This window comes from Martes martes, assembly GCF_963455335.1.
Source record: "Martes martes genome assembly, chromosome: 12".
Taxonomy (NCBI): domain Eukaryota; kingdom Metazoa; phylum Chordata; class Mammalia; order Carnivora; family Mustelidae; genus Martes; species Martes martes.
The window spans coordinates 29,125,495-29,196,508 of record NC_137900.1 but is presented as its reverse complement, the minus strand read 5'-3'; the positions used below and the strand labels follow the sequence as shown (position 1 = coordinate 29,196,508).

At 45.8% G+C, this 71,014-nt stretch overlaps 3 protein-coding genes, 1 long non-coding RNA gene and 1 pseudogene across 6 annotated transcripts; 3 read left to right on the top strand and 2 right to left on the bottom strand.

The window, feature by feature from the left end:
* Positions 1-22,015: 22,015 nt before the first annotated feature.
* On the top strand, positions 22,016-25,661 carry LOC308352947 (procathepsin L-like; the record flags this gene model as incomplete). The annotated part of the gene is made up of 7 exons (XM_080819485.1): positions 22,016-22,141; positions 22,434-22,556; positions 22,657-22,803; positions 23,288-23,512; positions 23,959-24,121; positions 24,976-25,093; positions 25,562-25,661. 7 exons carry the CDS (start codon positions 22,016-22,018, stop codon positions 25,659-25,661), a joined length of 1,002 nt encoding a protein of 333 aa, XP_080675611.1.
* A 5,023-nt stretch (positions 25,662-30,684) lies between these two features.
* Positions 30,685-49,512, bottom strand: LOC308352788. Its single transcript, XR_013967686.1, has 3 exons — positions 49,244-49,512; positions 33,359-33,473; positions 30,685-31,088 (listed from the first exon to the last, which is right to left on the bottom strand). It is a non-coding gene; the product is annotated as an uncharacterized lncRNA (long non-coding RNA).
* On the top strand, positions 41,741-43,436 carry LOC308352946 (large ribosomal subunit protein uL10-like; annotated as a pseudogene). The gene is made up of 2 exons: positions 41,741-41,775; positions 42,525-43,436. The product of its transcript is annotated as a large ribosomal subunit protein uL10-like (transcript).
* A 3,512-nt stretch (positions 49,513-53,024) lies between the features above and the next one.
* Positions 53,025-59,139, bottom strand: LOC308352786 (procathepsin L-like). 2 transcript variants are annotated; one of them, XM_080819160.1, is made up of 8 exons: positions 58,551-59,139; positions 58,031-58,166; positions 57,617-57,739; positions 57,369-57,515; positions 56,964-57,188; positions 55,482-55,644; positions 54,689-54,806; positions 53,025-53,541 (listed from the first exon to the last, which is right to left on the bottom strand). In XM_080819160.1, exons 2-8 carry the CDS (start codon positions 58,154-58,156, stop codon positions 53,442-53,444), a joined length of 1,002 nt encoding a protein of 333 aa, XP_080675286.1. In that variant the 5' UTR covers positions 58,157-58,166; positions 58,551-59,139; the 3' UTR covers positions 53,025-53,441. The 2 variants fall into 2 exon arrangements, with proteins under 2 accessions (XP_080675286.1, XP_080675287.1); XM_080819161.1 differs by having other exon boundaries at positions 58,356-58,590.
* On the top strand, positions 55,930-56,708 carry LOC308352945 (ubiquitin-conjugating enzyme E2 variant 1-like; the record flags this gene model as incomplete). The annotated part of the gene is made up of 2 exons (XM_080819484.1): positions 55,930-55,944; positions 56,388-56,708. The coding sequence occupies 2 exons, from the start codon at positions 55,930-55,932 to the stop codon at positions 56,706-56,708; spliced, it is 336 nt and encodes a 111-aa protein (XP_080675610.1).
* Positions 59,140-71,014: the final 11,875 nt, after the last annotated feature.

Here is a 71,014-nt window from a genome sequence, read left to right as displayed (position 1 = left end):
CCCAGCTGGGAAAACTGCCAGGCCTCTCTAAGCTTTGGTTCTTTCATCTGGAACACGGGATAAGGGCTGTTATGGTGCACAAAGGCCATCACCCAAAGCAGAGTGTTTGTGACTATGTCCCAGCTGTCCACTGTCTTCAAGAGCCCACAAGGAGGTGGATGGGAGGTTGGCTGCATGTTTTTTTCCATTTTACTTATCTATACTTTCTAAAGTTTTCATAATGATCACTTGTTTTGTTTAAAAAAAAATAAGAAAAAGGAACAGAAGAAACTGCTGGAAGGACAATGGCCATCATCCTCTGAGAATCCTTAAACTCAGCGACTACTAAGTTGTTCATGAAGACTCTAAGGCGAGGAGACAAGTGAGAGCAATGGTGCATGATTGTCCCATCCCCAGGAGCATGACACGGGAAAGTGTGACACTGTTACTCACGAGCCAGGTAACTGGTTTGGTTCATTGTTCCTCTGGTATGAAACATTCACACTCTTCACCTTTACAACAAACCGCCGCATTCCCTTTAGATTATGGATAGGCCCAGGGCATAGAGACTGACGTTTTAAGGTAATCATTTAAGTCATGTGTTCTGGCAAGTCCAATATGCCAGGACCATTTGGAGAGTGAAGCCACTGGAGGTCTCCAAAGTTGCTTTTGGCTTGGTTTCCTGGGAACGTGCAAGAGAAGAGCGGGAAGAACACCAGCTTCCCCGACGGAGCACGGATTAGCAGAGTTCACCCAGGCAAGGCCTGGACACAGCATTGCCTTCTGCCAACAGTCTGCCCCCACACGACCTATTTCAGTGCATCGTGTGCATTGGGGAGCTCAGCAGGCAGGGGAAGCCGGGGGCGAAGCCATGATGACGGCAGCTTGTTTGGTTGAGAGACTCCAAGGTCACCTTGGTTCTTGACTCCACATCGGACTTTGAGCACAGAGCACCCATGAGGCTCCAGCTGAGAGTTGTGGTCTCGTGTTCTTAATCCTCTGTCCATCTCTGCTGGTCCTGTGACCTCACGTGCTAGGCCGTCCCCAGACCTCAAGGCCTTGTCACATGTTCCATTATTTTTCTGTGTTGTCTGATAATTCTATAATCTTCAGTAATTGATCTAAAGTATGACCCCAGCTAGGGTGTTTTGATGGTTTAAGGGCCCTCATAAATTCCAGAACATCATTAGGAATAACAGTAGTAGCCACATGCTAGGCACTGTGTGATCACCAAGGTATAACGTATCCTCTACGACCCTCACCATCGCCTCAGAAGTAGGCATTTTTAAGCTCCTTTGACAGAGGAAATAAATGGAGTCTCTGGGAGGTGAAGAGTCTTACCCACGGTCATATGGCTGTTAAGGAGCAGAATCAAGATTTGAACCCAGAATTGTTTAATTCCTCAATCAGTGGCCTGAATGGCTACATATTTATTCATTTGATTATTGTCTGCCTTTGCCTGGAACCATTGTGTCCGCCACTCACATGGCATATAATGAGTCTTACATAAATATTTGTTGAATGAATGAATGCTATTTCGCATCCACACCTACGGATCAGGGCCGAATGGTGGAATGTCATTGTTTTGTTTGGCAGTTTATGGAAATATCAGAATTGCCTCTGGCCCCAGTCAACTCTGTGGTTCCCTGGAGGAGAAGTGTGAATTCCTCCTTGCATTCCAGAAACACTTCATACTGAGACTTTTATAGGATTCCATTATTATTTTTTTTTTAATATTTTACATGCTAAATCAGTCAGCTTTAGATGTTCTAAACCTTGGAAGACTAAATTAAGAAGACAACACAAACAAAACATTTTTCCATAGGGGAAAATAACTCTCACCTGATAGGGGAAATTTCTTGGGCAAAATATATCTTAAAAATATGCCTAGGACTATTTCTCCTGCAGAAAATTAATACCAGTTTTCATTTTTAGCGACATAAAGCGATTTCTTTCTGACCCATCTCAACAACCTTCCATACATCATCCTGTGTCCTCTTTGATTTGATCCTTTCTTCTAAGTTGGGGCAGGTTTCCCGGAGAATGCCCCTTCCTCCTGCACTCCTCCCTTCCCCTACCTAGCACTTCTCTTTTCCCCTGTCCATCGGGCACATTTTCGGGGCTGACACTCTGGCCATAATGACCAGATAGATACGTCTTTTATTTCTGCATGGATATTAATTCTAATTTTACAGAGAGAAAAAAAAATTTAGCATGAGAAATGTTCCCATATGTTTACTCTATGGGAGAATCCAGGTGCCATTCTGTTTTAGTTGTGGTACACGTTTAATGGTCTATGTTATACATGGATGAGTCTTAATAAACACATATACGTGTGTGAACAACATCAAGCTCAGAAGGTAGAACGTCCAAGCCATCCAGCACCATCCATCGAGCTGCTCCTCCAGTCCATGTCCACCTACCACACCTTCCGAGGTGAGCACTGCTGGGTTCTTTCACCACAGATCTCTGGAGCACGTTTAGTCATTCCCATCAGTGGAATCACGCTGTAGGCTCTCTTGTGTGTGTCTTGCGCTCACACTCAACATAACGTCAATGAGACTGACCCACAGTGTTGCCCTTGTCAGCTGTTCCCTCTCCTCGTGGCTGGATGGTTCTCCAGGGCACGGATATCCACACTCATCCGGGCGTTCTCCTGTTGATGGCCATTGGGATTCTTTCCTCCTTTTGGCGCTTACAAATAAAGCTGCTATTAACGTTCTAGAGTAATCTGTTCCGTGGAAACCTGCTTTCATTTCTCTTGAGGAAATACCCAGGAGTGAATTGCTCAGTCATGAGGGACACCTATGATTTAATTTTCTAAGAAACAGCCGGTGTTCCAAAGTGGACGTATCGTTTTGATGTTGTTGTTGTTGTTTTATTTTTAAAGATTTTATTTATTTATTTGACAGACAGAGATCACAAGTAGGCAGAGAGGCAGGTAGAGAGAGACTCTCTGCTGAGCAGAAAGTCCAATGTGGGGCTCAATCCCAGGACCCTGAGATCATGACCTGAGTCGAAGGCAGAGGTTTAACCCACTGAGCCACCCAGGCGCCCCGTGGATGTATTGTTTTTAACTCCCACCAGCAACGTAAGATTTCCAGTTTCTCTGTATCCTCACCATCTGATCTTGTCAGTCCTTTAATGTTAGCTATCTTAGTAGGTAGAATGAGGGCTCTCAGTGTGATTTTAGTCTGTATTTCTTTAATGACTAATGATATTGGGTAACTTTTTATGTGTTTAGTGGCCATTTTTGAAAGTATCTGTTCAAAAGAGGACACATTTTAACCTTTGATTCACAATCCAGAAAATAATCACCTGTTAATTTTAGGACAAGTTTCCGTTAAGTGAGGTGAATGTAAAATGATGCCACAAAGCATGGTTGCTAATAATTCTAGCTAAAGATTGGTCAAACTTAGCCCTCTTTTCAAGGCTTCAATAATCCTCAGTGTAGTTGCAGAATTCTTGGCCGTGATTGCATAGTGCCCTACAAGTTTGTGTTTAACAGCCTGGTCACTAAAGTCCTTTCTTGTCAAAGGGACCTCCTGGTTGACATGTCAGCTCAGCTGTCCACCTCTCACCTCTGAGACAATCCTGGGTGATCGTGAAGAACTCGTAACCAGTGGAGCACAACCCGGAGTCCAAAAACCTAAATACACAGGTTTCCCTATATGGGAGACGTTCAGCCCTGGCACCTCTGGCAAGCTGATGATGCCCACAGACCCTGTCTCATGATAATGCTGTTAAATGTTTGCAATACATGAAATTACAAGGTGATCGGTTATTGAAACACATTTACCAAAATACAAATATATTGGTAACATGATAATATGTGTGTCTACAGTGGTGGATCTTCGAATGCTATAATTTTGAAATAGTGACAAGCGTAAGCGATTTCCTAAGACAAATGGACCGACTGTAATGTGATACGAAACAACTGATTTCTCATGATGACAAGGTCACGAGTACTGCTAATATCCTGTCTGTTAGTGACATACATACTTGAAAAGAATGCAAATTTTTGGTTAAAGTTTAGAAAAAAAAGAAAGATGTTTTCCCTTTTATAGAGTCTTAGCCTCTCCGTGAATGGTGTACCACCCACAATTCAGTATGAAAGTTCTAACTCTCAGTGTAACTGTGTTTGGATATAGAGCATTTATGAGGTAATTAATGTTAAATGAGATCATGGGGGGGGCGGAGGGCCTAATCTAATAAGACTAGTGACATTATAAGAAGATATAGAGAAACTGATCTCTGTCTCTCCCCCATGCACACAAGGAAAGTCCATTTTTAAGACATGACAGGAAGGTGGCCATGTGCAAGAGAGAAAGGGATCTTTCACCAGAAACCTAATCAACCATCACATTGATCTTGAACTCCCAGCCTCCAGAACTGTGAGAGATAAATTTCTGTTCTTTAAGGCCCCCAGTCTATGGTATTTTGTTAAGGCAGCCCACGTGGACAAAGACAGGACCCCAACCTCCCCTCCTTGCTAAAGCTAAACTCAGTTCTCAGCAGGCCCCTAGAGCTGAGGTTCAAAATGAGACCCACGCGGAAGTACACTACACTCCAAAGGAACTATTTGAGTTTTCTAACTTATACAGACAGCTCTGGGGAACATGCATGAGACTGGATGTTAAGGTATGAGACAGGGGGAAGGAGAACATGAACTTGGATTAGAATGGATTGGTAGATAGGGGCTCCCTAAGAAGAGGTTCTGCATTTAATGCTGCATCCTGGGGACTCAGAAAGGGTCTAATGGTGTGGTTGGTTGGTCGTGAAACATGAACCAAAAGGTGGTCCACTGAGAGCCAGCTGGCAATGCCAGGCGTGCCCTGGTTTAACGTAGAGGAAAGGATTTACAGGCAAGGGCAATTGGGATGTCAGATTGGACTTGTCACTGCAACTTGTCATTGTCTCACACATGCTGGGTGGATGCAGAAGACATACTTTGCACCACTCTGTGAGAAATGAATTTGTGAGGGGCCAAGTGCTGCACTCAACAGCCCTAGGCAGGGAGGGCATGCCCACTGTAATGGTCAGCAGGGTCAAAGCACCCGTCAGAATAGTCGGACTCATGAAGACCTGTGGCGCTGGCTGGTTGGTCACAGTGTTCCTGGATGTGAAATAAATAGGAAGCCTGCTAAATTTTTTTTTTGTGATTTTTTAAAATTTCTTTTCAGCATAACAGAACTCATTGTTTATGCACCACACCCAGTGCTCCATGCAACACGTGCCCTCCATAATACCCACCACCTGGCTCCCCCAACCTCCCATCCCCCGCCCCTTCAAAACCCGCAGGTTGTTTTTCAGAGTCCATAGTCTCTCATGGTTCACCTCCCCTTCCAATTTCCCTCAACTCCCTTCTCCTCTCCATCTCCCTATGTCCTCCGTGTTATTTGTTATGTTCCACAAATAAGTGAAACCATATGATAATTGACTCTCTCTGCTTGATTTATTTCACTCAACATAATCTCTTCCGTCCCATCCATGTTGCTACAAAAGTTGGGTATTCGTCCTTTCTGATGGAGGCATAATACTCCATAGTGTATATGGACCACATCTTCCTTATCCATTCGTCCATTGAAGGGCATCTTGGTTCTTTCCAGTTTGGTGACCGTGGCCATTGCTGCTATAAACATTGGGGTACAGATGGCCCTTCTTTTCCCTACATCTGTATCTTTGGGGTAAATACCCAGTAGTGCAATTGCAGGGTCATAGGGAAGCTCTATTTTTAATTTCCTGAGGAATCTCCACACTGTTCTCCAAAGTGGCTGCACCAGTTTGCATTCCCACCAACAGTGTAAGAGGGTTCCCCTTTCTCCACATCCTCTCCAACACACGTTGTTTCCTGTCTTGCTAATCTTGGCCATTCTAACTGGTGCAAGGAAGCCTGCTAAATTTTAACTAAGCATAGAAGTTCCAGGTAGGGGGCACCTGGGTGGCTCAGTGGGTTAAGCTTCTGCCTTCAGCTCAGGTCATGATCTTGGGGTCCTGGGATCAAGCCCCACATCGGGCTCTCTGCTTAGCAGGGAGCCTGCTTCCCCCTCTCTCTCTGCCTGCCTCTCTGTCGACTTGTGATCTCTGTCTGTCAAATAAATAATTAAAAAATCTTAAAAAAAAAAAAGGGTTCAAGCCCCAATTAAAAAAAAAAAAAAAAAAAAAAAGAAGTTCCAGGTAGAATGAACAATAGTCTAACCTGAGTCATAAAAGAGAATCGCATCCCTTCATCAATTCCCAGACTTCAGCAAGTTTATAGACCCAGGACCCTTGAATGAAGGAGAGTCCAGTTCCCCTTGAGGAAGGATCCTGGTAACAAGCAAAGATTATTCCTGTTAATCTTTCTCCAGCCTTTCCTAAAGGTACCTTTGACTTTGATCAGGGTAACCACATTGGAAATCATCAGACACTCGCTCCTAATCAACACTGATTCCAAGAGACCCAAAATGTCACTGTTGTCCACCAGAGTGTAGGCTTACGGAAACCAAGTCATCGATGGAGTTTTAGGACAAATCCATCTTCCAGTGGGCCCAGTGGGTCCCCAACCCTATCCTGTTCTGGAATGCATAATCGGAATAGATAAACTGAGCCTTGTGTCTGGCAGAATCCTCGTATTGCTTCCCTGACCTACGAAGTGAGGGATATTACGGTGGGAAAGCGATGCAGAAGCCACTAGCACTATCTCTCCCCAGGAAAGTACTAATCCAGAAGCGATGCCACATTCCTGGAGAATGTGCTGATATTAGTGCCACCATCAAGGCCTTGAATGACACAGGAGTGGTGAAGGTCTCCGCATCCCCATTCACCTCTCCCATTTGGCCTGTGCAGAAGACAGATTGACCCTGGAGACTCACAGTGGATCATCATAAGCTTAAGCAGGTGGTCATTTCAATCACAGTGTTGGACCAGATGTGGATGCTGTGCTTAAAGAAATTAACACACCCCTGGAACAGGTGTATATCTTTGGTCTCTGCAAATGCCTCTTTCTCCATGTCTGCCATAAGACCAACCAGAAACAGCTTGCTTTCAGGTGGCAAGGCCATCACTTCCATACCTCAGATAGGGTCCATGGAAAGGTCAGAAACCCTCCACAACCTGAAGAATATGGCCCAGTTTTCTGTTTTATTAAAGAAAATGCCAATAAAGCCAAAAGTCTACTCCTCAGCTGGCAAAGCCAGCAGCACACTTTCCCTGGTCTATGTCAGGGATATATCAACTCTCCAGCCCTATGTCATAATTTAGTTCACAGGGACCATGATTGCCCCTCCCTTCCAGAAGATATTACAGTGGTTTACTATATTGATGACTTTATGCTGATTGGATCTAGTGAGCAAGAAATAACAATGACCCGAGACTTGTTGGCAAGACATTTTTGTGTTAGAGGGCGAGAAATAAATCAGACGAAAATTCAAGGGCCTTCTATTTCTGAGAAACTTCTAGGGACCCAATGGTCTGGGGTTGGTCAAGAGATCTCTTCTAAGGAGAAGGATATGGTATCTCGCATTTGCTCCCCCTCGCCCCCCAAACCAAAAAAGAGATACAAGGTCTCCTTTGGGTTTTGGCATCAAAACATATCTTGGAAACAACATAGTCCTCCTGTGAATGTCATGTCCCACCTATTTCCTGAGTAACCAAAAATAAGGCTGGTTTTGAGTGAGGGTCAGGAACAGAGGAGCTCTGCCCCAGGAGCAAGAGCTGTGTGGCTCCTCTGCCACTCAGTCACGTTCAGTGGTGCTCGAAGGGCAGCGGCAGATTGGAGCCTTTGGCAGGCCCCTGTAGAGGAGTCACAGCACAGACACTGAGGATTTCGGGGGAAAGCTCTATACTCCTTTTGAGAAAGAGGTCTTTGCCTGTTCCTGAGTCTTCATAGAGACTGAACAATTAACCCCAGGTCATCAGGTTACAGTGCGACTTGGGTGGCCCATCATGCATGGATGTTATCTGATGCACCAAGCCATAAAGTTGGACATGCACAGCAGCACTCCTTCATCAGATGGAAGCGGTATGTGCGCAATTAGTCCTATGCAGGCCCTGAAGGTGTGAGTAATTTACCTTAGGGAGCAGCCCAAATGTCATGGCTCCCAGCCTTGCCTTGTCTCCCTCAACCTGCTCCTATGGCCTCACTGGGAGTTCTCTGCAGTCGATTGACAAAGAAAGATAAGACTCAAGCCTGGTTTACAGGTGGCTCTGCACAACGGCCGGGGTTCGCCTGAAAGTGGACCGCTGCACCCCTACAGTCCTATCTGGGACATCTCTAAAAGAGAGTGGAAAAGGGAGAGTCTCCCCAGGGGCAGAACTTCTAGTTGCACAGCTGGTGGTTCACGTGGCTTGGAAGGCGATATGGCCAGACATGGTATTATATTCTGATTCACGAGCTGTGTCCCATGGTTTGGCAGGACGACTAAAGACTTGGGAGGACCGTGACCGGATAGCTGGTCCAGGGAAATTTGGGGGGAAAGTATGTGAAAAAAGCTTTCTGAATGGGTAGAAGGTATGAAGATATTTGTGTACTGTGTGAATGCTGGCCAAGGGGAGAGCTCAGCAGAGGAGGATTTTAGTAATCAAGTGGGTAGAATGACCCATTTTGTGCGTAGCAGTCAGCCTCTTTGCACAGCCCTCCCACGGCCTGATGGGTTCGTGGACCAGGTGGCCATGGTGGCAGGGTTGGAGGTTATGCATGGGCTCAGCAACACAGACTTCTATTCACAAGGGTACCCTGGTAATGGCCACTGTTTAGTGCCCCATCTGCCAGCATCAAAGATCGACAATGGGCCCGGGACACCGTTCTCCAGAGTGATAAGCAAGCTACCTGGTGCAGGTTGATTACATCGGTCGACTTCCATCCTGGAAGGGGAAGCCTTTTGCTCTTCCTGAAATGGACAGTCTAGGTACACACCTGCCTTTCCTGCATACAATGCTTTTGCCAAAACTACCATCCATGCACTACAGAATGCTTTTTCTATTGTGGAATCCTTGCTATGTTCAAGGACTTTCCCTTTACAGCCAATGAAGTGCAACAATTGTCCCATGCTCATGGAATTCACTGGTCCTATTATGTTCCCTAACATGCAAAACAGCTGGCTGGATAGAATGGTGGAATGGACTTTGAAGACTCGAGTAACAGCACCAGCTTGGTGGCAGTATCTCACAGGACTAAGGCAAGGCTGTCTAGGAGGCTGTATGTGGACTGAACCGGCATTCAGTATGGTGCTATTTCTCCAATAACCAAAATTCAAAGGTTCCAGAATTCAGCGGTGGACACGGGAGTGTCACTACTCACCACTACCCCAGTAGTCCACTAATAAAATTTATGCTTCCTGTTCTTATCAACTTATTTTCTTCTGCCTTGGATGTCCTAGTTCCAGAAGGAGAAATGCTTCCACCAGAATATACACAATGATTCCATTGACCTGGAAGTTAAGACTGCTGCCTAGCCACATACGTTCTTCGCACCTTTAAGTCAACAGGCAAAGAAGGAAGTTATGGTGCTGGCTGTGGTGACTGATCCTTACTACCAAGACGAAATGGACTGCTACTCCACAACGAAGGTAAAGGAGAGTATGTTTGGAATACAAGAGATACCTGAGGGCATCTGTGATTAAGGTCAACAGAAAATTACAGCGACCCACTCCAGCAGACTGGTAATGGCCCAAGACCCTGAAGAGATGAAATTTTGGGTCACCACACCTGGTAAAGAATCATGACCAGCTGAGGTGTTTGCTGAGGTCCACGAGGATGCAGAATGGTCCATCTCCAGTACCGGGGAAGGGGATGGAGCTTGTGGAAGGAAGCACTTGTAAATACCAGATATGTCAGACCACGTAACCGGTTCCAGAAATGAGAGTTGCCATCATCATGAGCATTTCCTTCCTATTCTGTCACGAATACGTATGTGTTTGTGTGCAAAATATCTTTGTCTTTCTCCCTCTCTTATTTCTTTACCGTGTAACATAAGGTGTACTAACTTTGTGTCATAGTATTTAGGTATTGTTGATTTTATGACATCGTATTTTAGTTATGGGGTATAAAGAAGAGGAATAAATACCACTCAGGAACCTTATTTCTTCTTTGGGTCAAGGCCTTAGTGCATTCTTGGTTGTGTCAGCTTAGTTGGATCATGTTAGGCAGAATTCTGACCTTGTTACTGTCTTTAATTGGAAATTATGGTTTGAGAGGATGTGTACCTATGCCAAGTGGATGAGGACTTGAGTTGTGATGGTTAAATTTCTGTGTCAACCTGACTAGGTCAGAAAATACTCAAACACATGTTCACACATCCACACGTGTCTGTGAGAATGATTTGGAGTGAGATTAACATTTGAACTGGTAAACGAAGTAAGGCAGTTTGTCCTCCCTAATGTGGGCAGTCCTCATCCAGCCAGCTGAGGGCCTATACAGATAAAAACAAAACAAAACAAAACCACGACCCTCTTCTGAGTAGTGGAGAACTCTGACTGACTTCCAGTTGGGACAATGGTCTTTTCCTGACCTTGGACTGGAACTGAAACTTTGGCTCATCTTGGGCTTGGGGCCTGCCTGGAACTTGGACCATTGGTGATGCAGGTCTAACACCTGGTCCTTAGGTGCTCCCTCTGGACTTCACCTTGGGTTTCTTTTGTGTCTCCAGCTTGTTGACTTGCTGACTGCAGATCTTGGGACTTCTCAGCCCTCAGGATCATGGGAACAAATTCTTTATCATAAATCTCATTCTCTCTATATACATCCTGTTGGTTCTGCTTCTCTGGAGAACCCTGACTAATAAAGGCTGCCTGAAGTGTATCCGTGAACCCAAGTGGTCAGTGGACTGCAGATTATGAAGCCCTGCCCTAGAGGCTTTTAGTGTTCAGGATTCATCTCTAAAGCGTAGGATACACAGGACAAATCTGGTCTCAAATCTTCAGGACCCAGTGCTATTCGGCTCTGACCTTGTTCACCTGCACAGCCTTCACCAGCTTTCCATCTTTCCTCCCTTGCCTCATATTCCAGGAACCCTCCTGCCCCGGGGCACACATTTAGGGTCAGGGTCACATGAACTCACAAATGTTTTGCTCAACAGGGACAGACAGATGATTATGATGTGACAAACCTGCAAGAGAAACCGGTGCCCTCTGCTGCCTCCATTCCAGCTCCCTGGTGTCTTGATGACCCAGTTGACTGCCCCCCAGACCCCCTCGTTCTCTTATGGCTCCATTTCCAGGATCCGGGAAGGGGATAGAGACTGTGTGACAGACACCTGGCGATGACACAGTCTTCCCCTGACTCTCCTTGCTGCCCGCAGATCTGGAGTTTTTGCTGACATTCTGATTCCTGGATATGTCACCAGGGGGTTAATAACAAATAACCAGTTATACGTTCATGTTCAGGATAAAAAAAGGCACGTGGTTAGGATATCAAGCTCAGTGCCTCCTGTCACTAAGTGCAAAGGAGAGCCCGCGACTGCAGAGATGCAGAGACAGTCTCTCTGCAGCAGAGACGACCGCAGTGCACAGTGGTTCTGAGGAGCTCCTCAAAGTAGCCTCAAGGGTCCCGACGAAGATTCAGAGAGAAAGGAGACTTGCTACGCTTCTCGATCGAACGGCACTGCCGACCGTCCCCCGTTCACAGGCAGATCGCATAAATGAGCCGTGGTCAGCTTGGGGTCTGTGAGTGAGCCCCGGACAGAACACAGACAAGGGCAGCCGCCCTCCTGTTTGACGCTGAAATAGCTCCTGACACACGCGCATCGTGGGCACAAAGGGGAGTGCTGGAAACTTCTTATCTTCACCGAGGAAGACACGCAGACAGCAATGAGCACAGGAGGAAATGCCCATTACCACTAGCTGTTAGCGAAATGCCAGTGTCAGCCAGGATGACGCGCATCGTCCCACACCTACTAGATCGGGTAAAACAGAGTCGTGGCATCACCTGATAAGGATGTGCACGGACTGGACCGCTCAGCCTTGGGTGGTGGGACAGAAAGTGGTGCAGCCATTCTGGAATGTCATTTAGCGGTTTTTTTTTTTTTTCTCTGTTTTACTGAGATATCACTGAGCTATAACATTGTATTAAAGTGTATAACATAATGACTTGATATGTGGATAAACTGCAAAGTGATCACCACAGTATCTTTATTTAACATCCCTCCCCTCATGTAGTTACAATTATTTTTCATTGCAACGGAGACTTCTAAGCGTTACTCTCTTAGCAACGTTCAAATGTACCACGTGGCATTGTTCACGCTGGTCACCATGCTGGACGTTATGTCCCCAGAACTTATTAACTGGAAGTTTGTACCTTCGTCCCCCTGCCCCCACACTCCCCGCCCTTTATAAGCAGTTTCTTATAAAAGCAAACCTTCAATTACCCTATGACCCAGCAATGGCCCTCTTTCTCCCCTTTTCCATCACTCCCTCCTCCTCAGGAGTGTTTCTGGTGTTGCCCACCAGATCTGTCTCCGGGACCCAGCTGAGACCTGCCCCTTCACCCACACCCCACAGAGATGATTGAAAACGAGCACCTGCCACAGCCCAGTAGAGCCCATGGAACCGTCCCGACACTGCGCTATTCGGCGGGATCCTTCCCCTTTTCTGAGGATGCCGTCCTGAGAAATAGATGAGTCTGTAATTGCCAAGAGTGAGTCTGAGAAGTCTGAGAGTGGAGCCATCAGCCAGGAGCTGGAGAGCATGGGGGGAAGGACTGCACGGAGTACGGGCAACGGGGCTCAGGGAGGTTTGTCCCACACCCACCAAGCTTCTGAGGGAATCCCGCTGTGCTTCGAGATCACCTACCCTGTTTCACATGCAAAGACAATAACGTGTGTGAAAGCATATTGAGTTAGGCTTCTGTCACCTGAAACTGGAAGAATCATGTCTAACAGAGAGACCAGGACGTGGACATGGGGCATTATAAGTAACAGTCTATGAAGTGTGGCATCGGCTGAGCTGGCAGAGGGCAGAGGCAGCAAGGGTGTCTCTCTCCCTCCCGAGTAAGCCAAGAAGCTGCCAGTGTCTGCTGCGGGGTCGATGACCTGGCGCCCATTATACCGAGGGATACAGACAGCGCCCAACAAGGCTGGAATGGAGGAAACCTGGCAGGAAACCTTCAGAACGTGGGATGCGGTGGTTACTCCTTGCCGCCTGCGCTAAGCTCCAGCAAGAATCGCACGTCCTTTTCAGAGAAGCTTCTCTTCCATGCGTGCCGGCCCTTCTGGAAACAGAGGGAAGAAATCAAAGTCTTGTTAAGAGACACCCTTTCTGCAACAGTAATTGAAGGTGTTTCAGATTCCGTTCATCCTTTTACCTGCAGGGGGAGAGGCAGTAAACTCTGTGCCCCAGGCTAATGCTGGAAGGGCAGCTAAAGATGAAACAGAAGTCAAGATGGCAGGAGGAATCAACAGCTTTTTCTGTCAGGCTTCCTTTTCTTTCTCTTTGTAACATTTTTAACCTTTTGACCCTGCTACCCTTTTCTCCCACCCACAGCCCTTGTATCTGGCAATCACCATGTGCTTTCTGTGTCTATGTGCTTAGTTTACTGTTTTGTTTGTTTGCTCAATTTTTGTTTTTGTTTTGGTTCCACACAGAGGAGAGATCGTATGGTATTTGTCTTTCTCTGTCTGACTTATTTCACTTGGGATGGTGCCCTCAAGGTCCATCCATGTTGTCACAAATAGCAAATTCCATTCTTTTTTATGGCTGAGTAATATTCCATTGTGTGTACATGCTATATCGCTATGCATTCGTTCACTGATGGACCCTTAGGTAGTTGCTATGTCTTGGCTTGTTTAAGTAATACTGCGATGAATATGTGGCACATAGATCTTTTTGAGTTTTGTTTCCATTTTCTGTGAATAAATACCCAGAAGCAGGATTTCTGGATGTTATGGTTGTTCTATTTTTAATTAGGTGGAAACTTCGTACTATTATTCATACTGGCTGCACCAGTTTGCATTCCCACCAACAGTGCACAACGGTGTCCTTCCCTCCACATCCTCACCGAGCTGTTCATTCCTTGTCTTTTGATAGTAACATCCTAACTGGTGTGAGGTCACATCTCATGGTGATTTTTACTTTCCTTTCCTGATGATTAATGACGATGAGCATCTTTTCTTGTACTTGCTGGCCATCTGTGCATCGTCTTTAGAAAAATGTCTATTCAAATCTTCTGACCATTTTTTAATCTGCTTAATCTTTTTTTTTGCTATTGCATTCTTTTTTAATATTTTATTTTTTATTAAAGATTTTATTTATTTATTCATTCATTCATTCATCAGAAAGAGAGAGAGAGAACAGAGCAGGGGGAGCGGAGGAGCAGCAAACAGAGGGAGAAGCAGGCTCTACCCTGAGTTAGGAGCCCAAAGCAGTACTCGATCCCAGGACCCTGGGATCATGACCTGAGCTGTAACCGACTGAGCCACTCAGGCATCTCTTGTTACTGCATTCTCTCAGGTCTTCCATATTTTGGATTTTAAACCCTTATCAGATGCATGATTTGCAAATACTTTCTCCCATTCCGTAGGTTGCCTTTTCATTTTGTTAATGGGTTTCTTTGTTTTGCAGAAGCTTTTTAGTTTGTGGAACCCCACTTGCTTGTTTTTGCTTTTTTTTTGCTTTTCCTTTTGGTGTCAGATTCAAAAAACCACCGCCAAGACCTATTCAAGGAGCTTATTGCCTCTGTTTTCTTCAAGGAGTTTTATGCTTTCAGAAATTACAGTGGAATCTCCAACTCATTTTGAGTTCATTTTTGCCTACAGTGTGAGATGGTGGTCCGGTTTCGTTCTTTTCACGTAGCTGCCCAGTTGTCCCAGCACCATTTACTGCACAGACTGTTCTTCCCCTTTCGTATATTCTTACCCTTTTTTTGAAAACGAAGTGTCCGTATACGCGTGAGTTTATTTCTGGGCTTTCTATTCTGTTCCATCGATCTGTGTGTCTGTTTTTATAGCAGTAAAAGGGACATTGGATTTCTCTGTATTATTTCTTACAATTGCATATGACTCTATAATTTTCTCAAAAGAAAAAGTTTAATGAAAAGAAAGCTTTTATCTGTGTGTTGATTAGCTGAATGTGGGCTGCTGTGTTGAACCAAAGCTTTTCTCAGCCACCAGCACCCACTTCCTCTGGTCTTGGTAGGAGCACTGTGGTTTCTTTTGGGAAACTTGTTTCTTCCCCATTGCATGGAGTCTTGATGGGGCTGTAATTAAGATGCCTTCCCTCCCCTAGACATGAGATGAAATATCGATAGATATTGTCTCCCAGGTTTTTGGAAGCAGAATGATGCAAGGATGAAAGAAGCCGTGTGAATTATTCCTTCCAGCAACAGAGCTCTGACAATACTGCCTAATAGCTCCTGCTGCTGGGATCCCAGATTTGCCCAACATACCAGTTGTTTCGGTCCTGACTTCTGTTTCTTTCTTCAACATTGCTATCAACTCTGTCAACATCCCGATGTCTTTGCCAAAATTCTATTTTTAAGAAAATGATTTCAATTAGTTTGGGTTACCTGTCATTTGCTCTTCTAGGAGCTCTTATGACTACTTGAGCTGTTAATTACTCAGGTTTTACATCGAGTCTGTTTTCTTAATCTTTGCATCGACTAAATTAGAGTTCCACAACTCCAAATTTCATCTTTGGGAAGGGCAGCAAGTGTTCAAGACTCTTTCAGGTAGAAGTTACTGTGAAAGGAAATGCAGTGATATATTGAAAGCATATAACAATGCCTAACGTATTGCAAGTTGTTGACAAATACTACCACGGTGATGATGATGATGGTGATGATGGTTTCCTGACTTCTAGAATATCTGAATCAAACGTTGCAAGTAACTTGCTCCTGTCGCTGAGAAAGTGGAATGGTTAATAGTAGCTGATATATTTGTAATTTTCTGGTCATTTGAACGCAGATGACCATGATACTAACCATGTTACAAACATTTTTTCTACTAAAAAATTCAAAACATTCACTGCACTGGCTTGAACATTAATTTATTATGAAATTCTTTGTTCAATATAGTGTAGAAGGAAAATTCATCCGCCTCGGATGGATCATCACAGCTTATTAGTTAGAAAGGGAAACCGAAAGAGATGTAAACATTAATGTGACTATTTGAGCTCCATTTACTCTCTTTTAATGTGACCAAAATGAGAGCCACTTTATGCATGGATGTACTTTGCATAATAGGAGAAATTCCAAAATCTAAAGCAATTAGAAGTCATCATTTGGCTCTGCTGCCTGTATTTTTAGTGCATCACGTGACCTTATTCATTAATCAAACACCCGTGACCCCGTCATTGAGATAATGGGTTCAATGGTGTAGTAGACATGAACACGAGTTTGCGGAGCTCAGCCCGGCAAGGTTAATAAAAATTTATAAATCACAAGAAATTATAATATAAAACAGGCATCCTGATAGCTTTAAGGTCCAGAAGCTGAGGAAACAAGGAAACTGAGGAAATCCATTTACTGGCTTTTCATAGGGGACTGGAGGCAAGAGCACGATTTCACCAGGCATTTGAAGAGGTGGAATGGGAAGGAAGAACATTCCAGGTGGGAGGCACTGCTTGGTGAAGGCACTGAGGCACAGGAGAGCTGCTCAGAGCAACATCTGGTCATGGTTTGTCTGGGGTGCACTGCTCATGGCGGGGAGTGAGAGGTAAGCCTGGAAATGCTGTTCAGGGCCTGCAGTGAGAATGTCGGGACAAACAGATTCTGATGGTAGTGATGGTGCTCCTTCAGAATGGGATAATAGGGAGCGTCTGGGTGGCTCAATCGTTAAGCATCTGCCTGCAGCTCAGGTTGTGATCCCAGGATCCTGGGATCAAGCCCCTCATCGGGCTCCCTGCTCAGTGGAGAGTCTGCTTCTCCCTCTCCCCCTGCCTGTGTTCCCTCTCTCGCTCGCTGTCTCTCTCTCTCTGCCAAATAAATAAAATCTTTAAAAAAAAAAAAAAGAGTGGGATAAAAGGACAACAAGCTCAGCGCTAACACTGTGAAGGACTAAGTAGCAAACACTCATGGACAATTAACCAGGAACCAATTGTTATGGCTTCACACCACACAAAATAAAACATTTCCTGCCTATATTGCATAGAGGGTAGAGGGACATTGCCGGCTAGCGGCTAGCGTGATGTCACTGTGAACATCTCTTCTACTTCCTGTTAAATGGCCTGGATATGATTTTTTTCTTCTATCAATGGATCATTCTGGTGCTACCCAGAAGATGTGAAATATTTGAAAATTATAATGAATGTGATAGAAAATTTAAAAGTATGAAAAAAATTTTTTAAAGATTGTATTCATTTATTTGACAGAGAGAGAGAGAACAAGTGGTGGGAGCAACAGAGGGAGAAGCAGACTTCGTGCTGAGCAGGGAGCCCGATGGTCCCTGGATCCCAGGACCCAGAGATCATGAGCTGAGCTGAAGGCAGACGCTTCACCGACTGAGCCTCCCAGGCGCCCCAAAAGTGTGAATTTTAGAAGACTCATACTCCCCATAATTTGGATACTGAACCAGATGGCTACCCTCAATAAGTGGCTGACTGAAGTAATGAACTTTTAAAGAAAGATTTCCCCAAGATGCACAAACACATGGTAAATCCTTAAGAGCAAGCACTTTGTATGAAATGACTGGAGTACGTAGAAGCGAGGTCCCTCACATAGAGAAACAGGCTTTCCAAACACAAAAGTCAAATACAGAAGGAAAAAACCAGCTTTTCCCCCAGAAGGAAAGCCGGTTCCCTCGTTTCCCCCTCTCCTGCTCTTTTTCAGCAGAAGCCTCCCTGGGAGATGTTCTAACACTTCTTTAGAAACACGGACCAAGTAAAATGTGATATTATCTCTAAGGATCTAATAAAACATTTATTGTCTTACAAATAAAACGTGAGATCAGTGACTAATGGTTCTCCCTCGGCTTTAAAGATGGAAGAACGGTATTAAATCCTGTGTCAGCTGAGTGCTTTAGGATAATTTACAGAAGAAGAAAGCAAGTTCCGGGCAGGTGAACAGGCTTCCCAGCAGCTCATCCTGAGTTGGGGCTGCTCTGCCCGCTGGACCGCTGCCCCTGTGGCTTTGGATGAACCCAGGCTGCAGGTGCCGGCGACACGGAGAAGCCGGAGGCCAGGTTTTCCTTTCCCAGCTGCACGTCAGAGGGAGACCTGCCATTGCTCCTTCTTCCCACAAAGTCAGCGAGCGCAGATGTTAATAGTCTTCCTGGGGGCACAGCTCTAGGGCCATAGAAAGATTCTTGGCTACTTTCTACAGATTTGTTTTTTGAGAGAAAAGGCAGGAATCTGTTCAATATCCTGATACAGATTTCTGGGTGTTTTTTTACAATGTAACTTTTTTTGCCTTGATCTCAAATTTTATCCTGACAAAGTTTCTCTTGACATAGAATTTTGCATTGGGTAAAATGGATAGGTCCTATGTATACAGGTGGGTAAGTTTTTTTTTTTCCCCTTTTAAAAAAAAAAATTTTATTTCTTTTCAGCGTAACAATATTCATTGTTAATGCACCACACACCAGTTCTCCATGCAATCCGTGCCCTCCCTAATACCCACCACCTTGTTGAGGTCAGTTTTGACGAATGTAGGCACCCGCGGAACTACCTCCCAGATCAAGATACAGAAGTTCCCAACTTTCTAATAAGTTTTCTTATACCTCCTTCCAGTCAATAATTCCCCTGCAAGACCCCTGTTCTGATACCTATCACCACAGATTAGATTTGCCTTTTGAACTTCATATAATACAATTAATTATATGTACTTTTTAATACGTACCTTCTTTTGCTTGACATGGTGTTTTTAATGGGGGGGGGGTGGGAGCAGAGGGAGAGGGAGAGAGAGGGCTCCACACCCAGTGTGCAATCCGACGTGGGGCTTGATCTCACAGCCCTGAGATCATGACAGGAGCCGAAATCATGAGTTGAGCACTTAACTGACTGGCAACCCCTGACATAGTGTTTTATATATACATATATATATATAAATTTATTTATTTGACAGACAGAGATCACAAGTAGGCAGAGGCAGGCAGAGAGAGAGAGAGGAGGAAGAGGCTCCCCGTAGAGCAGAGAGTCCGATGCGGGACTCGATCCCAGGACCCTGAGATCATGACCTGAGCCGAAGGCGGAGGCTTAACCCACTGAGCCACCCAGGCGCCCTGACATAGTGTTTTTAAGAATCATCTCTCTTGGGTCGCCTGGGTGGTTCAGTGGGTTGAGCGTTTCCTTTCGGTTTGGGTCATTATCTCGGGGTCCTGGGATCAAGCCCTGAGTCAGGCTCTCTACTCAGCAGGGAGCCTGCTTCTCCCTCTCCCTCTCTGTCTTTATCAAATAAATCTTAAAAGGATCATCTGTGTTGGTGCACTTAGAGAAAGCTTGTTCCTTTTAATTGTTGAGTATGAATGTACTACAGTGTGTTTGTTCATTCTCCTGTGTTTTCCCACTGGAAGTTACTATGCGGAAAGAGAACATGCTCACGTGGGTAGATACCTGACCCTAGAAATGCTGAGTTAGTGTCAGGTGTGTAGTTCCTGATATAAGAAGCCTAGGAGCCCCTGCCCAGAGTGGCTTACTGTTTGCACCCACACCAGTAATGCCAAGAGTTCCCACGACTCCACATGCTCACACATACACGTGTTGCCCCTCGTCACTTTCTTCCATGCTGCTGGGTATGAAACATCATCTCACTGTTACCCTGACGGCTTTTAGAAAAACATCAGCTGCCTTAGCACTCTCAATGACCTCCTAAATTCTAATAGGCAAAATAAGCTATCTGTAGTTGAAAATGTGATATTAGCTCTACCATAACGGGTCAAAAGTGAGACAATATTTTAGGTTCTGTGGGCATAGTCCTAGGATATGTGTGTCCCTTATATATCAGTTTGGGAGCACGGTTTAAGAATGTTAATGAGAGGGGCACCTGGGTGGCTCAGTGGGTTTAGCCTCTGCCTTTGGCTCAGGTCATGATCTCAGGGTCCTGGGATCGAGCCCTGCATCAGGCTGTCTGATAAGTGGGGAGCCTGCTTTCCCCTCTCTCTCTCTCTCTGACTGCCTCTCTGCCTACTTGTGATCTCTCTCTCTGTCATAAATAAATAAAATCTTAAAAAAAAAAAAAAAGAATGTTAACTAGATGTAGCTTGGCTTTTTAACACATAGGCTTACTTACCTATACTTTAGGGTTCATTTCATTATGTGGTAACCTGGCCCCCAGGAAGTAAAGAAATAAGTAGGAATGGCCTATTAACAAATCCTTGAATAAATATTTTCTGAATTAAGCGAGACGTTTGGAAGGATTTTCCCTTTGACCTCACAAGAAAGCAGTATGGAGTGAGCCCTACTCTATGCTAATGCACGACCTGTGTTAGCTCATTCAGTCTCACAAGCATCCTCTGAGGAAAATGAAATCACTGCCCCACGTCCTGCATGAGGAAACTGAGTCTGGGGGTGCTACGGAGCCTGCCGGGGTGGGGGGCTAGCCGAGAGGGGCAGAATGTCCATGTGGGCCCCGCCCTGACTCCCAGCCCCTGTACGGAACCCCTTTGACCCCTGCCCTCCCCGAGCAGAGAAGGGCTGGAGATGAGGAGTGCGGAGGCTCACTAGGGGGTCTCAGGGACGGAGGTCCAGAAAAGGAGGCTGTGACCCACTGTCTAGACGCGTGGAATCGTGTTCCTAAGAAGAGCAAAACTGGTCATCAGAGGGAAAATTCATGGTCTGCTGATGAACACTTTTTTTTTTTTCCTGTTTAGAAGAGCTGTTTTTCTAAAACATTTAAATTTAAATCTCGAGAAAAGCACATTGGACACTGGGAAACATAATCATCCATAACGCAGAGTGGGGAGGAAAAAGCGGTTTCTACATTCCATCTTTCTTCCTTTTGTTAAACTATATTCTTCTAGAAGTAAATCATTTCTGTTGGTTTTGAGAAAGGCTTGGGAGGGAGGAAGAATCCCTGCGGGGGGAGTCAGGACAGGCACATTCCAAAACGCCACACTTCCCTGGACACTCCTCCCATCAGTCCCTTTGCTGGGAAGCACTTGAGCCTTGCCCAGGGCATCCCCTGTTTGGGCAATAGCCCATCATCTCCAGATTCTTCCAAAAACCAGAGGCATCCCATCCTGAAACAGTGATAACACTCTCCCCCGTGGGCTCTACTTCCTCCAGCTGCCCCACCTTTGCTTGGAATAAACAGGAACCATTAGACTAGATTATCCTGTTCTCAGCCCTCAGGGAGATTTTAACCAAAGACTAGAGGATAGGCAGGGTGATGCTGGAAACCCACTTGGGGCTCCCTGTGAGCCTCTTTTTGGGAATCACCTGCCAACACATAAATTCCCGCTATTTAGTTGATCCGGGTCCCTAGGAAGGTGCTAGATCCCCTTCTACAGGGCTTTCCTGAGTCCTCTCACTTGACTTTCCCAGGTCCCCTGAGGCAGGCACAACCTCCCCTGGGACAAGTAGGGACCAGATATCACATGCCCCAAGGCCCCGGAGCTCCAGGGCACAGAGACCCCGCCCACAGGCTGGCTCAGCCAATTGCTGTGCAGGCGGGTGCCAGGGGCAGGACCAGCAAGGCCAAATCCCAGGCTTAAAGGGACAGTCTCCTACCCATCACCAGGCGTGCTGGACACCTCCGACCTGCACCTGTGACTGCACCTGCCCCAGGTGAGATCACAACCCGGACCTGAAGGGAAGGGCTACCCCTTAAAACATGGGGGGGGGGATACCAGCCTTGGGGGCCAGGGGTTTAGGGCTCCCGGGAGGCACTCTTCCAGGGCCTGGTCCCCCCAGGCATGGCAGCTTGACCCCGACACCCCAGACTCAGAGCTTGTCACTCCCTGTATTTCCATCTACATGCTCTGGAAGAAGCAGGTGGGTCGCAGGGCGGGGAGCAGGCCAGCAGGCCCCCTGCACAAGCCACCTCTCCACAGCCCCATGGAAACGCTTGGGAGGACTGATGCAATGTCTTTACTGTACCGTAGTGGTTCTAACATCGCAGAATAAAGGATGGCTCTTTAGATGGTTCGGTCTAATCAGAAACTCATTTCTTTTCCCTTCCTAGGTTTTGGAACATGCATCCTTCTCTCTTCCTGGCTGCCCTTTGCCTGGGAATAGCCTCAGCTGCTCCACAACTCGATCAGAGCTTAGATGCGCGCTGGTCCCAGTGGAAGGCGGCACACAAGAGACTGTACAATAAGGTTGGTAACATCTGAGCTGTCCACTGAGAACCGAGGGAATGTTCTATGCTGGTGGGAGTCCACAGTGGAGAGTAGCTTCTGGAGGCCACTGGTACCCAGGCAGGAAGTAGGGCACTGTGACTGTGCACGATGGGGACAGATGTCCTGCTGTGTGGTTGCTGGAGAGCAGCTCCCAGAGCATCAGCCCTGCCCCGGTCAAGGTCTCTGCTCCCCTCTGTGAGCACATCCACTTGGTGCAGATGAGCTGGGCTTAGATAGAAATCAACATGATGGGGTGTATGTTTGTCTCCAGGATGAAGAAGGACGGAGGAGGACAGTGTGGGAGATGAATCTGAAAGTGATTGAACAGCACAACCAGGAGTACAGCCAAGGGAAACACAGCTTCACGATGGCAATGAATGACTTTGGTGACCTGGTGAGTGCGGCTGGGGTTGCTGAATGTTTTGTGCTTCCTCTAAGGATTTTTTTCAAAAGAATCTCATGCTTGTCAACATTCTATTTCTTTTTCCTTGAAGACCAGAGAAGAATTCCAACAGGTGTTGAATGACCTTAAAATCCAGAAGCAAGAGGACCGGAACGTCTTCCAAGCACCTCTCTTTGCTGAGATCCCCTCGTCCGTGGACTGGAGAGAGAAAGGCTACGTGACTCCCGTGAAGGATCAGGTGAGACAGTACTCGGCAGCTCCCTTTCCAAGAGCAAAGCCAAGAGGAACCAGTGTCCTCGCGATGGAAGTTGAGAAACCGTATACGGTTGGTTATGTTTTGGAAGAGTTTTCAGATGTAAGGGCTGTTGTCAAGTCTCGCTATTAACTTTGTAGTCAAGTATCATATGGTTTCACTTATTTGTGGAGCATAACAAATAATATAGAGGACAAGGGTAGATGGAGAGGAGAAGGGAGTTGAGGGAAATTGGAGGGGGAGGTGAACCATGAGAGACTATGGACTCTGAAAAACAACCTGAGGGTTTTGAAGGGGCGGGGGGTGGGAGCTTGGGGGAACCAGGTGGTGGGTATTAGGGAGGGCACAGATTGCATGGAGCACTGGGTGTGGTGAAAAAACAATGAATACTGTTACGCTGAAAATAAATAAAAAATTTAATAAAAAAAAAAAACTTTGTAGACTAAGAGCTGTATCATTTTGTTTTCAGGGTCAGTGTCAATCTTGTTGGGCTTTTAGTGCAGCTGGTGCCCTGGAAGGACAGATGTTCCGGAAAACGGGCAGACTTGTGCCACTGAGCGAGCAGAACCTCGTGGACTGCTCTTGGTCTCAAGGCAATGAGGGCTGCCGCGGTGGCCTGATGGATTTTGCCTTCCAATATGTTAAGGACAACGGAGGCCTGGACTCAGAGGAATCCTACCCGTATCTTGCAAGGGTAAACAGACTTCCTTATCTTTTATCAAAGTTGAGCATATTCAGTAAAAACAAAGCCTATGTTTTGAATTCTCATTTTAGACTGTAGACTCTATGTCTGCACATGGTCAGAACAGATTAAAATCTGTTAGCCTGGCACAGTTCTCCACCTAGAGGGTTACCATACAGCCGTTCCCACTTCTAGGTCACACAGGGACACAAATACCGTACTAAATACAGTACAGATCTCCAGAGTGAAAAATCTATGTGCGAGGAGACCAAAAGAGTGTCTCATTGAATAGATATCTCCTCGTGTCTCAATTCCAAAACAAGCAATCACATTTTGCGTCTTGAGATGTTTTATAACACACTCCACTTAGACATCATTCAGCTGCAAACCGTCTTGAGCTCGTGTTCCCCAGGAGGTGGACAGTATTAATCAAGTCCCTACCCCTTTACCTTTGAAAGAATGAATACTGCAGATACAGGCCTGAGAAATCTGCCGCCAATGTGACTACCTTCTGGCACGTCTTAAACCGAGAGGATGGTCTTATGACCACAGTGGCAACTGTGGGGCCCGTCTCTGCTGCTGTAGACTCAAGCCTGTATTCCTTCCAGTTCTATAAAAAAGGTGAGCATTTGTCTACATAGAAAATTGGCCAGAAAAGACCGGTAACCAGCATGACATACAGCAAGATGGGCTCCTTGGTATGTGGGACTCAGGGGGGATGGACTCAGCATGGCGGCTCATGCTGTATACGTAATCCTTGTGCCTGTTGTCACCACTTGACATGACTTGACCCATATCCCAGGCTTTTAAGCACTTCATAAATACATTTAATTTTTTTAAAGCTTTTATTTATCTATTTATTTGGCAGACAGATCATAAGCAGGCAGAGAGGCAGGCAGAGATGGGCGGGGTGGGGGAAGCAGGCTCCCCGCCGAGTAGCGATCCTGACGTGGGGCTTGATCTCAGGACCCTGGGATCATAACCTGAGCCAAAGGCAGAGGCTTTAACCCACTGAGCCACCCAGGCGCTCCTATAAATATATTTAAATGGCTACATAACTTGACTGGTATAGCTTACTTCACTTTTTTCCAACGCTTGGACCTTGAAATTTGCCAAGGAATTTTACTACTGAAATTGACACTGGAAAGAACCCCTTGACTCAAGTAATTCTGTGTTCCCTGCTGCTTCTTTGGCTGATGTCGTATGGTAGAATGACAAAGTTTCAACAAGTGGTCTTTTACGCCTCTTCACTGTTCTTTACAAAAGAGATTGTGACCATATATATTTCTGCTAGTGTTAGATGATGTCCTAAAGCCCTAGCCTAGCTAAACCAAAGGATCTGATTTCTAAATCTTATCTCAGTTGATATCACAACCGGATTTTGAGATGCCGCCTTTGCTGTGGTCACTAGGTTGTGTCACATGTTATCAGGTCACTTGGACGTTCACCCTCAGCATGGAATCTCTCTTCTCCAGGCATTTACTATGATCCAAGCTGCAGCAATACACGCCTGAATCACGGCGTTCTGGTGGTTGGCTACGGCTTTGAAGGGGAAGAATCGGACGGCAAAAAATATTGGATTGTCAAGAACAGGTATAAAGAGCCAAGAAAACCTATCTTGGAAATTGAAAAGGGAATTCTTTTTAGAATCACTGTTTGGAGGCAGATCCTCAAACCCTTGAGCACGCTTCTGAAATCCCTGAAGTGTTTATGCCACTTAGGGGGAAGGGACATACTCATGTGATGACAACAGTAGCTTGCCAGGGTCCTGCCATAGTTTTGCTACCCTTGCGTTTCTCAACTTGAAAATTTTCTCATTTCTGAAATGCATCTGGCCCCAAGAGTTTCTTTTTTTCTGTGTTTCCATTTGTAGTCTGCGAAAGGTCTGGGGACAGAATTCTGTGCTGGGTTAGAACTCGAGCAGGAACACGAACGGCCTCTCCGGATTCTTCCTGAATCTGTCCTGGCCTCTGGTGCCCTGCTCGGGGTCGGGTGTGATGGCTCATGAAGGGAAATGTGTTTGATTGTTTGTAATAAATGGCAAACCCTGTCTTCTTTCAGCTGGGGTACAAATTGGGGCATGGAGGGCTACATGCTGTTGGCCAAGGACCGGAACAACCACTGTGGAATTGCTACCATGGCCAGCTTTCCTGTCGTGTGAGATGAGGACGTAAAGAAGGCCTTGACTGGGAACCGAATATCGAGAAGATGAATTTTATTTGAAAGCTGACCGCACCTTATGATATGGGATAAAACCCTTGAACCATTGAAGACCCAAGTTGGGATCTGACTGTGCAGATTTTACATGAGGAATGTTACCACTTCGCTCATTACTGATGTAAAAGCCTTTGTATGACAGACTTGTCTAATAACTTTTGGATTTTCATTTTTTAAAAAAATGTATGAAGTTTTCTTTTTTAATAAAAGAACTTCAAAGTAGAAGGGAGGTAAAATGTTACTACTTTAACTCTTTATAGAGTCAAAATGTGACTGGGCTCTAGGATATCCTTGGATAGGCCAGTGGTCCACTGGGAGAATACTGGGTGGCCCGATTGTTTTGAGTAGAAACGATTGTTACACCTGTAACATTGTTACAATGTTACATTAGTTTCAGGTGCACAACCCAGTAATTTGCCAACTCTATACAGTACGCTACGCTCACCACGAGGACAGTTGCTGTCTGTCAATCTCACACTGTACCATCACAGTGCCATTACGACACCAGTGACGATATTCCCTATGCTGTGCCTCTTACTCCCGGGACTTATTCATTCCATAGCTGGAAGCCTGGACCTCCCGTTCCCCTTCACCCCTTTATTCATCCTCATTCTAATCTCTGTCCTCTTTACTCATTTACTAACTGGATTTCTCTCTCCACAGTCCCCAGCTCAGCTAGTCGTCTGTAAACATCCCAGGGGAGTTTTATAGGAAGAGACTGTGAGGGCCAGGGAGGACACCCCAGAATGTGCCACAATGGTACATGGATTATCTGGATACGAAGCTCCTTGGGAAACAGCGGGTGCGAGGGCACCCAGGCTGTCCTCTGTCCCCAGCAAGCAGGAAGCAAGTCTCCCCGGGGGAGAGGTGCCCTCCCTGCACTGCGAAATGAAAAGACAGCCTTAGCCGTGCAGATGGGACTTCAAAGCTGGGAAAGCTGTAGAAAGAAACCTTGCGGCTTTTTTACTCATCTACAACCTCAGCACAAATTCCACTTAGCCTTCCTGCTGGTTTAAAGCTCCCACATAGCAGGAAAGCTGGCCGTGGTGGCGATTCCACACTGGTTGTCCCGGGCCTTGGCCATCAGCATGGAACCCTGCGTGCCCCAGTCCGTGCCCCAGTTGAAAGAAGCCAGGGTTTGCCAATTATTCCAGAGGAACAAACACATTTCCCTCCATGAACCATCACACCCAACCCTGAGCAGGGCACCAGAGGCCAGGACAGATTCGGGAAGAATCCGGAGAGGCTGTTCCTGTTCCTGCTCGAGTTCTAACCCAGCACACAATCCTTCTTTCCCAGACCTTTCACAAAACTGAACCATGAGCAGGAAAAGGAAAATCTTCAGGCCAGATGTGTCTCAGGAATGTTAAAAAATCCAATTTAGAAATGCAGGGGTGCAAACCAATCGCAGGACCCCCCCCCCACCCAGCTTGAGACAGTACCTTCCTGTGGTCGACGCATGAGTATGCCTGTGTTCCCGCCATGTGGGGTCAACGCTTCTGGGATTTCACAAGTGTGCTCAAGGGTTGGGGGACTCGTCTCCAAGCACCGATTCCAAAAAGGATTCCCTTTTCAATGTCCGAGAGAAGTATTCTTGGCTTTTTATACCTGTTCTTGACAATCCAATAGTTTTGGTTCTCAGATTCTCCTTCAGATCCATAAACAAACACCAGAACACCGTGATTCAGGTCTTCACTGCTGCGGTTTGGAGCAATATAAATGCCTGGAAAGTAAGATCTAATGTGGGCTGAGGTTTCCCACGTGACATGGGGTAGTAACAGCCTATCAGCCTATCAGCCACAGTAAGGGAGACGTATCAAAATTCAGTTGCGCTATAAATCCAGCTAAGATTAAAAGTCAGATAGTTTTGCTCAGGTAAGCTAGGGGTTTAGGCCCTTCTCTGATGTTAGCAGAAATACAAAGTGTCACAATCTCTTTTGTAAACAATAGTCAAGAGGCATAAAAGAATGCCTTTTGTGATTCTCCTTAAAGGATGTGAGCCTAGGAAAGAGCAGAGAACACAAAATTACTTGCCTAAGGGCTCCTTTCCAGTATTAATCTCAGTAGTAACATTCTTTAAAATGTTTCAAGGTCTAACAACTGGAAAAAAGTAAAGCAAGCCATACCAATCAAATTATGTAGCCATTTCAATATATTGATAATGTGTTTAAAATCATGGGGATTTGGGTCCGGTCATGACAGGCGGAGACAGCAGGCAGAAATGTCATGGGTGCAGGATGAACTGTGTGAAATCCACACACCCCAAATTCTACATTGAATTCTGCCTACCAAAGTGTCACTCCTGCTGTATCTTAGGGTGGCTTTCTGATTTTTGTACTATATTTCTCCATAGACAGAGGCTTACCCTCTTTATAGAACCGGAAGGTGTCCAAGCTCGCACGGAGAGCAGCAGAGACGGTCCCCACAGCTGCCCCCACCAGCACAAGGGACTCCTCCTGCTGAGACAGGAGCACCGGACCCGTGCCGCTGGCAGCAGGACGCTTGGGTCTGTATGCGCAGGGTCCGTCCTTTCAGAGGGAAAGGGGAAGAGACGTGATCACTACCACCCACCTCCTGGGGAGCATGAGTTCAAGACAGCTTACAGGTAAGTGATTTCCAAGCCAAGTTTGCTGTAAAGCATCCCAGGAACTGAAATGCTTTCGGTTGTTTTGAAACTGAAAAACTACCTTGTATGTGTTCAATGAATTATTCAGGGTCTACGTGTCCTTAAGAACCGGTTCATTCCAGAGAAATCTGTACCCTGTACAGAATGGTATGTATGTCTCCCTGTAACATAGAAATAAAAATAGTCATGTGGTCCCCATCAAGGCAGGAACTGTGCCTGGCTTGTCTGGTTCAATGACAGTCTTGACAGTTTGCAGCTCTAGGGTCTACCATTTAAAATGTGAGTATTATGGGTGCCTGGGTGGCTCAGTGGGTTAAGCCTCTGCCCTCGGCTCAGGTCATGATCTCAGGATCCTGGGATCGAGCCCCATATGGGGCTCCCTCCTCGGTGGGGACCCTGCTTCCCCCCACAACTCTCTGCCTGCCTCTCTGCCTACTTGTGATCTTTGTCTGTCAAATAAATAAATAAAATCTTTTTAAAAAGATAAAACAAAATGCAAATATTAAATACGGTATCTGTGTTCTTCAAAAGCATTTGACTCTGGGAGCAGAGCTGGACTGATGACACGTGAGAAGCTCCACTGACCCGTGGACAATATGGATAGGATTCCTCTGAGTCCAGGCCTCCGTTGTTGGAATATACCGGAAGGCGTAATTCATCAGACCACCACGGTAGCCCTAACTGCCTTGAGACCAAGAGTGAGGTTCCGCTCACTCAGTGACACAATTTGGCCTGTTTTCCGGAACCTGTGTCCTTTGAGGGCACCGGCTTCCCTAAAAGCCCAGCCAGAAGCACACCGATCCTGAAACCAAATTAGAAAACTCTCAGGCTAACCAACAAACGGCAAGGCTTTGCCAACAGCCCACGAATCTGAAAACTCTTGTAAAACACAGCAAGGGTGTGTTGTTCCCCAGCAGGGACCCATAGAAGAGCTGCTGTTTTCTTTTTGGCTTCACTTTTGGAGAGAACCTTGGTGAGAAGTGATCCTTCATACTCATAGGACTTACCCCAGCTGTCTGTCTCCTGTCCACAGGTACAATGAGATCAGCAAAGAAGGGTTTATCAAACACTTTCCCATCTGTGTCCTTCTGGATTTTAAGGTCATTCATCATGTGTCTGAATTCTTCACTGGTTTTCAAGGAAAAGAAAGTAGAATGTTGACAAGGATGAGAATTCTTTGACAAAGTACCAAAGAGAGAAAGAACAAAAGGTTCAGGAACCCCAGCCGCACTCACCAGGTCACCCACGGCATTCATCGCCGTTCGAACATTTTCAGATCCTCTCCCACACTGCTCTCCTCCATCTTTCATTCTAGAGACAAACATATAACCTACAATTTTTATTTCTATTCAAAGCCAACTCACCTACTCGAAGTGGATGTGCTCACAGAGAGGAGGAGGGACCTTGACCGGGGCTGGGCTGATGCTCCGGGAGCTACTCTCCAGCAACCACACAGCAGGATATCTGTCCCCATTGTGCACAGTCACGGGGCCCGTTTCCTTTCTGGGTAAGAGCAGCCTCCAGAAGCTACTCTCCGCTGTGAACTCCCACCAGCGTGGATGTTCTCTGTGGGGCCCTCCAGACAGCTTAGATGTCACCAACCATGCCATACGGTTTCCTGTATGTTGCCTTCCATTGGATCCATTGAGCATCTAAAGTTCCACCAAATTTTGTAGTAGCTGAGACTATTCCCAAGCAAAGTGAGGGCAGGAAGAACAAAGGATGCATATTTCAAAACCTAGAAAGGGAAAAGAAATGAGCATCTGAACAGACCAATCTGTCTAAAAAGCCATCCTCTTCTTATGAGCTGTTAGAGCCACTAGGATGGACTAAAAACACTGACTTAAGCCTCCCAATATATACACAAGGACCGGACTGGCCCCACCAGTGGGGGCAGGGGGTCCTCACCTGACTGCAGCTCTGCAGGTGCAACAGCAGGTGTGGCTCCTAGGGGGCTCTCTCATGTTGGGCTGTGGCTTTAAGGTCATTCATCAAAAGCCCTGGGGTCTGGCCTGGCTGGTCCTGCCCACACCACCTGGGCACACTGTGATCCTGCTGCTTTTGCTTTTGTTGGCCAAGCTGATGACTTCTATTCTGATGTTTTCTTGATGATTAGATCTTGTTTTTAACAGAACAAAAACATCTGGACAATTGTGTGGACTTGTATGCCTACCTTAACTGGTTTGACTAAAAACAGTGAGCTCACAGTGATTCGGCTAAGTCACCAATGAGTTCACAACGGTCTGGCTTAGAAAAACAAGTCATGCATATTCAGTAATGAAATGGATGTCCATCTCCCGTTAACTGATGTCATGATAAGACAGGAAGGAAGTGCGCCATAGAAGTTCATTGAAGTATATTTCGTGATTGCATGCTATCTACTATGTGTCTAGCACTGGGATAAATAATCTGTATTTTTAGACATTTTTCTCACAACTCAGGGTTCCAGACTCCTGCAATAAAGCAATAGCACAATGAAGTAAATTAAAGAAATTTCTTGGTTTCCCATTGCATACACAAGTCATGTTTACCCTCTACTGTAGTCTATTTAGTGTGCAATAGCTTTATGTCTAAAAAATGAACAGGCATTAATCAAAAAACACTTCATTGCTAAAAAGTGCTAAACATCACCTGAGCTTTCAGCAAGCATGATCCTTCTGCTGGTGGAAGGTCTTGTGTCCATGTTGACGGCTGCTGTCTGATCAAGGTGATGGATGCTGAAATTCGGGGTGGCCGTGGCAGTTTCTTAAAATAAAACAACAGTGAAGTTTGCTGCAATCGCCTTCTCTGGGGCATGCAATGCTGTTTGTGAGCATTTTACCCACGGTAAAACTTCTTTCAAACAGAGTCAGTCCCCCACGCCCTATCACAGCTTTATCAACTCTGTTTATGTAATATTCTAAGTCTTTTGTGGTCAGTTCAATGATCATCATAGAATCTTCACCAGGAGAACAGGATGCTTTTCCATCTCAAGAAACCATCTTTTTGTTCATCTAAGAAGCAGCTCCTTATCTGTTCAAGCTTTTTTTGTACACATAAGATTTGATTTTATTTTTATTTTTTTACTTAACATATAATGTATTCTTGGTTTCAGAGGTAGAGGTCAGTGATTCACCAGTCCTGTATAACACCCAAGGCTCAGTACCTCACGTGCCTTCCTTAATGTCCATCACCCAGTCACCCCATCCTCCCACCCACCACCCCTCCAGCAACCTTCAGTTTATTTCTTATGATTACGAATCTCTTATGGTTTTTCTCCCTCTGTGACTTCATCTTGGTTTATTTTTTCCTCTTTTCCCCTGAGATCCTCTGTTTTGTTTCTTAAATTCCACATATCAGTGAGATCATTTAACTGTCTTTTTCTGATTGGCTTATTTTACTTAGCATAATACCCTCTAGTTCCATCCAGCTCGTTGCAAATGGCAAGATTTCTTTCTCTTTTTTTGATGGCTGATATATATAGATATAGAGATACAGACAGATATAGATACATAGACATAGATATATATCTAGATATATCTAGATACATAGATATATAGAGATATATGTAGGTATATAGATATATAGAGACATATATAGAGACATATAGATATATATCTAGATACCTGTGTCTATGTATCTATATCTGTCTGTATTTATGTATAGATATATATCTATATCTATCTATAGACATAGATATTTGCTGTGCAAATGCTTTTCATCTTAACGAAGTCCCAATAGTTCATTTTTGCCTCTTTCCCTGGCCTTTGGAGATGTGTCTGACAGGGGTGCCTGGGTGGCTCAGGGGGTTAAAGCCTCTGCCTTCGACCCAGGTCCTGATCCCAGGGTCCAGGGATCGAGCCTCGCATCAGGCTCTCTGCTCAGCAGGGAGCCTGCTTCCTTCTCTCTCTCTCTCTCTGTCTGCCTCTCTGCCTACTTGTAATCTCTGTCAAATAAATAAATAAAATCTTTAAAAAAAAAAAAAAGATGTGTCTGACAAGAAGTTTTTATGGCTGAGGTCGAAGAGATTGCCGCCTGTGTTCTCCTCTAGGATTTGATGGATTCCTGTCTCACATTTAGGTCTTTCATCTGTTTTTGAGTCTATTTTGTGTGTGGTGTAAAGAGATGGCCCAGTTTCATTCTTCTGCATGGGACTATCCAATTTTCCCAGCACCATTTTTTGAAGAGACCGTCTTTTTTCCACTGAATAGTCTTTCCTGCTCTTGTCAAAGATGAGTTGACCATTCCATTTCTGGGTCCCTATTCTATTCCATTAATCTATGACATATTGTGGCTTTCCCGACAGTCCTGTCAGGAGGAGTCACAGGAGACACGGGGACTCCGTGGCAGGATCCCTTCTACTGGTTGGGACCAGGGTTGAAATTACCGGAACCGATACGGCACCCACTGTGTCCCGGTTGTCACCTCCCAGAGGACACATCCCCAACCAGCGGAAGGAGCTGGTGCTGGGAGGGGAGGAGAACAGCCAGGGGGAAGAGAAGTTGGATGTGAACCCAGAGGAGCCGGTCAGTGCGACAGGAGACTAGAGGGGTGTCTGAGCAGAGACTCGGGGACAGCACCCCGGAGAAAAGAGAAAGCGCATCTAGAGAAGGTGAGAGTCAGTGAGGAGAGGCGAGGGAGATGAGGCTGGGAGCCCACGTGGGGTTTTAGGACACAGGGGTGCCCCTGGAGCAGTGGACAGACTGTTCTGGTTGTCTCTTACTGAAAACACACTCCTGGAGTCCTAGCGGCGTGATAAAACCATGTCTCCTAGTTCCTGCCTGGGCTCAGGGGAAGGTCCTCCCCGGGAGTCTCTCTGGGGAGCTGGAATCATCTGTAGGTTCGGCTGGGCTGACATGCTACGGGGTTCACTGGCACGGCTGTTCTAGATGCTGCTGTGGCCTGGGCTGCTGACCAGAGCGCCCCCTGGGCCTCTCCATGGCTTGGGCTCCCTGAGCCCTGTCGACCAGGCCCTGGCCAGGGTTCCACACCGGCGACGGGAGACCCCTGACCGAGCGGCGTTCTCACACACGAACCTGCGCTCCAAACACGCTTTGCCTCCTTCTCTTTTTATTTCACTGGTGAGGATTCACACGTTCTTGACTCATCAGTGCCGCTCTCCCTCGGTGACATCCAATGTTTCCTGTTTTTCTGTGAGGGAGGAAAGAGCAGAAGGAAGATATGGAGACCCTGGAGACAACGCAAGTCTTTGCTGGGGCGCAAGACCCCTCCCCGTCGTAGAGGACAAAAAGCTGTCGGCCTTTTGTCACTGAAGTCCTGACCTCTGGTGACAGGTGCGCCTTCTCCAGGGCCACCCCCCGGGTTCTGGCTCCATCTCCTGGGGCAGCTTTTGGTGTCCTTTGGTGGCTCAAGTGCAGGCAGGTGATCCTGGTCTGCTTCCCGCTCCCCCTCCCCAGCAGCCTTGTCCCTGGAAGTCTGGGAGCCTTGGTCACATGATGGTCACACTGTTCTGGGTGCCAGCCTACGTGCAGGACGAATAAAGCTTCCAGGGACAGGAGCTGCGTTTCCAACCGAGGAGCCCTCTTGTGCCCAAGAAGCTCTTTGGTTAGGGCCCCCCCCCCCCAGAAAACAGTCTCAGTTGGAGTCGACCATTCACTGGGTGGGGTCTGTCCTTGTCTCTCTTCCCGCCCACCTTCCCACCTCTCCAGGGCAGGTCAGACCATTCCTAGAGGGGGCGAGAGTGAGGTCCTAAAAGAAGTACACTTGAAATCCTGTATCTAGTATTTTGTAATGTTTAGAAACAATTCTTCCAGGTTCAATGTCCTTTTACGTATTTTCTATTGCTTCCCTGTGAGGCTTTCATCCACGTGTGTCCAAGGCTCCTCCCCTCCGTCTGACCTGGCTGCCATGTCTCCCTCTCTGAGAAGCCTGTCCTCCCCTGGAATTAAAATAAACACAGCCCCCCTCTAGGCTTCCTCTCCCCTTCCCTGATTTGTTTTCCCAGAGCACTGTCTCCCGCTGACATACTGTTCCGCTGTGTGGGTTGCATGTGGCTGTTGGGTGTCTCCACACATTGGCCCTGAATCTACACCGAGATCAAGGATTTTTGTTTCGTTCACCTCTGTCCTCAGCAGCCAGACAGGACCCGACACAGGGGAGACACACAAATTCTGCTGCCTGACCGAATTAGTAAGTGACATACACAACTTTCATGTGAATACATTCTCACAGTGTTGAGTCAAGCGTGAAGGAAAAACAGAGTCCCCTTTTGGTTCTCGATTTCCCCTGCCTGAGGCAAGTGACCAGAGCCATGAACGTAGGGCGATTAGTCGTCCTGTTCCTTTTCCTTTACCTGAGAACACACGTTGTTTGTTTTGTGCTTTTTTCCCCCTTAATTCGCAAAAGATGTACCACATCATTCATTTGTAAAATGCTTTTTTCACCCAACATCATAGCTTGCTTGGTCAGCTTTCCCTGTTTGTACTTCAGACTCTGATGGTTGACTTCAAGTGTCAGCTTTGGGAGGCTGTGGTGCCCAGCTCTTTGGTCAACACCTTTCTGGAACTTGCTGTGAAGTCCCTGTGTAGAAGTGATTAAAATTGATAACCAGTTCACTTCAGATAAAGAAGATTTCTTTCCATACTATGGGTGGGCATGTGGGAGAGGGGTGGGAAGTCCTCCTCCACTCTCTTAGGATCTCTGGCCTGGTCTAAGAATTAAACTGACATAGGGTAGATTCACAGGAAAAAGCATACAAGTTTTATTGGGGTTTTATATGCACCTGGAAGACTTCATGAGAGAAGGAAGCCCCAAAGAAGTGACCAAAGCTCCTAGACCTTCCAGACAGAAATGACACATTTGTAGAGAAACAACAAGACAAAGGGCAGTAAGTTGTGGGAAAGGACGAGGAGACACCTGTGGGGGCAGGAGGCAGAAGGAGTGGAAGATCGGGGTTATTTGGGAAGTGTGTTTGCACAGTTCAGTGTGGACTCCCAGACTCTGGTGATTAGAATGTTCTCTTGCTGGTTCCTTTCTCAGGGGAGAGAACCCCCTTCTTGGGGGAAATGCTATGACCTGCTTTCGGAAGGAGGTTGTCAGAGAGCCCTTTCTGCTTCCCTCCTCTGCTTCTCAAGTGCCCTCAGCTGAAAATAACCCGTATGTCCACGCGGTACATTCTGGGGGAGTGTGTCCTGAACCCTTCCAGCCTCACCGATCAGTTGGCTGTCTTAGGAGCAAACCTGGGGTTTCTGGGGGGAGAAAGAACTCTGTCTCAAAATTGTGACATAGTTTTGTGTGTGTCTGCGTCTCTGTGTCTGTTTGTGTGCCTCTGTGTGTGGGTCCTAGTAGTTCTGTTTCTCCAGAGAACTCAGACTGATACACAGACTCACTTAATAGACCCACCCACCATCCCCCACTTTACTCCATATTGTTGTTTTGTTTCTTTCTTTTCCTTCTAGAGAAAAAAAGAGGTGATGAGATTACAAGACATGAAAGTGAATCCAGAGAGTAAAGAATGTGTTATCATCGGGTTAGGAGGAAGAAGGGGCCTTAGCATGAACCCATATATTGATTTCCTTCCGCATTTGTCTACTGTGATGAGAAGAATGCCTTTGTGTAAAACTAGGGAAGATATTTATTTCCTTATTCAAAGAAGACCAGAGTAGGTTTGCCAGACGTAGGAAGAGACTTTTTTCCCCCCTTTTTCCAAATACTCACTTTGAGAACCCAGTAGAGTTCCTGATGCTAAAACCCACAAAACTGTGGAGACCGCTGCATGACTAGGACCCCATAAAGTTTTCAGTGAGGACCCCCCTCCTCCTCCTACCGCCATGCGCGATGTCTCTTGCGTCCATGGTAAATATTTATTCGCAGCCTGGGGAGTTGCCTGGGAGTCCTGTGGTAAAGAGGCTTATTGGACTGAGTCACTTGAGATTAAATATCCTAATGATGATCCCACTCATTAGTAGCAGATGGCACATCTTTCAGATTAGAGAAACACCTATATTTAGAACATGTCTCAAGAGAGCTCTCCTTCCTAGCAGCTGCCTTATCGCTATTTATGGGAGGATCGACATGAAAAGAAAACACAAACACACATAAGGATTCTCTTAACAAAAGAAAAGCAATTAGACCAAGAATTAAAAACTTCATCTGACCGACATCCCCTTCATCCCCTTCTCTCTGTCCCCGACCCTCCAGAAGGTCGTTTGGATCTCTGGGCCCCTGGTCTGAAACCTTTCCCTTCAAAACCCACACCCAGCTCCTCCATCAGTCTCCTTCTATCCTAAAACTCCAACTTTCCCAAGGAAAACCCCGAAAGAGCCAGCTGCTTGTTTAACTATTCTTTTCTTTACAAGATTGATAGAGAGTACCTCAGCCGGATCTCCTGACTGGTGAGACACAGTTTACACATATAAATGCTGAATGTCAAGAAAGAAATCTAGCGGGAGCCCCCAAGAAGGCAATGGAGCCTGTCTTGCGGGGCCTGATAATTCCTCATCTCCTCAGCGCTTTGTCAGCAAGCTCCGCCAGTCTCAGGCCTTCCTAGGCACCGTCCTTGATGAGGGTTGCCTGGACCCCCATTGCAAGGAATTCATGTCCCCTGGACAGCAACAGACCCTTTAAATTATAAAGTCCCTTTACTTCTGCTCTCAGAGGATCTTACCAATTTAGAGAAGAATTTAAAAAATTAGTAGCTTTTTACAATGCAACTCGCAGAGGTCTTCCCTGGCTACTGAGGGGAATCCTTCCAGCCCAGGAGTATATGGCGGATACCAGGCAGGCCAAACTACTCCCCTCCACCCCAAAGGGAAACAGAGGGCCAGAGCCAAGGACAAGCTCAACTGTTCAAGGGTTAATAGGAACAATGGACGAAGCCTGTTCTTCCCAAGCGAGTTGGTCTAAGTTTGAAATATACACTCAGAAAGAAGAGGGCTACAATTATGAAGCATTTTATAGAAACTTAAAAAGGCACACTGTTTTCAAGCTGGGAGCCCCAGAACATAGAAATCTTCTAATTTCTGCATCAGTGGGAAATTTTCTCCCTGATATTAAAAAACAAATCCACAGTAGTATGGTCATTTGGACAGGACAACCGCTAAGTATTAACAAGGGAGGCAGCTACTTTGAAAATAGCTTGCAAGAAAGCTGACCAAAAAAAAAAAAAAAGGAACTAGGGGTGCCTGAGTGGCTCAGAGGGTTAAGCCTCTGACTTCAGCTTGGGTCATGATCTCGGGGTCCTGGGATCGAGCCCCAGGTTGGGCTCTCTGCTCAGCGGGGAGCCTGCTTCCTCCTATCTCTGTCTGCCAGCATCTCTGCCTACTTGTGATCTCTGTCTGTCAAATAAATAAATAAACAAACAAACTAACTAACTAAAAAAATAAATAAACTAAAAAGAAAAAAAGGAAGTAAAAGCAGCAGTTCTTGCTTTACAACCTGAATTTTGGAAAGGCAAAAGCATGCCTGAGGATGACTCAAAGCCCCCTCAGAGATCTCCCTGTTATTGCAAAAAAAACAGGTCATGGGAAGAGAAATGATCATGCACTTAAGAAAAAGAAAAGTATAAGAAACAATGCCCCTCAGTCACATAACCCTGAAAAAAATTCATCTTTCTCCCGAGGGACAATTTCCCTTTCAATGACAGGGTCAGCCAGTACTGTCACACCCGGGAACCCACCATAAAACTTCAAACAGAGGCTCAGGAACTGGGTTTCTTGATGGACATTGGTGCGACTTCCTTTCCCGTCCGCTCAGAGGAGTTCCCTGTACCTGTTCCTCCTGCTTCTATTCAGCCTGTGGCGTCTCAGGGACCCACTGTACTGCCCAAGGCCCAGCCCAGCCCAGTATCTTCAGGCCCTCGTCACACTCAGACTGTCTACTGTCCACCTGTTGGCCAGCCGACCTTCTTGGTAAAGATTTGTCATCCACAGTTAATGCCACTATAAACTGCAATAAAAGGGCATTTTTGTTTCCTTAGCTTCAGGCCAATCCTCAAGTTTCCTGCTGTCTTTACTGAAAGCTCATCCTGATATAAAACTCTTCTGAAGAGGAGGGGTCTTTAAAAGATGCCCCCGTCAGCCTTGAGGCCGCACACGTGAATGAAATTGGGTTGTTAGGAAGTGGGGGCCTGTGCGCATTTCTTGGGAGAGGAGCCCACCCTCTCCTTCCGTGGCTCAGCACACTGTCTCCAGAGATTCAGAGCAGGGACTAACCCTGTAACAGAATCTCTCTTGAAACACAGCACCCTACCCTGTAGCACCCCAATCTCGCCCATGAAGAAAGAAGGCAAATTTGTAAAACTCAGAGGGAAACCAAATCCATCAACGTATAGCCTAAGGGCCATAATCTCTTCGATAATTCCTTGGCACCCTGTGGCTCCCAGTGCAGCTGAAATTCTCCGTCATTCCTGCTGATGCAGCCTGGTTTACAGAAATGACCTCTGCCCAGCTTCCTTTTCAATCCCACTGCACCCCGACCCCTGGTTTCTTGTGCTTCGTGTTTAAAGAGAAACAATTACTGAAATCTATAAAGAATTTATCAAACTCAACATCCAAAAACAGTAATCCAGTTAAGAAATGGGCAGAAGACATGAATAGATGTTTTTCCAAAGAAGACATCAGATGGCTGACAGACACACGAAAAGATGCTCAACATCACTCATCACCAGGGAAACACAAATTAAAACCATGATGAGATAGCACCTCACACCTGTCAGAATGGCTGAAATTAACAACACAGGAAATGACAGGTGTTGGCAAGGATGCAGAGAAAGAGGGACCCCCTTGCACTGTTGGTGAGAATGCAAACAGATGCAGCCCCCCGGGAAAACACTGTGGAGGCCCCTCAGAAAGTTAAAAATAGAGCTACCCTATGACCCAGCAATTGCACTATTAGGTATTTATCCAAAGGATATTAAAGTACAGATTCAAAGAGTACATGCACCCTGCTGTTTCTAACAGCACTATCAACAACAGCCAAACTATGGAGAGAGCCCAAATGTCCATGAGAGCCCAAATGTCGACTGATCAATGGATAAAGAAGAGGTGGTATACATATACAATGGAATATTACTCGGCCATCAAAAAGAATGAAATCTTGCCATTTGCAATGACATTGATGGAGCTAGAAAGTATTATGCTAAGTGAAATATGTCAGCCAGAGGAAGACAAGTACCGTATGATTTCATGCATATGTGGAATTTAAGAAAGAAAACAGATGAACATACAGGAAGGGTGGGGAGGAGAGAGGGAAACCAGCCATAAGAGACTCTGAATGACAGAGAACAAATTGAGGGTTGATGGAAGGAGGTGGGTGGGAGATGGGCTACATGGGTGATGAGGATTAGGGAGGGCACTTGTGATGAGCACTGGGCGTTCTATGCAAGTGATGAATCACTGAATTCTACTTCAGAAAGCAATATTGCACTGCATGTTAACTAACAAAATTTAAATTAAAAATAAAATAAAATAAAATAGAGACAATTAATCTGGATTTGCATACCCCAAGGGATATTGTGAGTCTTCCTTAATATTTCGCCAAGTCCTTAAAACCCACCTAGATGCTATAACCTTTACCCAAGACTCCCTCTGGTACAGTGTATAATGATGTTTTAGATTATAATTAAATGAAAACAGGGAGCTGTAATGCACTCTTACATTCTCTGAAGGCACTAACTGAATGAGGCCATAAACCTGCTCCACCTAAACTTGAAAGAGTGCGGACACTGTTATCTATTTAGGATAATGAGAACTTTTAGGAGATATCTCACAGCGTTCAAAATTCACGGCATTCAAAATCTCACTCCACATCTTGTGTCCATCCCTCTCCCCAAAATGAAAACACAGTTAAGGAAATTTTTAGAGACAGCTGGCTATTGCCTCAAAAGAGTTCCTAATTTTGCAATTTTTGAGAAACCTGTGTATGCTCTTCAATCAGACATCAATCCAGAGCCTAGTTCCTGGACACCAGAGGTGTTCACCTCCTTTGAAGCTTTAACACTGGTGCTGTCTACCCCCGCCAGCTCTCAGCTTACCTAATTTTGACAAGCTGTTTCATTGATACTGTTATGAAATTCCGGGACAAACCTGTGCCTCTTGGATGCAGCAGTAGCATATTTCTTGTGCCCAGCAGACCTGCTGGCATTCAGGATGCCCCCATGCTTACGTGTGGTCGCATCTGCTGCCTTGATTGACAAAGCCAGCACTCTGACATCAAGCTCCCTTAGTCGCCTGTGTGTCCCCATGCGGTGCCTGCTCTCTCACACGTTCCTAAAACACAGCCCCTCTCTACATGGTGACAGATCCCTTACAAACAAGCTTTTTTAACTAATGCTCCATCATCTCAGTTCCATTGCTGGTGAGATTACAACCGAGGACCTATTACAGCTCTCCACCCCCCTGCTAAAGTCGTCGTTCTTCACTGCTCAGCCGGTATTGAGAAAGCTGATTTTATACCTTTAGAAAATGCTAGGGCTGCCAGAGCTGCTAAGAATCCACCCCAGGCAGACCTCCTGATCCTCTCTCCACCCAGTTGTTAACCCTACCTTTATCCAAGACCGACACCATTAATTATCCAACAAATGCCCCATAGTCTTCCAAAGTCAGTTGGATATAAAAGGTGCCAAACAACCATCAGATGGATTATATCGTGGGTCAGATGGACTTCCTAGAGCATCCTTTTCTTTTAACCATTTGGCTTGTACTTACTCCCACCGAATTGGACACACGTGCAAAGATAATTAAGGAACTAAAAGAATTGTTTTTGCCTTAGCATCTACAACATTCCTGACTAGATTATTTCCCAGTGCACTACTTGTAAATGTCAGCAGATTCCTAGAAGTAATCAGCGTACCCCGAGAAGTACTCCTAGGCCCACTTCAGATGGATTTTATAGATTTGTCCCTAGCCTGGGGCTACTCTCACTGTTTGGTCATTGTCTGTATGCTTAGTGGATGAACTGATGCTCTCTGACTAGACATGCTGATGCCACAGCAGTAGTAAAGAAATTAATACCTGAGACCATTCCTCATTTTGCCATTCCTTTATGGATTAAGTCAGAAAAAAAGAACTCGTCTGATAACAGAGATAAGCCACCCGCTTGCAAAAACCCTTGGGTACATGTTAAAACTTCATACCCTATGTCATCCTCAATCATTAGGGCAAAAGAAATGGAAAAGTCTAGACATGAGAAGAACTGTAGGAAACTGCCAAGAAATTAAGCATGAATGGCTAACAACATTAACTGTGACCCTTATTAGGATCCAGAATTCACCAAATAGGAGACATGGATCAATCTCTTTTGAAATAGTGTTTTGTTGTCAAAGCCTACTGACATCTCTAAGCCTTCCATTCATGGAATAAGTGAAAAACATGATGTTATGACTAACTCTAGACAGGGACTACCTTGTCTACCTGAAGCACATCACCAACAGGTAAAAGAGGCATGACCTCCACCAACTGATGAGGCTTGCCACACCTTTCAACCAGAAGACCAGGTAGACATCAAGGTCGCTAGAAGAAAGCATGTGCTGTCACCTCCCTAGGAAGGACCTTATGAAGTGGTGCCATCAAAACACTGCCATTGAAACAAACAAAAAAACCTGCCCGGATTCTCACAAGCCATGCCAAAATAGATTTTATTTAAAGTTTTATTGAAGAATGAGTTTTAATATCAAAAGGATACATATGCAAAATTAGAACTTAGTTTTTTTCTCTGTAAAAAAGGACAAAAAATTTTCTTAGATTGTTGGTATGCTTATGACAAAAAAAGTATAAACAAAGTTTTTCCTTGCATTTGATGTGAAGGCCAATGGTCTAGATATACAAACTTCTAATGTTTGTCTTTATCAGATTATTCAAGAAAACTGAGTCTTAATATTAAAATAGCTGAATTTGGGGGCACCTGGGTAGCTCAGATGGTTGTGTCCGCCTTCAGCTCGGGTCATGATCCCAGGGTCATGGGATCAAGCTGCACTGGGCTCCCTGCCTGCTTAGTGGGGAGCCTGCTTCTCCCTGTCCTTCTACTGCTCCCCCTGCTATGTTCTCCCGCTCTCTCTGTCAAATAAATAAAAAAAATTTTTTTAAAAAGACCTGAATTTTGTTCATAACTGTGTAACCTTCTGCATTTGTCTTTAAAATCTTTTACTGTTGACTCTCCTCTCTCCAGGTGTCATTGTGAGAGTGACATCGTTTTTCAACCCTGCATGGCAGTCCCTGATTCACCACCATGATGACCGGGAGACAGAATGACCTGGAAATCCAACTACTTCCTTAAGATCATTCAAAATGATCATCCAAATGCTTCATTGTGGAGCAGACAACGTGGGTTCCAAGGAGACACAGCAGATCTGCACGTCCCTCCATGGGAAGGCTGTGGTGCTGATGGGCAAGGACACCATGATGTTCAAGACCATCTGAGGGCATCTGGAGAACAACTTAGCTCTGGAGGAACTAGTGCCTCGTATCTGGGTGAATGTGGGCTTTGGGTTCACCAAGGAGGAACATGCTTCTGATCAATAAGGTGCCAGCTGCCACCTGTGCTGGTGCCCTAGTCCCAGTGAAGTCACTGTGGCAGCCCACCACACTGGTCTGGGGCTGGAGAAGACCTTCTTCCAGACTTAGTGGTGATACCACTAAAATCTCCAGGGGCACCATTGAAATCCTGAGTGAGGTACAGCTGATTAAGACTGGAGACAGATTGGGAGCTAGTGAAGCCGCACAGCTGAGCATGCTGAACTATGAAGAGGAGATGCCCTCTTCTCCTATGGGCTGGTCATCCAGCAGGTATTTGACTACAGCAGCATCTACAACCTTGAAGTGCTTGACATCACAGAGAAAACTGCACTCTGGCTTCCTGGAGGGTGTCTGTGGTGAGCATGTCTTGCAGATAGGTTAGCCAACTGTTGCATCACTGCCCCATTCTACCATCAACAGACACAAGGATGTCCTGGCTTTGTCTGTGGAGACCGATTACACCTTCCCATTTGCTAAAAAGGTCAAGGCCTTCTTGGCTGATCCATCCGCATTCATGGCTGGGGCTCCCATGGCTGTTTTCACCACCGCTGTTTCTGCTGCTGCCACAGCCCCAGCCAAGGCTGAAGCCAAGGCAGATTCAGAGGAGTCAGATGAGGATACAGAATTTGGTCTCCTTGACTAATCACCAAAAAGCAACCAATTTAGCCCTCTTTATTTGTGAAACAAGGGAATAAAAACTTACTTTTCTTAAAACAAACAAACAACCAAAACCTTTTATTATCACTTCAGTTAATAGATAAATATTGTTGCATAATGATCTATGATCCTATTTAATCAAATGTTCAAATATTTTTTATTTTTTAACACAAACTTTCCAAAATCAAATTCTAAAATGAAGTATTTGACCACAATGTAACTACAATATTCCAGAGGATCCCTGCAACATTTTCAAGAGATTTGGTCTCTTTATAAGAAAAAAGGGGGGCTATTACACTAATATGGCTTATTTGGTATGTTAAATTACATAAGAGGCATTGTCAAGTAGGTGATACCAAGCACTCCTAGATTATATTTATGCAGAGTGTTATTAAAATAAGTGTTCTAGAAACTGTATGAAACTCCTAGAAATCTGATATGTCCTGACATATTTTTACTTTGAACTGTTATGTGTCACAGAAATAACCAATTTCCTTGTCAATTACATTGTAATGATTGCTTATCAGGTCTTTAACCATGGCCGTTTTTAAGTCTTTTATCATTTACAGACAATTATAGGTTTACTCAGATGCTTTTACAAAATCTTCCTGCAAATGTGCTTCATCTACAGTGAGACTGATGGAAAGAACTTTTGAATACAGGTTTCTGATAACCTTCAGACCATAAAACCGAACTGGGTAGCAATTTCTGGAACTAATGGAAGATTTGGATTCAAGCAAAACAAGAATTAATAACTTGTGACTGAATGAATAGAGGATAATTATAATTTTTATAAAATTTTTGTTTTGAGACACTGCTGATTTATTGAATGTTTTTTTCCAGTATTAAAGAAGCGAATTTCTTTTAAGCTATGACTCACAGCAATTGGATAAAATACACCTTTGTGGATAAAGTGAAATATTTATCTTGTCCAGAATTTAAAATCTTTCAGTGAGTATTTTCATATTTTCTTATATGTTTATTTGCATAAATTTAATAAGAATCTGCTCTCCTTGTAACAGGACACAATTGGAAACACTTGTCATATTACCAAGGCTTTGACTGAAATGTCATATTCTAAAGGAGACATGCACAGGCTCAGATATGACCAGACTGCTTTAAAGAACTCAGGCAGACTTTATGGAGCCAATCAAGCCCCTTGGAAAAACAGCCTGATACTTATACTTGAGTCTGTAAGCAAGGCAGGCAGCTTTTCTACACTGCAGACAAAGAGACAATAAATTCATGATGAATTAACAGGATAAAGAAAACAGATGTTTGGGAGCTTTAATTAGTAAGGAATCCTAGGAAACTTTTTTTCTCTTAAGCTACGACTTACAGCAATTTAATAATCAGGCCAAGTTAAAAAAACAAAAACAACTCGATTTCGCAAATAAATTGGGCTTAACTTGGCTTTCCTTGGTAAAAAGGAGGGTGGTTAAAAAAAAAAGGAGGGTGGTTATAGAGAAAAAATAGTGTTTCAATAACACGTCTCTGCGGATATTAGATTCTGATAGGGTTCCCTATAAACGGGACTAGATCCTAATTTCTTCTAGTTTCCTCCAAAGCCTGACTTTGGAGGAAACTAACGTTTTCCATTTTTTCCCACCCTTGGACTTGGAATCATTGGATCACTGAAAGTACCCTTTTTTCCTGAAGCCCTGCAAATTTCATATGAACGACCTGATGGACACTTCAGAGAGATCATCACAACAGCTCGTGTAGAGACAATCTTTGTGCCTGTGTCTCTCTGGGCCACTCAAAAACATCACCAGGGACACTCAAACTACAAGCCAAGAAAATCTGTCAGACTGCCACTACCTATTCTTACTCTGTCTACAGATGCTTTAAGAGCAACATCTAGAAATTCTCTCCACTGGCTACCCTCAGAACTCAGAAACTGGTTTATAATTTGATCCAATCATTAACCATTATTTTGCTTTTATTGCCATAGAATTGACTCTTTTAAAAAAGAGCTTATTTTAGGGGTGCCTGAGTGGCTCAGGGGGTTAAAGCCTCTGCCTTCGGCTCCGGTCCTGGGATCGAGCCCCACATCGGGCTCTCTGCTCAGCAGGGAGCCTGTTTTCCTCCTCGCTCTCTGCCTGCCTCTCTGCCTACCTGTGATCTCTGTCTGTCAAATAAATAAATAAATAAAAATCTTAAAAAAGAGTTTATTTTAGAAAGAGAGACAGCAAGCGGGAGGAGGGGCAGAAGGAGAGAGAGCGTCTCAAGCGGGCTCCCCTCTGAGCATGGAGCCCGACATGGGGGCTCCATTCTAGGAGCCCGATCATGACCCGAGCTGAAACCAAGAGTCCGGTGTTCAACTGACTGAGCCATCCAGGCGCCCCTGAGTTGTCTTTTATTTATTACCTGATCTTTGAAGCAGAGGCTTAACTTTGAGAACACACCTGCATCGCCGCCTCCTGAAGTGGATTTGACTGAACTGACCCACTGTCAGAACTGAGAGACTGGTTCAAGGAGATGAAACCATTCATCAGCTCAACGTTGAATGTGTGAAACTCCCAGGAAAATTTCAGAGGAAGGAATTGTATTGACCAAAGCCAGGACACCCAAAAATGTGGACCGAAAATCTGGGCTTACATGGCTGGGTGACAAAACCAAGCTTCCTAGCCGCCAGAGCCACGCGGCAAGCCTCTCACCTCAGCTGTTTTGCTACTTATTCTGCTCTCACAGACTGACAGGATCACAAGAAAAACGGAGAGGGAAAGATATCAACATTATCAATGGCAAAGGTCATGGAACACTCCAGACTTTGAAAATCACAGTCTCCTTCTTAACCTCGTCTATAAACCACACTATAAAGAGACACTCGTCTTCTTATTTCATGTGGCAGCAAAGCATAGAAAGGGTTCCTGCCTGAACGGCCACGACCATATATGGCCTTTGGATTTCTGGCTCTCTGTCACCGAGCGCGCCACCTTAAATGCCCGCCAAATTACACTTGTTCATAAAATTGTGCCACACAAACATGCCTGTTGAAAACTCAGAAAGTCTGCTGCTGTATCGGAATTCCAAGTTCTTGTCAGCATTGAGGATCTTATTCCTAAGTTTCAGAGATTGTGAACTAGAAAAGGCAATCCTAAATCTCTCTCTGGTCATGGAACACGGGTTCAATACCACTATGCGGGCTTTGAAAATACTCCAGCCCCAAGGTAACAGCTCAGACTGTGGGAATCCGCGTATCATCATGTTCCAGATACAGTGTCTTCCCAGTAGGGGGCGCTCGCCCAATCATCAGGGAAAACCTGCTTTTAGGTAAACCCAGTGAGATGCATATCTAATTTAAATATTTTAAAAAAAGAATTAATACTTACCATCAGATAAATGAAACGCAGACATTTGACAGGGCTGGTCTATTTTGAGGGTTGTGGGACTGGTTTCATGATGTGTGGGGAAATGGGTTCTTTTTTGTTTATTCATCCTCATGCTTTTTTTTTTTCCTCCCCCAAATGTTTTGAGTACAGATGACACCCAATGTTACATTAGTTTCAGGTGCACAACCCAGTAATTTCCGAGCTCTCTACAGTACGCTACGCTCACCACAAGGATAGTTGCTGTCTGTCAATCTCACACTGTACCATCACAGTGCAATTACGACACCAGTGACGCTATTCCCTATGATATGCCTTTTACTCCCGGGACTTATTCATTTCATAGCTGGAAGCCTGGACCTCCCGTTCCCCTTCACCCCCTTTATTCATCCTCATTCTAATCTCTGTCCTCTTTACTCATTTACTAACTGGATTTCTCTCTCCACAGTCCCCAGCTCAGCTAGTCGTCTGTAAACATCCCAGGGGAGTTTTAGAGGAAGAGACTGTGGGGGCCCAGGGAGGACGCCCCAAAATGTGCCACAATGGTACATGGATTATATGGATACGAAGCTCCTTGGGAAACAGTGGGTGCGAGGGCACCCAGGCTGTCCTCTGTCCCCCCACAAGCAGGAAACGAGTCTACCGCAGGAGAGGTGCCCTCCCTGTAGTGCGAAGTAAAAAGACAGCCTTAGCCGTGCAGATGGGACTTCAAAGCTGGGAAAGCCGTAGAAAGAAACCTTGTGGCTTTTTTACTCATCTACAACCTCAGCCCGAATTCTACTTAGCCTTCCTGCTGGTTTAAAGCTCCCACACCCCAGTTGTCTTTATCCTGTCAATTTCTCACCAGTTATTGTCTTTGTCTAAAATGTATAAAACCTGCCTCTGCCCAGAAAACAACAACAACAAACCTGCCTGCCTTGGTCATTTCTTTGGGTCTCAAATTCCCTACTGGGCCTCCATGCCTGTGTAATAAAACTTTGTAGGAATTTTTTCTCCCATTGATCTGTCTCATGTCAATTAAATTCTTAAACCAGCTGGAAGAATTTTGGAGCAAAGAAGGAAATTTCTTCCTCCCTACAAAAGCATGACATTTTTGACTATAAAGAAGTTTATGAATTAAAAACAGAAAGGGGGCCTGTGGGTGACTAAGTTGGTGAAGTCTGACTTCAGCTCAGGTCATGATCTCAGGGCCCTGGGGTGAGCCCAGGGTCAGACTCCCTGCTCAGTGGGGAGTCTGCTTCTCCCTCTGCCCCCACCTGCCCCCGGGTCCCCCTCTGCCCACTCATACTCTCTCTCTCTCAAATAAAAAAAAAAAAAATCTTAAAAAAAAAAAATGGAATCAGGGCGCCTGGGTGGCTCAGTGGGTTAAGCCTCTGCCTTTGGCTCAGGTGATGATCCCAGGGTCCTGGGATCGAGTCCCGCATCGGTTCTCCGCTCCGTGGGGAGCCTGCTTCCTCCTCTCTCTCTCTGCCTGCCTTTCTGCCTACTTGTGACCTCTGTCAGATAAATAAATCTTTAAAAAAAAACAAAACCAAACAAACAAAACAGAATCACACCTCAGCACAGGTAAATTATTTTCTTTTAGAAGATGAAACTTCCTGCAATCTTTTTTTTTTTTTAAGGTTTTATTTATTTGTCAGAGAGAAGGAGAGAGAGAGCACACAAGCAGGCAGAGAGGCAGGCAGAGGTGGAGAGAGAAGCAGGCTCTCCCTGCCGAGCAAGAAGCACGATGCGGGACTTGATCCCAGGACCCGGGAATCATAACCCGAGACCAAGGCAGCAGCTTAACCCACTGAGCCACCCGGGCGTCCCCCTGCAATCTTTTAAAACATGAAAATTCAGAAGTTATGAAGCAAGTGAATCACACAACACTGATTAGAGCGGGGATTAAGGAAGTAGTGACAGCCCCAGTGTGAAAGGTCACAGAATTGTAACGGTAAGTTAGATCTTCAGTGTTTTATCCCACACAATAAGGTGTGGCCAGCTTTAAAATAAAACTCATTTTCTGCATATTCTGTCCCCAGTCAAGGTTTTCTTTACACCCTCATCTCACACAACAGGAAAGCTGGCCGTGGTGGCGATTCCACACTGGTTGTCCCGGGCCTTGGCCATCAGCATGGAACCCTGCGTGCCCCAGTCCGTGCCCCAGTTGAAGGAAGCCAGGGTTTGCCAATTATTCCAGAGGAACAAACATTTCCCTCCAAGAACCATCACACCCGACACTGAGGAAGGCACCAGAGGCCAGGACAGATTCAGGAAGAATCCGGAGAGACCCTTCCTGTTCCTGCTCAAGTTCCAACCCAGCACACAATCCTTCTTTCCCAGACCTTTCACAAAACTGAACCATGAGCAGGAAAAGGAAAATCTTCAGGCCAGATGTGTCTCAGGAATGTTAAAAAATCCAATTTAGAAATGCAGGGGTGGAAACCAATCGCAGGACCCCCCCAGCTTGAGACAGTACCTCCTGTGGTCGACGCATGAGTATGCCTGTGTTCCCGCCACGTGGGGTCAACGCTTCTGGGATTTCACAAGTGTGCTCAAGGGTTGGGGGACTCGTCTCCAAGCACCGATTCCAAAAAGGATTCCCTTTTCAATGTCCGAGAGAAGTATTCTTGGCTTTTTATACCTGTTCTTGACAATCCAATAGTTTTGGTTCTCAGATTCTCCTTCAGATCCATAAACAAACACCAGAACACCGTGATTCAGGTCTTCACTGCTGCGGTTTGGAGCAATATAAATGCCTGGAAAGTAAGATCTAATGTGGGCTGAGGTTTCCCACGTGACATGGGGTAGTAACAGCCTATCAGCCTATCAGCCACAGTAAGGGAGATGTATCAAAATTCAGTTGCGCTATAAATCCAGCTAAGATTAAAAGTCAGATAGTTTTGTTCAGGTAAGCTAGGGGTTTAGGCCCTTCTCTGATGTTAGCAGAAATTCAACGTGTCACAATCTCTTTTGTAAACAATAGTCAAGAGGCATAAAAAAATGCCTCTTGTGATTCTCCTTAAAGATGTGAGCCTACGGAAAGAGCAGAGAACACAAAATTACTTGCCTAAGGGCTCCTTTCCAGTGTTAATCTCAGTAGTAACATTCTTTAAAATGTTTCAAGGTCTAACAACTGGAAAAAAGTCAAGCAAGCCATACCAATCAAATTATGTAGCCATTTCAATATATTGATAATGTGTTTAAAATCATGGGGATTTGGGTCCGGTCATGACAGGCGGAAACAGCAGGCAGAAATGTCATGGGTGCAGGATGAACTGTGTGAAATCCACACACCCCAAATTCTACATTGAATTCTGCTTACCAAAGTGTCACTCCTGCTGTATCTTAGGGTGGTTTTCCGATTTTTGTACTACATTTCTCCATAGACAGAGGCTTACCCTCTTTATAGAACCGGAAGGTGTCCAGGCTCGCACGGAGAGCAGCAGAGACGGTCCCCACAGCTGCCCCCACCAGCACAAGGGACTCCCCTGCTGAGACAGGAGCACCGGACCCGTGCCGCTGGCAGCAGGACGCTCGGGTCTGTATGTGCAGGGTCCGACCTTTCAGAGGGAAAGGGGAAGAGACGTGATCACTACCACCCACCTCCTGGGGAGCACGAGTTCAAGACAGCTTACAGGTAAGTGATTTCCAAGCCACGTTTGTTGTAAAGCATCCCAGGAGCTGAAATGCTGTTGGTTGTTTTGAAATTGAAAAACTACCTTGTATGTGTTCAATGAATTATTCAGGGTCTACGTGTCCTTAAGAACTGGTTCAATCCAGAGAAATTTGTACTCTGTATGGAATGTTATGCATGTCTCCCTGTAACATAGAAATAAAAACAGCCGTGTGGTCACCACCGAGGCAGAGAACTATTCTTGGCTCGTCTGGGTTAATGACAGTTCTGACAGTTTGCAGCTCTAGGGTCCACCATTTAAATTGCAAATGTTAAATACGGCATCTGTGTTCTTCAAAAGCATGTGACTCTGGGAGCAGAGCTGGACTGATGGCACGTGAGGAGCTCCACTTACCCCTGGACAATATGGATAGGATTCCTCTGAGTCCAGGCCTCCATTGTTCAGAACATGCTGGAAGGTGTAATTCATCAGGCCACCGCGGCAGCCCTCACTGCCTTGAGACCAAGAACAGTCCAGCAGGTTCTGCTCGCTCAGTGACACAAGTTTGCCTGTTTTCCGGAACCTGTGTCCTTTGAGGGCACCGACTACACTAAAAACCCAGACAGAAGCACACTGACCCTGAAACCAAATTAGAAAGCTCTCATTCTGGGGGCACCTGGGTGGCTCAGTGGGTTAAAGCCTCTGCCTTTGGCTCAGGTGATGATCCCAGGGTCCTGGGATTGAGCCCGACATGGGGCTCTCTGCTCAGCAGGGAGCCTGCTTCCCTTCCCCTCTCTCTGCCTGCCTCTCTGCCTACTTGTGATCTCTGTCTGTCAAATAAATAAGTAAAATCTTTAAAAAAAAGAAAGAAAGAAAGCTCTCATTCTAAACGGAAATGAAACTAAAAATGTAGCGAAATCTAATTACGTGATTTCTTTTTCCCCAAAGAAGGGCAACAGGCATGAGAAAGATATGCAGGAAAGTGGGAGTTGGTGGGCGGGTCTCTGAGATGGTCTGTGCATCAGTCTGAATTCTCCAGAGACACAGAGCAAATAGGATTCAAGCCCCCTCAGCCACACAACCTCACAGACCCACAGACCCACACCCCACGCCACAGCCTTGAGGCAGAGGTCCTTCTTCCCCCAGAAACCCCAGGTTTGCTCCTAAGACAGCCAACTGATCGGTGAGGCTGGAAGGGTTCAGGACACACTCCCCCAGAATGTACCACGTGGGCGTACGGGTTATTTTCAGCTGAGGGCACTTGAGAAGTAGAGGAGGGAAGCAGAAAGGGCTCTCTGACAACCTCCTTCCGAAAGCAGGTGATAGCATTTCCCACGAGAAAGGGGTTCTCTCCCCTGAGAAAGGAGACAGTAAGAGAACATTCTGATCACCAGAGTCTGGGAGTCCACACCCAACCACCATCTGTGCAAACCACTTCCCACGCAAACCTCATCTTCCACTCCTTCTGCCTCCTGCCCCCACAGGGGTCTCCTCGTCCTTCCCCAAAACTTACTGCCCTTTGTCTTGTCATTTCTCTACAAATGGTCGATTCTTGTCTGGAAGGTCTAGTCTCTTCTGGCTCTGGTCACCTCTTTGGGGGCTTCCTTCGCTCATGAAGGCTTCCAGGTGCATATAAAAACCCAATAAAACTTGTATGCTTTTTATCTGTGAATCTACCTTGTTTCTGTTTAACTCTTGGTCCAGGCCAGAGATCCCAGGAGGGTGGAGGAGAACTTCCTACCCCCACATGCCTGCCCACATTATTGAGAGAAATCTTTATTTAAACCCTGTTGGCTGATTGTAACTACAATGTTAATGACTTCTACCTAGGGACTTCAAAGCAAACTCCAGGATAGTGTCCGATCAGAGAGCTGGGCACTCTGGATGCCCTCACCGGTCTGCTACCTCCGAGGCCCCAGCTCTGTTGCTGAAGCCTGGACTCATGTCTGGGGGCTAACCCCTCAGCCCTTTGGGCCCAAGACTCTGTGTCTGGTCCTTCCTTATCTGCCCACACTAGCAAGTGGGGAAGAGGCATTCGCAGCAGGCTCTGGGCCATCCGTTTTGTAGCTCCCCTGGGTTATAGCTATCTGGGGTCCAATGACCTTGATCTCTAATGCATTTCTCTACTATTGAAATCCTATGTGTGCGTGTTCACTGTTTGAAAATGCGAAGTCTTTTCCTTGTTAAGATAATGTACCTTTGTCTCTATCGATCATTGGTCCCATTTTGCTTCATTCCAGGGTTGGGTCAGACACAGCCAAAGGGCAGCTGTCATAAGATGTGCGTAGTCGCAACTACAAGAACCAGAGGCCACCCAGTATTCTCATAATGGACCACTGGCACATGCGGTTATGTCTTTAGAGCCCTGTCAAAAATAAAACCATGGGCTCAACATGGCATCTCTTAGGTAAAGGTCCCAAGTTAATAAACCAAGACTTAACACCTAAGTTAACTGCAGTTTCAACCTCTTCCCTGCTACAATATGACCATTACCAGGTGATAATGGGAACATGCTGGTCTGCACCAGGACACATACTGAGGGACCCTTTCTGGTCCCTGAAGGACAACGACTTTGCTAACAGATTCTTTGCTAATACTTTCCTTTTTCTCCTCCCTCTCTACCTGTACAAGCCTTTCTTTTTTGGTAGCTCTTGGAGTTCTTCTCTACTTGCTAGATATATGGGAAGCTGCCTGATTCATGAATCCTTTATTAAACCAATTAGATCTTTGTAATTTATTTGTTTTTTTGTTATTTAACAGCCTGAGTCTATAAGTTAATTATATTAAAAACTTCCCCCACTTCTACTTTGAAGTGGTTTTATTTTAAAAGGTATAACTTTACATATCAGTACGAGATATAAAAATTCAAAATCTATTAAACAAGTCAACCACACAAAGCTGTCCAAAGCAGCAATTGAAGAAATCACAAAATCAGATCACAGGTTAGATCTCCAGTGGCTTGAGTGTTTCATTCCACACAATGAGGTGTGATCACTTGTAAGAGAAAATTCCTCTTCTGCGTGTTCAGTCCCCAGACGAGGTCTTCTTCATGCTCTCATCTCACACAATAGGAAAGCTGGCTGCGGTGGCGATTCCACAGTGGTTGTCCCGGTCCTTGGCCATCAGAATGTAGCCCTGCGTGCCCCAGTCTGTGCCCCAGCTGGAAGAGGACAGCGTTTGCCAATTATTCCAGAGGAACAAACACATTTCCCTTCATGAGCCATCACACACGACACTGAGCAGGGCAGGACAGGGCCAGGACAGATTCAGGAAGAATCCAAGAGGCCATTCCTGTCCCTGTTTGAGTTCTAACCCAGCTCAGAATTCTACTCCCGAACCTTTCATAGACTTTCATAGAACCTTTCCCATAGACTACAAAGTGAGAGACCCCAAAATGCTTGGGGTCAGATGTGTTTAGAAATTAAAATAAAGGGGGCACCTGGGTGGCTCAGTCAGTTAAGTGTCTGCCTTCAGCTCAGGTCATGATCCAGGGTCCTGGGATTGAGCCCGGCATTGGGCTCCTTGCACAGCAGAGAGTCTGCTTCTCCCTCTCCCTCTGCCTGCCTCTCTGCCTACTTGTGCTCTCTATCTCTCTGTCAAATAAATAAATACAATCTTTTTTAAAAAATTAAACAACGAAAAAAGAGAAATTTTAAAAAATTTTCAATTTAGAAATGCAAGGGTACCAAAACTTTAACAGGACCCCCCAGCTTGAGACAGTACCTCACTGTGGTTGTCTCATGAATATGCCTGTGTTCCCCCTACATGGGATAAACACTTCTGGGATTTCAGAAGTGTGTTCAAGGGTTGGGGGACCGGCCTCCAAACACTGATTCCAAAAAGGATTTCCTTTTCAACTTTAAAGATAAGTATTTTTGGTTTTTTAAAAAAAGTCTATTTCTTATTCCATTATAGATCACTTAGTTTTGTCTTTTTCTTTTACAGAAATGTATAGTATATTCATTATATATTTTTTTAAAAAGATTTTATTTATTTATTTGACAGACAGAGATTAGAAGTAGGCAGAGAGGCAGGCAGAGAGAGAGGGGGAAGCAGGCTCCCTGCCGAGCAGAGAGCCGGATGCGGGGCTTGATCCCAGGATCCTGGGATCATGACCTGAGCCGAAGGCAGAGGCTTTAACCCACTGAGCCACCCAGGTGCCCCTATTCATTATATTTTTAAAACAATTTTTTTTATTAAGTAAACACTACCCCCGACGTGGGAATTGAACTCATGGCCTCGAGATCAAGAGAGACATGCTCTACCAACTGAGCCAGCTGGCCGCCCCTATTTTTGGCTTTTTATACCTGTTCTTGACAATCCAATATTTTTGCTTCTCTGAGTCTTCTCCTTGAGAGCCGTAGCCCACCACCAGAATACCGTGATCCAAGTCTTCACTGCTGCAATCTGGATCGTAATAAATGCCTGGAGAAGAGAGATTCAGGGCTGGGGTGACGCTCTCCGGGAACGTGTGACAGTAACCCAGCCTATCCACCACAACCAACAGGAGGCATTTCAAAGTTCAGTTAAATGACATAACCCCAGGTAAGATTTAAAAATCAGAATGATTTATTGATTTACTTTTAGCTAGGCTAGGGATTTAGGCCTTCATCTAATACCAGTAGAAAGACAAATTGGCACAGTCTCTTTCGTAAACACTTTGTCAAGAAACATAGACGAGCACTCATCGACACCTTGTGGTTCGACTTTGAGCACATCAGCTTAAGGAAACACAGCCCAGAGCACAAAATTACTTGAGCTGAGGGGTTCTTGCCAGTTTCAATAACAGTAGTAAAATTCTTTGGAATGTTTCAAGGTCTAACAGTTAGAAAAAAATGAAAGTAAATTAAGGTAGACCAGTTGAATTATGTAGCCATTTAAATATATTTATGATGTATGTGAAGCCACGGGGATATGGGTCAAGTCATGGCAGATGGAAACAATGGGCACAAAAATTACATGTGCAGAAAAACACAGCTCTGTTAAATCCCCACCCTCCAAAATTCCACATTGACTTCTACATACCAGAGTCAATGTTATGGTATGTAATGGTGGTTTTCCCATTTTTCTGCCTAAATTTCTACATGAACAGATGCTTACCCTTATGATAGAACTGGAAGGTACCCAGGCTTGCATCGATCGCAGCAGAGATGGGCCCCACAGTGGCCACTGCCAGTTTAAGGGACTCCTCCTCCGGATGGATGTCCATGAAGCCGGTGTCATTGGCGGCGGATTGCTCAGGCTTGTATTTGCAGGATTCATCCTTTCAAAGGGACAGGGGAAGAGACTTGATCACTACCATCCACCTCCTGGGGAACATGAGTTCAAGACACTTTGTAGCTCAATGTTTCCCAAGTCAAGTTTGTTAGGAAGTATCCTAGGAGCCGAAACGCTATTGGCTGTTTTGAAATTGAAACATTAGTCAGTGTGTACTTCATGAGACACTCTCAGTCTACCTGTCCATAAGAAGCTTTTCATTTTGGAGAAATCTGTACTATATATAGAATTGTATCAAATGGCCCCATAACACAGAAATAGGAAGAGTTGCATGGTCACCATCAAGGCACAGAAAAAAAAATATATATATATATATGTATATATATGTATATATATATGTGTGTGTATATATATGTATATATATATAAAATCGTAAAAAATATATATACATATATATACGTATATGTATATATACACGTATATATATGTGTGTGTATATATATATTTAGGATTTTATTTATTTATTTGACAGAGAGAGAGACAGCGAGAGAGGGAACACAAGCAGGGGGAGTGGGAGAGGGAGAAGCAGGCTTCCTGCCGAGCCCAGGACCCTGGGATCATGACCTGAGCCAAAGGCAGACACTTTAACGACTGAGCCAGCCAGGCGCCCCTGGCTAATATAGTTTAATGACAGTTCTGACACTTTGCTGCTGTAGAGTCTACAACATAAACGGTGAGTATGAAATGTGATATCTGTTTTCTCTGAATGTGTTCAATGCTAAAAAGCAGAGCTGGAGGAGCGACAGTGACGCAAGATGGCAGCCACCACGGGCTCAGACAATTTATGAAAACCGAATATACAGCCTTAAAATAGAATGTGGACCTAAATACCCAGAAGCACCCAGCTTTGTAAGATTTGTAACAAAAATTAATATGAATGGAGTTAATAGTTCTAATGGAGTGGTGGACCCAAGAGCCATATCAGTGCTAGCAAAATGGCAGAATTCATATAGCATCAAAGTTGTCCTGCAAGAGCTCCGGCGCCTGATGATGTCTAAAGAAAACATGAAACTCCCTCAGCCGCCTGAAGGACAGTGTTACAGCAATTAATCAAAAAGAGAAACCACAGGCCCTCCCCCCCTCCCCCATTCGATTTAAGCAGTCATTTTCCACAGTAGTACATTTTCTAGATACATCTTGTAGACCTCAAAGTACTGGAAAGGAAGCTCCCATTCAAAGGCAATTTATCTTAAGATACTGTAAACGATACTAATTTTTTGTCCATTTGAAATATAGAAGTTGTGCTATAACCAAAAAAAAAAAAAAAAAGCAGAGCTGGAATGACAGGTAAGGAGCACTACTTACCTGTGCACAGTACGGGTAAGATTCCTCCGAGTCCAGGCCTCCGTTGTCCTTCACATACTGAAAGGCGTAATCCATCAGGCCACCGTTGCAGCCCTCGTTGCCTTCCGCCTGAGAGCAGTCCACCAGGTTCTGCTCGCTCAGTGACACCAGCCTGCCGGTTTTCCGGAACATCTGTCCTTCGAGGGCTCCAGTTGCGCTAAAAGCCCAACAAGAACCACACAGACCCTGAAACCAAATAAAAAAATTCTCAGTCTACAAAACAAATATCAAGATTTGACAGCAGCCCACCGATCCAGAAACTCTTTTAAAACATCATGAGCTGCACACTTTTCTCAGCTGACCACAGCTAGGACACCGATTCCTTTCACCTTCCTCCTGAGGGTGACCTGCAGAGTACTGTCCCACCTGATTCTTCACGGGGGTCACGTAGCCTTTCTTTCTCCAGTCCACAGATGAGGGGGTCTCAGCAAAGGGAGGTGCTTGGAACAAGTTCCCCTCCTTGCGCTTCTGGCTTTTAAGGCCATTCATCACCTGCTTGAATTCTTCATTGGTCTTCAAGAAAAAGGAAGTAGAATGTTGACAAGCAGCAGATTTTTTGGCAAAGCACCGAGGAGGGGACAAATGAAACGTTCAGCAGCCCAGGCCATACTCACCAGGTCACCAAAGGCATTCATTGCCATCTCGAAGCTGTGTTTCCCTTGGCTGTACTCCTGGTTGTGCTGTTCAATCACTTTCAGATTCTTCTCCCACACTGCTCTCCTCCATCCTTCTTCATTCTGCAGAAAAACAAATAAACTATCATCTTTATTTATATTTAAAACCAGCTCACCTGCACCAAGTGGATGTGCTCACAGAGGGGAGCAGAGACCTTGACAGGGGCTGGGCTGATGCTCCTGGAGCTGCTCTCCAGCAACCACACAGCAGGACATCTGTCCCCATCCTGTGACGCATGGTGCCCTGCTTCCTGCCTGGGTACCAGTGGCCTCCAGAAGCTACTCCCCGCTGTGAACTCCCACCAGTATAGAACATTCCCTGGGGTCTCAGTGGACAGCTCAGATGTTACCAACCTCGTCATACAGTTTCCCGTGTGCCGCCTTCCACTGGGACCAGCGCACATCTAAGCTCTGATCGAGTTTTGGAGCAGCTGAGACTATTCCCAGGCAAAGCGCAGCCAGGAAGAGAGAAGGATGCATGTTTCAAAACCTAGGAAGAAAAGAAATGAGTTTCTGATTAGACCAAACCAATCTAAAAAGCCATCCTCCTTCCTTCTGAGATGTAAGGCCACCAAGGTGGAGTACAAACACGGACTCCATCCTCCCAAGGGCTTCCACGGGGCTGCGGAGGAAGGCTGCGGGTGTGGGATGGGAAGGGGCCTGCCGCCCTGTGACCCGCCTGCCACTTCCAGGGAACTTGCGTCTCAGCGCAGGGAGGGGCGGGCCCTGACAGCGAGGCGTCAAGGGAATCAGGCTGCCCTGTCCGGAAGGGTCAAATCCATGGTCAGCGCCTCCTGGAAGCCCCGAACCCTCACTGCCAAGGCAGGCAGCCCCGCGGGTGGCCCCCTGCTCAGGTTCGGCACGAGAAGACCACCTGTGGCCAGCGGCGCGAGCCAGTGCAGCTGCGCAGTCTCGATCACAGATGCGTGTCCTGAGTTCCAGAAGGCCGGGCAGTGGGGTGAAGCCAAGCTTTTAGGGCCGGGATCCGGCCAGGTCAGCCCCGCCCCCAACGCCTGCTCAGGCTGCGAGAGGCTGAGTCAGCCTGTGGGCGGGGCCTCTGCGCCCCGGAGCTCCGCGAAGCTGGGACAAGCTGGGCAAGCCTGCCTGGGGGAGCTGGGGGAGGCGAGCCGGGGGACCAGAGACCGGACTGAGAAGGGAGTCCGGTCCCTCCCTAGGGACCCGGATCAACTCATCGGCAGGAATTTATGTGTTGGCAGGTGGTTCACGAAAAGAGGCCCACAGGGAGCCCCAAGTGGGTTTCCAGCGTGACCCTGCCGATCCTCTAGTCCTAGAGTCTGGTTAAAATCTCCCCGCGGGCTGAGAACAGGATAATCTAGTCTCAGTAGTTCCTGTTTATTCCAAGCGAAGATGGGGCAGCTGGAGGAAGTAGAGCCCACGGGGAAAAGTGTTATCGTGGTTTCAGGATGGGATGCCTCCGGGTTATGGAAAAATCTGGAGAGGACTGGAAATCTCCAAAGAGCGAATGTGCTGGGCAAGGCTCAAGCGCTTTCAAGGAACGGGACGGACAGGAGGGTGTCCAGGGGAGGTGTGGCATTTTGTAATGTTCCTGTGGTGACTCTCTGGGCAGTTTCTTTTTACCCTCTTATGCCTTTCTCAAAACTGACAGAAACGTGTTATTTACAGAGAAATCTGGCTTAATAAAAAGAAAAAAGGCGGGACATAGAAACTGCTTTTTCCTCCCCACTCTGCATTATGGGTTATCATGGGCCTCAGTATCCAATGTGCTTTTCTTCAGATTTAAAAGAAATCTGTCTTACTCACCTTTTACTTCAATGATGATTACTTTAATTTACATTGAATGTCAGGATTTAAATGACAGTTTGTGAAAATATCTTAAATGGAGGAAAACATACAAGATATAGAAATATTAATTGATATCATTAAAAATTTAAGGAACACAAACCGGAAGCATTGTCACTCTTTGGGGAATGTGGTAGCATTTTCAGCAGAATTGAAACTGAGAGTATATTTGACTGAACTGACTCCTAGTATCAGGGCAAGCCAACATTACTCAGGGCTTCTGTTTGGCCGGGGTTGGGGGGGGGTCGGGTAGAGTAAGGGGCAGAAATGCATTTGTACTTTTAATTTGATTAATAATGACTCAACTGTGGGAGGAAGATCAAATCTTTTCTCCCTGACATGGGGTCTGAGGGACAGGCCCTGCTGCTCCCTCCTGCCTGGGGCATGTGGATAGGGCTTTCTCCTCACACTGAAACAGCCCTGAAGGGCCACTGCTGAGCCTTCCCACTGCCATCAGCTTTCTCCATCTGACCATCTCATTTATGCTCCCTAGTGCTTCAGCAGTTCTGTTCTGAGTGGGTAATAGACACATTCAAAAACCTTTCTAGAACATCACCAATAATCCATGGATGACATTAAAACTAAGCTAGCCGTATTTTTATTTTTATTTATTTGTTTATTTATTTATATTATTATTTTTTAAAAGAATTTATTATTTGACAGAGAAAGACACAGCGAGAGAGGGAACACAAGCAGTGGGAATGGGAGCGGGAGAAGTAGGCTCCCCGCCAAGCAGGGAGCCTGATTTGGGGCTCGATCCCAGGATCCTGGGATCCTGACCCGAGCTAAATCAGACACCCAATGACTGAGCCACCCAGGCACCCCAAGCTAGCCATGTTTTTAAGAGAAAGTAATATTTTGGGCAAAAAATTTCCATTTGAGGCTAGAGTTAGTTTTTCCCTCTTGAAAAACATTTTCCCCCTTGAAAAACATGTTTTCTACTTAATTCAGAATTTTTCAGATTTGTAACAGCTTGAGTTGATGAGTCTAGCCTGAAAAGTATTAAAGAAGGAAAAAGGAAATCTTACAGAAGTTTTGACACAAAGTACTTCTGCAATGCAACAAGGCATCCCCACTTTTGTAGGAGCTACAGAGTTGGCTGGATTCCACGGCCCAGAGACGACTGGCCCTAATAGTTCAATGAAATACAAGAAAATGTAAATGATCTGTCATTCCAGCATTATGCCTCCGTTCCTTAGGTCTGCAGGGGAGATAGTGTTCATTCATTGAATAAATATTTATTTAGACCATTCAGGTATCAGGTGAGTGATGAACATGATGCTTGGCTGGCAAGACACAGGTACACAGAGAAATATTTACTAATTCAGGCCACTGATTTTAAGACAACATCGTTTTTGGTTCAAATGTTGATACTGCCACTCAACAGTCATGTAACTTGGGCAAGACACTTTCACCTTGTAGGGTCTATAGTCTCACATGTCAAAGGGGATTGAAAATGCCCATTTCTAAGGGGGTATGGTAAGAATTATAGAGGATAAGTTATATAGTGGGTAGTATATAGTCCCTAGCATGAAGCTACTATTATTATTCTCAATGATGTCCTGGAATTTAAAAGAGCTCTTATCATCAAATCACCCTTGTTTGATCATGTCTTACGATGTATCAGTGATGGTTTTAGAATATCAGACAATCCAGACATAATAGGACAGACAGCAAGCCCTTCAGGTCTGGAGAGGGCTGAGCCCCTTGGGGTTGTAGGACCCGGCCGAGATGGACAGAGGAATTTGAACACGAGACCACAGATACCCAGCTGAAGCCATTCCAACACACTGCCTCATGGGTGCTCTGGGCTCAAGGTTGGATGGAGAGTCAAGGACTAAGGTCCTTGGAGTCTCTCAACCAAACCAGCTTCCATCATCATGGCTTTATGCCCTGAGTTTCCCTGCTTGTTGAGTGCCTCACTGTGTACGATGTTCTGAAATTGGTCGTCTCTGGGCAGATTTTTGGACAAAATGCTCTGCTGAGTCCAGGCGTTGCCTTGGAGAACCTTGCTCATGGGTGATCCATCTGGAAAGCTGGTGTTCTTCCCCCTTTTCTCTTGTATCTCAGAAACATGATATGCAAGCCCAAAATGACTTTGTAGATATCTAGCGGATTCACTCTCCAGTTGGTCCTGGCAAACTGGACTTGCCAGCAAGCATGAGTGAACAGTTGCCTTAAACTTTCAGTTTCTAGATCCTGACCTATTCACACTCTATGTGGTTTGTTGTAAATATACAGAGTATGTGAATGTGTAATTATCAAATGGGACAATTAACCAATCCAGTTTACCTGGCTCATGAGCAACGATGCCACACATTCCCATGTTGTGTTCCTGGGGATGGGACAATAACCAAGAGGCTGCACCCCTTCCCCTGGCCCCCACAAGGTCATTACCCTAGGTACAGTCCCTAACCCTTTGCCACTATGTCCATTTAAACATTTCTGGGAAGTTCTTCCTGGGCTCTATGACTGTGCACTGACTTCTGGGAAGATCCTCTCTTCTCCCTGTAGGAACAACCAACCTCTTCCCCAGCAGAAGATCCCCATGCTTGAGTTATTTCTTCTAGAGCAGGTCCTAGGGCAGGGTGGCAGGGCTGTGGGGAGACTATATCTGATGCTGAGGGAGCTCTGTAGCCACCCGCAGGCCTGTGTCATATGTGATGTGAGGGGAGTGAGATTTTTTGAAATGTCAGTGTTCATTTCTTATTTGTATTTCTTTTCTAGGAACATGTACCTTCTGTGGCCAGGGACATCCTTATCTCATAAATGATCAGAATTTTAACAATAGGAATGCAAGAGGAGAGAGTCATTGTTCGGCACTTGACATCCCAATTAGAATTCCTGAGTCCAGGAGGCCCCTGAAAACCAAGCTTTAAAGAGAGAGAAGAAGATTTCCTAATCCTAGGGCCCAATCTGAAAACCTCACATAAGGTCATTGCATGCAGGAATTAGTCCTTTGCCTAGTGGAGTGGGAGGAAGAGGGGGGAAAGTGTGTCCCTAACACAGGGAGAGGGGAACGGCCTGCTTCACTTATGCCTATGCCCATGTGTGGCCGGTGGGCTCTGGAAGATTCCCAGCACAGCCTTTGGCAAGGAGGGGTGCAGGTCATGTATTTGAAATGACCAAGACTAGCAAACACAGACTGCTACTAAGACCCCAGGACACTTGCACAGCCATGGGAAGGAGAAGAGACTTCTTAAAGAATGAAAGAGGCTAGATTTTGCATGAGTGGTTCCAAGTCGGATTTATTTTAAGAAAAATAAAGGAATATGATAGTTCTCGATAGTATGGATAGTAATTACACCGAACGGCAGAGTTAGAGTCATGGCTGAAGCTGAAAGGGACTCATTATTTCCCAGAAAGTGAAAGGAAATGAATAGGGTTGCTGGAATGTGGGAAATAAAGGTTATAGCTTCTCCTTAGGCCATTCCTCTAATTCCAGTTGAATCATCTTAAGTTCAAGGCCTTCTTAGCTGCTAACAGGATGAAGGTTGACAAACATAAAAAGAAAATGTTACAGTCTCTCTAATGGTTTAAGACATTTTTGTCTTATCAGCCATGTGTGTTTAGCCTTGGGTGTCTGCGTCCTGGCTGGGGAACTCCTTTCCCACACCCGACTCTCTTCTATCTGACTTTTGTGCACTCCTGTTGCAAAGGGAACTATTCTCAGCTGCTGTCCTGTAATTTGCATAGTGGAGTGCTCAGTGAGCTCAGAGGAATCCAAGAAGTCTGGGCACAAATGTGACCCTGGCTGTTCCAGCTGGTGTTACTAGAATGCTCAAGGGTAGGTGCCAGTGATCACCTATACGGGAGGGGAGCCGGCCCCAGGAGCACAGGGCTTGGGTTGAACACAGGTGAAATGCGACCCCCCAGTCCCCTCCTCCAGGCACCATGGGACAGTGTACATAGTACACAAGCATCAGCAGGGGCCAGCCAGGAAATATACTGCTGCAGGGAAGGTACACAGCCTGTTCCTCCTCTGTTTGCTCGGAGTTTAGGATCAAAGACAGGCGGAGCTGAAGATCCCAGCTGGCTGGCCACACTCACGTGACAGGGCCAGAGGGCTGGACATGCCTTGTCCTCCCACTCAGGTGTCACTCAGGTGGCCAGGATGAAAGGATAACTTTCATTATCTGTTGACTTTCTTGTATGCAACCCGCTCTTGATGCAGCCACAGGTATCCATTGCCTTTGGAGGTGTTGGGATTAGTAAAAGGGAGACAGTAAGAAAAAGAGTCACATGTTCAGTCTGTAACTTTCAAAACAAGATTTTTTAAGCCCCTGGCTTTCAATACAAGGCCAGGCTTTATAGAAAGAGATGCACTGTCCTAATTGTCAAAAAGCTCATGAAGGCTGGGCCAGGCACCTAAGGTGTCCTGACTCGAGATCATCTTGTCTTAAGGAAATTTTTAAAACTTAGCAAGCAACATAAATACTGTTTTAACGAATGTGTATACCGCTACTGTGGATGAGAAATCCAGGTTTCCATGTAACCTGGAGGCTGGACAGGATGGGAAGTTCACGTTCAAGTGTCAGCACATTTATGAGTTAAAGCCTACTCTTCCTATCTCCGTCCCTGGGTCTGCTGGAGCAGAGACTCGCTGACCCCAGTGTTTCATGACAGGGCCATGGTCTGATTCCAGCTTTCCTGGAGTCAGGAAACCGTGACCGTGTTTCCCAAGCAGCCAGAATCACAGTGCTTCCCAAAGCGACGCCCTGCCTGTTTCTGGAACACGGGTGAGTTTTGTAGTGTCAGGGGATGGAGTCCACAGGCCACGATATATTTCATGGGAAGGGGCCTGTGCGGCTTGCCGTCTATTTCTATACACAGCTTCTGCACAAACTAAACAATAATGAATTGAGAGCCACACTGCCTACAACAATCTGGTCACTAGTCTTGTGAACTGGAGGAAAAAAAGGATCACTGGACCATTTTTTTTTTTAGGTTAAATTATTCAATAAAAAGAAATATCCATTATTCTAAGATCATTTTTAAAACTCTGCTCTTTCTCTTCTTCATGGCATTACGATGTTTTAAAAATGTGTTTTGCAATGTTGGTGACAACAGCAGGCCGCTGTTGCTTTTTCTGAGTGGTCTTACTTGGGAAAACAAAGTGTCGTTCTCCCATGTTCTTTATGAAATCTTACTTCTCCATGAAAATCCCAAAGTGTGGGAGCCACTGGGACACAGTAGGGCTTCTCAGGGTTTAAGAGGCAGTAGAAGAGAAGCTCGTCTCCCTTGGAAAAGAGCTTCAGGCTCCAGATTCTGGAGGCAAAAGAGTAGTAAAATTTATTTTTATTTCTTATTTTCAGAACAGCATTCCTACCAAAATGATGAATGAAAACTAATCAAGCCTGAAGTCCACTTGTTTCCATTTTATGAGGGATAAGTTAGATGTCACCAGATAAAGCCACAAATCAGAACGTTCCATACGATAACCCATTCTGTGTGGTGGCCCCGTGGCTGGGTATCCTGTCCATGGAAGGGTCTTCAGTGGGGTCCTCTCTATTTACAGCCTATGTTGACGGGTAAGTTCCCCCGGTAGTTTCCCAGGGCCAAGGTGGGCAGGTCCCGGCTGGATGGCTGGCTCTCGGGCACGAGGTTGTGAGGACGCTGGAGAAGTGGGAACCTGAGCCAGGAGGCAGGGGAGCCTCATGCAGAGAAGAACCCAGAATCCTAGTGTGGCTGCAGCCCCAGTGAGGGGATCCTGCAGCGGAACTCGGCCCCTCCAATCAGGCAGACAAGGACACAGACCACCACAGACTGGTTCATGGTGTTGTCAGTTCAGTGAGAATTCTGATGAGTCACTAAATGAGTCACTAACTTCCACATGTCGGGAAACCCTACAGCTTACATACATACAAAAAAAAAAAAAAATAATAATAATAAAATACAACATGATGGGGGTTCACCAGATTTGAAACCAATCCTATAAATGTGCGTGGCATTACCAAGAATGAGTTTTGAAACTGAAAGTTCTCTAAACTATCAATAATTATAATGATTAACTAATCATTTTCATCTCTCATGATGTTGGGATGATTGAATAATCTTTCTGTTTTGCTCAGAGGGGTATTATAAAATCTGTTATAGGAAGCAAAAACTGTATTTAAAGGATTAGAAGGTGTGTCAACAGTTTTTTTATATAATAATGCTTTCTGGGAAAAATGGAAACCAAACAGAGTGAGTACTACAAATGCATTTTTTCCCCTCAGCAAGAAGTGCTTCTCTCCTTGGATTTTAATCGTCATGAGACAAAACAAAAAAACAAAACAAAACAAAACAAAACAACAAAAAAAGAAGTTTCATGTCCAATCCAAAATACAGGGAAAAAGTTCATGAAAGTGTATATCGCATCTTTATTCCTAATAGGGAAGAATGACTGAATGTCTCAGGGGCCGGAATGCGGACATAGCACACCGTCCCAGGGTACAGCTGCTACCACTGTGCTTTCTGAAGAGCTTTGCGTAACATTGAATTATTGCTATTATGACACATTAAGTAAAAATAAGAAAAGGCAGGTTATAAAATTGTACATTTTATATTATTTCAGTTACATTAAAATATGTCTAGGAAAAAAATGGGAGGGAATAAAAACTTGCATTACATCAAATTGCCCCCAAATCCAAGAGGGTCATTGCCCGAGCTCCAGGGAGGGCTGACCCTGAAGGGTTTAGGTTGCTGACTTTCAGCACACTGGACTGTCAGCAATAAATTCCAGGCTTCTCTTTCCCGTGTGAGGACTGGTCACAGAATCACATGATTCACAGGAATTGGCAGCAGCCTCGCTCGAGGGTGACTGGCCTTCTCTTCTTGGAAGACAGAAAGATCCCCATCAGCACTGGCGCTAGGCAGCCAGAGGCCCTGCAGAACCCTGTGGTCTCCCTCAGGGGTGGGGACAACACAAAGGCGTGGGGAGGAAGACAGTCCTCACCCTGCCCTGTTTGTCTCCGACTGTGGGAAATGGGCACCCGTGGATGAATCGCTCAGGGCCAAGGTTCTGGGCCAGGAGAACATGTCTTCAGGGCCAGAGAATCCTTAACCTCATGATACACAGACACAAGTATACATGTGCTTGTATACAGCACACATAACACACACACACACACACACACACACACACACACATTTATAGACAAATGCGCACATATGCATACACAGTCACACAGTAGATTCATACACGTGTACAACTTGACACACACAGTCCATTACTGTATGAATACCACAGGAGAATAACGGGCCCCAGGTACGGTCAGATGCCCTGACACTTAGTGTGGATTGTTAATGACTGATGGTCTAGTTTGGTTTAAATCTCTTAAACCCTTTGTTTTCAGAACCCAAAGACTGAGGTTGAAGCAAACCATTTGTAAGACTCTTTTAGTTGTAAGACTCTGTGATTTCAAGGACAAGGCACATTATCCACCAAGAGCTGAACTCAGTCCCTGCTCTGTGCCCCCAACAGGAGCCCCAGAGGCTGGAGTCACAGCCTTGGGCCCCCAGCCAGGCCCCCCTCGCCAAACACCAGCCCCCAGGGTGAGGGCGCATCACAGCCCCATCCCGGTGCACCTCTGCTGTCGATCCTTGTGGAGCTTCTTTCCTGCCCCTCCTCCCCATGCCCACACTCCACTTCATCCTTTCAGAGCAGAGACATGGCCCTGGGAGCGACAGTCACCACCAGCCCTCTGAGGCAGGGCCTTCTGGAAGATCAGTGGTTGTGCCCTGGGGCATGTCTGGCTCTGCCCCATGCACATTTCCAGGGGTGCTATGGGAGGGCACTGACTACCCCTTAAAATCTCATTTCAGGGACTCCTCTCTGGCCCTCCCTCCTCCAGGGTGTTCAGCTGGGACCTGTGCTCCATCCCCATCCCCCCCCCCACGTCTGGAAGTCACTGAGTCCCGGGCCCAAGGGGTTTGGGGCTCCAGCCTCTCAGCAGTGCGTGACTTTTCGTTGCAAAGATAAAGTCAGATCTCACCCTCAGGTGGTAACCAGAGCACAGCTACAGTCTCTGGAAAGAGCCCCCAGGAGCCCATTTTTCAGGTGGCCGTTGGCTTGAGCCCCGTGACCGGCCTGGGGGAGCAGGTACACGGTGAGCTGTCTCTGTGTCCTTGTTGTGAGCCCGGGGGGCAAGCGTTCGTAATACTCAGCAAGCATCTGGGGGATAATCAATCAGATGACATTACTCCTCATAAAGTTTGGCCTGATTACATCCTCGAGAATCTGAAGTCCTGAAAAGATATGGCGCTATCCCAAGTATGAGTTGAAACTGAGAGAGGAAAATTGTGTAGGAAAGAAAAAGAGAAAAGATGCCAAACAAAATTCTTACCTGTTCTTCCTATGATACCATCTTAAAGAAAATATTTTTTGAAATAATGAACATGAAATTCTTCCAAAACAAAATGTATCTTTTTTTCTATGCCCCCCTTTTGGGGAGCCTGCTTTGTTGGACGTTCCAAACACCATGGGTAATCTTGCACATTCCTCTGCAATCCTTATTGTTACCTGGATATATTTTCTCTACTTAAAAAAGTTGCAGCAAAATAGAATATAAAATTGTTCATTTGAGCCGCATTTCTCTGCGTGGCACAGGGGCAGCGAGCACGCGCCCAGCGCTGGGCACCGTTCACACCATCCGTCCCCAGATCGTTGCCATCTTCCAAACTGAACTATCTTTTCCCCTTCACTAAGGCCTTCCTCTTGAAGCTCAGCTCTCCTGACCACACTCTCAAGTTTCCCGCCTGACAGGCACGTCGCCGCTGTGCATGTACGAAGAGCGAGCTCAGCCCCTCATTTTGGAGGGGCTTTTCTAGGGCCACACCATTAAGGTTTAGTAAAACCCATGTGGACTCTGGACATCGATGGGGCCAAATGTGGTTTTGTCCCTTCAGGGATTCCTACGTTGTAATTAAACCCCTTCTGCAAACTGTCTTCCAGAATCTCCACCCATAGTTTCATTCCTTTTCAAAATGTGCCGTCCAGAGTTGGAGCCAGTCAGAACTCCCACGGTGGCCTCCAGCACATTCCACAGAGGCTTCGGACTCTGGGAAGCTCCTGTCCATATGGAGACCTCGGGCCGCCCAGGGCAGCCCAGGAGGGGCTTTGTACCATGGCAGCGCTGCCCAGAGGGGATGAGGAGCCTGTTCCCCAGCGCCCTTCACTGAGACACTAAGAAAAAGATCCCACGAAGCTTGTCTTTGTGGCTCCCGGGACCTTGCACTGACGGAGTCTCACTGTAGCCTCATGAGGTGACCCGTGTTCTGGTTTCTTCCCTCCTGCAGGAGGCGGAGCCGACTGCCTGTGGTGGGACTTTGCCAGACACTTCCAGCCTTGTCTGAATTCATGACTGAAGACCCCAAAAGGCCCCCATGGCCTTTCCCAGGAAGGGGCAGTGAGCTCAGTGGTCCTGAAGCCCTTCAGATTTGGGTTGTAATGGTTCCCATTATGGCTTCAACACTTCAGGAGCCCAGGTGGCCCGCATCCTTCTGAACTTGTGCCAAGCCCGGCGCAAGTGGTCCTTTGCTTTGCTTTTCTTTGCCCGGCATCCTCCCTCCGCCCCTTTCCCCTGTTAATAGAACATCCTTCTTGGGAAGAAGGGCTCCTTTCCCAGCCTCACCCCAGGGTCCCCAGGGCCAGACCCTCAAGGACTCTGCCTCCCCGCCCTCCATGTTCTGTGCAGGGCTGCTCCGGGACCCATGAGAGACTTGATCCTTCTCTGGAATTTACATACAGATGGTTTCCAAGACCAGCCTCTGGGTCCAGCATCCTGGTGCCGTGTCCCTCCCTTGTGATGCTCTCTATGAAGCAGGAGAGAGTGAAGTGACCATTCAGGACAGAGGTGACACAAGACAACAGCATCCCCTCTTGTGAGGCGACCACAGCTTCAATCAGTGAGGTCCTTTCCGGGCATGTTTACATATAGGTTTTAGTTTTGTTTCACTTATATTTCTTTTTCTCATTATAACACAGACCATGTTCATGATGGACAATTTGGGCAAAACAGAAGTGACTGTATTCCCAGGCCCACAAAGAAAATCATCATTACAATTTTAGTCTTTTCCTTCAAATCTTTTTTCTTTTGTTTAAAACTGTCTTGAGATTTTATTAAATGCAGGTTTGTTTGTTTTTAAGAAATATGTTATTTATTCATTTGAGAGAGAGAGACGGAGAGAACACAGGCAGGAGGATGGGGAGAGGGAGAGGGAGAAGCAGGCTCCCTAATGAGCTGGGAGTCCAATGTGGTCCTCAGTCCCAGGCCCTGGAGATCATGACCTGAGCTGAAGGCAGATGCTAAACCATCTGAGCCACCCAGGCACCCCCTAAATGCAGGTTTTGTCACTTAGTGCTACCATGCAGGTCAAACCTGGTATTTCCAGTTGACGGCCGGACGCCGTGGGCTCAGTGTGGAAGGAAGGGCAGGAGCTGTGCACCTTCTGCTGTAGGTTTTCTCTCACTCCTGCAGGCCGTTCCCCGCACATCTGTATAGACAAAGCTTCCCGAGTGCCTACATTAGGACTCCAGGATTCGGCGTGTGTCTGGGTCACGCAAGGACAACGGAAGAGAGTCCTTTCTTTGTGAAAACAAAGGTGAAAACCATCTGGGCTCTTCCCATTTCCCCTTACCATTCCCAATTTTGGTAATAACAACCCCCAAATAAGCTAGGTGTTTCCATATGGGGGTACAGGTTCCTGGGCTTTCTGGACTTCAGTGTGGTTTGTCTGCTCTGTGGGTACCACAGTGGGAAAACAAAACAGAGATAAAGGATCCCTTTTGAATGAAAGTTCAACAAACTGATGAAACAAGAAACATTTTATTTATAAAAAAATAAAATAAAAGGAAAAAGAAAGAACAAGAAAGAAAAGGCAAACCAGCAACTTCCATGACTACGCCTTACAGATTAAGTAAAAATAACTCTATTGATATACACATACACACACTATGTAGGTAGATAAATGATAGATGTCATAAAATTAAAATTATGTGCTTCTCAGGACAGAAGAATTAGGACACGTTCCTCATATCTATTTAAAACTGTATCACAATGTGAAATCACGGCAGGAAATCTTGCTTCCTTCACCTTCTTTGTTAGACCTCACAGACTGGAAGTTATCAAACCAGGATCTAAATGTGAAAATCATCCGCTATGTGCACATGACAACGACTGCCACACGTCACGGGGCAGGGGTCTTCCGAGTTCTCCCACAGGCCTTCCTCACCTGCAGTTGTGTCACCTTGTACCTGAGATGCGGGGGAATGAGGCTGGGGCACCGTGGGCAGGTGCCGTGTGGATGCACACGATGACGTCTAAACAACAGCAACAAAGACGTGTCTTTCCGTGAAAACAACGCTGGCCATGTACTCTCTAGAGAGGAATTCCTTCTCCTTTCTATTTAAATATATATAAAAATGTGTGCTAAGGACCCAAGGAGCCTCTCCCTCTGCTCTGGCCTGTCCTCTGCTGCCCCCTGAAGGTCAACAAGATGACTGTCCCCCTGGAGACACCCTGGGGCCCTAAGGGA

Excerpts from the sequence above, each read along its gene's own strand:
- LOC308352786 (XM_080819160.1), bottom strand. The coding sequence starts at position 58,156 with ATGCATCCTTCTCTCTTCCTGGCTGCGCTTTGCCTGGGAATAGTCTCA. Across the intron at positions 57,189-57,368 it reads TGACCCCCGTGAAGAATCAG|GGTCTGTGTGGTTCTTGTTG; the intron begins GTGGGACAGTAC and ends ATTTGGTTTCAG. Across the intron at positions 54,807-55,481 it reads CTTCCAGTTCTATCATAAGG|GCATTTATTACGATCCAGAT; the intron begins GTAAGCATCTGT and ends TCTCTTCTCCAG.